At 36.8% G+C, this 72,089-nt stretch overlaps 1 protein-coding gene and 1 pseudogene across 2 annotated transcripts; one reads left to right on the top strand and one right to left on the bottom strand.

The window, feature by feature from the left end:
• The first annotated feature begins 16,725 nt into the window (after positions 1–16,725).
• LOC149540933 (uncharacterized) lies at positions 16,726–57,551 on the top strand (annotated as a pseudogene). Its single transcript, XR_016356537.1, has 10 exons — positions 16,726–16,831; positions 16,949–17,007; positions 21,995–22,063; positions 22,185–22,380; positions 22,698–23,491; positions 39,157–39,236; positions 54,318–54,498; positions 55,087–55,227; positions 56,753–56,911; positions 57,089–57,551. The product of XR_016356537.1 is annotated as an uncharacterized LOC149540933 (transcript).
• Positions 51,269–54,538, bottom strand: LOC149540934 (uncharacterized). Its single transcript, XM_089801991.1, has 4 exons — positions 54,036–54,538; positions 52,470–53,903; positions 52,046–52,334; positions 51,269–51,927 (listed from the first exon to the last, which is right to left on the bottom strand). Exons 2-4 carry the CDS (start codon positions 53,861–53,863, stop codon positions 51,364–51,366), a joined length of 2,247 nt encoding a protein of 748 aa, XP_089658117.1. The 5' UTR covers positions 53,864–53,903; positions 54,036–54,538; the 3' UTR covers positions 51,269–51,363.
• Positions 57,552–72,089: the final 14,538 nt, after the last annotated feature.

The raw sequence follows: 72,089 nt of genomic DNA, 5'->3' as shown, positions 1-72,089 counted from the left end.
TAGCTTGCCCAAATAATCCCACAAGTAACTTCCTTAGCCAAACTGCTTCTCGAGAGGCCATCGTTGCTGCAATGTATTTGGCTTCTTCGGAGCTCTGAGCTACTAAAGACTGCTTTCTACATATCCAAGATATCATTGCTGATCCTAAATTGAAACAACATCCTGAAGTACTTTTTCTGTCTTTAACACTTCTACCCCAATCTGAGTCGGTGAATCCATGCAAATCTAACTCAACTTTTTCATATTTGAGTCCAAAATTAAGAGTGCCTTGTAAGTATCTCATAATGTGTTTAACTGCAACTAGGTGAATCTCTTTTGGCAAATCTCATAATGTGTTTAACTGCAACTAGGTGAATCTCTTTTGGCTCACACATAAACTAGCTTAAGGCATTAATAACATAGCAAATATCAGGTCTTGTATTTACTTAGTATATAAGGGACCCAATCACCTGCTTGTAGAGAATAGAATCTATGGAAGGTGATTCTGCCACTGCTTCTTTAAGTTTGTGTAGATTAGTCTCCATTGGAGGAGACATAGACTTGCAATTCCACATTCCAAATCTCTTCAAAATATCTGATGTATACTTCCCTTGATTAAGTATGATACTATCAGAATTTTGCCGTACTTCCAGTCCTAGGAAGTAATGAAGGAGTCCCAAGTCTTTCATTTCAAATTCTCTAATTAGAGCTTTCTTGCATTGATTTATAAGATGATTATCACTTGTTATTAGTAAATAATCAACATACAGTATCAGAATTATCATATCATCTTTATCTCTTTTATAATATAAATTTGGATCGGCTGTTTACCGCATAGGTTAATTAAGAATTGCACACAAACAATGAACACAAACATGAACAACAGAACTCTTCTTATTATTCACATATGCCAAACAGTACATTATGCTTTAATTATCTGATGATTACAATGCTTCCCGAAGGGGGTATAAATACTTTCCGAGGAACCTTCCCGAAGGTATCCGTCGGCCACATACATTATGTCCGCTACAAACTATTTACCCGTCGGCTACATAACAAGAACTTCCCCGAAGGTACCCATCGGCTGATACAAAAACTTTTCCGTAGGGTCCTGTCGGCTGATACACAATTTCTACCGACGACATCATCCCCCCCAAAAAGAAAAGTCATCTCTTGACGACTAGCAAAATTAGGAGACAACCCACAAACAATAAAAGAAATACTAGAGAGAAGAAGGAGGTGTCCCAGAAGAGTGCTGCTGACGACGTAACTCATACACCTGGTCAGTCCGGATGCGCTGATCTGTCTGAATCTGTGAATTAACCTCTACGGCCTCCTTTAGTAGAAGCGCAGCATCCATAGCCTGTCTCCTAGCCAACTGCAACTCATGCTCTGCCACACCTTTATCCCGGATAGCCGCGTCCTTATCCTGTACAACTTCTGCCATATGCTTCAATAGTGCTGCCCACTCTGCTGCCCATGCTGCCTGCTGGTCGGCCAAGTCGGCGGCTAACTTTTCTCTTGCCTCTTTCTCAACCGCTAGGGATCTCTAAGCTGCAATACTGTCTGCCGCCCTATCCGCCTCTGCGCGTTGCTGAGCATAGTAAACCTGTTTGTACAATCCCACGATCTCATGTGCCAACTTCATCATCGAAGTGTCACTCGGTCCCAACTCTGGCTCAGTGGCCCAATCTGCCAGCATCTCTGGTGTCTCAACTACCGGCCAACCTCTATCCACAAAACAAGTCTGAAATCGCTTAGGAAAAATCCCATGAATATACACTCGGATCAAATGCCACTCCTTTTGTCGAGTGAGAGCCTGAATCGCCACATCATGCCCCTTCTTCAATGTAGACTTTATAGTCCTGAGGTAGTCCTTGCACCTGTCCTCATCCGACCCATAATCCTCCTTGGTGAAGTCCTCCAATGACCATTCCGCATCACTATTCTCCTCCTCATCAACGGGAGCCATGCCCACATCCGGTGCCGCCTCCTCTGCTGTCGGCGCAATCATGACATGTGGTATTCCCTCCTCCTGAGACTGAGGCTCTAGTACAGGTGCTACTCCAGAATAGTTGGGAGACTGAATGGATGAGCCACGCCTGTCAGGAACGAGTCAGAATTGTTGCCTCAGAAAAAAACTAGCTCTATCCATCACCTCTGGTTGTTCGGACTGTGCTGGGTCTGTACACTCCTGTATTCCTCCATCTGGTACGTTCTCTACTGGAAGTTCCTGAACTTCTGCTGACTGTGCTATGGTAACAACTGCTGCTGGCTGACTTATAGCAGGTGCCACGAGTGTTGCTATCGGAAGTGCTTCAGCAAGGGCTGAAGAAGTCTCTCTGGTGACGGGTGCTGTCAGGTGGGCAAAGCCTATAGCAAATCCAACTCCCGGTTGGACAGGAGAAGGTCGTACCTCGTGTTGCCACGGTGCGGCTAATGTGACTGCCTGGTGGGATCCACCAATCATTAATATCGGTTGCCGTATCTGTCCAAACCCAGTAATGTGAGCCATGTGTAGACCTCCTGGCACCAACTCGGAAGTCACAGGAACTGTAGCACGCGGAAATAGCAAGGGGGTAGCCATGACAATTTGAACCTCCTCATCATTCTCGCCTACCCCTTCTTCCTCCACACTGTCATGCTCAGAAGATGTCTCCTGTCGACCGCTGTCCATATCACCTGCCATGTCCATCCCAAGGCCTCTTTTGGCTTGCAGAACCCTTCTGCCCAGTGGTTGTATCCAAGTGCTTCCACTGCATGATAAGAGGTTCTCCCAGAGCTAGTAGTCCAGGCTTTGCCTCTAACTCATCCGTGGGAATCATCCGTGCTGCTGCATCAAGGAAGAGACCAATCGTGTAATGGGGCATATAGAAGTTCTTGTGCTGGAGAGTCATAAACTCATGCATCCGTTCAGCCAGCACAGACGCCCAATCGTACACTTTCCTAGTCATTATTCCGTTCATCATGGACACTTGCGGAAATGAGATATTGGATGCCCTAGAGGATCCCGTGAGCCTGCTCTTGACCAAGTCCATCAGACATCGCCATGGCCCCTCCTGAATGTTGGTTTTCTTTAAACCCCTTCCCTTCGATGTCTCAGCTAATGCCACCTGCTCTGCTTCAGTCAAATCTCCACATACTAATCTGATTAAAAATAGCTTTCCATCCTGAGGAATTTTCTTTGGCTGAACCTTTTTGCCCTGCGGCCCTGGAATGCCAAAAGCGCATGTGAAATCGGCTGCCTTGAATGATACCACCAAGTTCCTGCCCAGATACTGAAATGTGCTCCTTCAAGAAGCTCTACCATAGGTCTCAATCATGGCACGCAAATACCCTTAATAATCTCGAATGCAAAAAACAGGCATCTGAACGGCCCATTCAACCTGTGCTCTTCTGATGCTTGCTTTTATTGGATGATCATCAGGGGTTTCTTGCCACCATTTCCAGCAATCTATTCCATTCAACCCTTCAAATTGTATAGTCTGTGGTGTGACTTCAGCTGCTGCAAGTGCTGTAGTCTGACGAATCTGTTTGCTGTTGCTGGAGCCTTCATTCTAGTTACCTGCACCTGCCATGTTCCTGCCCTCCACAACTTTAGATTGTGCAAATAGGTTTTTTCACTGACGTTTGCCTGCAGACTCCATCTTTTGTAAGTCAGTTATATTTTTGTCGTTTCGTAACGATTTTCCAAAACTGTACGATGGAGAATACTTTAAAAAAAAACATGTACAGTGAATTGCAGCTCTTGAATGATTTTCACAATCCAAATCCGTACGGCTTCAAACTTGTGACAATGCCTGTTGATTGCATATGGATACCTCCTTTCACTTTTCAGTAGACCAATTGTACTGTTGCAAGGCTAGGCCTAGGATTTTACTTTGATTTTTCCTGGAGCTGCCATGCACATGGGTTTTGATGAAAAAATTTTGAAGGCGTCTTCACTATTTCAATCTTCTGAAAAAACCGTACTACAATATCCCACCATGTCTTCAAAATCCATACAACTCTATCGAATGCTAGAGATGGAATGCGTTCTCAACTATATGCATTTTTGAATGGTGGTAGAGGTTCCTGAGAGGGAGAGGCTGAACGCTGGATCGAGCTAGGAAGGTTCTGTTAATAGGGGATTTTTTGCCTCAGCAAGGAAACTCCAACGCCCATAAACACTATCTGTTCCTAGCATTGAGTTTCAATAGGAATGTAAATTCAAACCGTCGAAGAAATTCAAACCATCCAAAAAAGTCGATGCTCAAATCTGAGAAAGCTCAAACCTTAGATGCACGCTTTCTTCACTACGATGCTGCCGAATGGATCAGTTCTAAATGCTGTTTGACGATGACAGAAGGCCTCGAAATGTTTGAAAATCATACAAATATGGAGCTTGTGAGCTCATAATCGAAAATCTTGCTCGCATCAAACTAGTCACCGTTTGGCTAGTACATTCGAAATCTGTACGATGGATATTAACAAAAATTGGCTTCAAATTCCGTACTTAACCTAGAGTATTGCCAAATTCGGAATTTATAAAATGTACGCTCCCAGACTCCATAAATCCGTGCGGTGAGTAGTGAAATCCGCTCAGTGAAAAAATCCGTACATTCCCAGGCTATTTAAAAAATCCGTAGGGTGGTCTCAATTTGACGTTACAATATGTAGCTCCTGAAAACTGTACACTGTCTTCAAATATTGAAACCTGTACACCAGCTTCAAAATAAAAACCATGCACCATCTTCAAATATTTAAAACCATACGGTACTATTTTTTTTAATTAATTAATTTATTTTTTGAATAGCAAAGTCAGTTTTCCCTTCGACCGTCGTCGTCAGTCTGCAATGTCGAAGGGATTGCCCGAAGGCCATTTTGTGACGTAGAAGTCTTCCGGCTGTGGTATACCTTCAGCTTCGAGCCATTTACCGCCTGAGGCACTTCCTATCCATCCAAAGTCCATAATTTTACTGCTCCATTGTCCCCTACTTCCCGGATCTGATATAGTTCGACCCACTTAATTTTGAACTTTTCCGGCTTGATCTCATTCCGGTTATCGTACTTCAATACCCATTGTCTAGGTTGAAACCTATTCAATTTCAAGTGCTTATCGTGCCACGCCTTCCGCTTGTTCTGTGTTACCTCAGTCGTCCACTGTGCCAATAATCGCTTCTCCAACCTGTTCAGTTTGTATAGCTGCTCCCTTAAGCTTTCCATGTCACCCGACTTGTTTTCTAATGCTATCCGCAGGCTTGGTATCATGAATTCTGCTGGTACTATAGCCTCCTGTCCAAACATAAGTTGAAACGGCGTATGTCCCGTTGTAACTTTATATGCTGTACGGTAAGCCCACAGAGCAGAAGGTAATTTCTCCTCCCAATCCTCCCCTTTGACTGCGCAGGATTTGTATATAATTGCTACCAGAATTTTGTTGGTAGCTTTGGCCTGTCCGTTTGCTCTTGGGTAGTACGGACTTGATAGTGAATGATAAATTTTGAACTCCATGGTAAGCAGCCGGATCACATGGTTTACAAAATGTCCGCCTCTATCACTTGTTAATTGTAACGAAATGTCGTACCTGGTAATAATTTGCTCATAAATAAACTTTGTTGTACTTACCGCTGAGTTGTCTGGTAGTGCACACGCCTCCACCCATTTAGTCAAGTACTCCGTCGTGACAACAATGTAACGGCACCTTCTAGTTCTGCTCGTCTTCAGAGGTCCTATGAAGTCCAAACCCTACCATTCAAAGAGCTCTTGAGCATGAGAGGGATTCAGAGGCATGAAGTCTCTTTTCAAAGGTTTCCTAGCTCGCTGACATGTATTGCATGCAACAACCCATTCCCTGGCGTCATTGTATACCGTTGGCCACCATAATCCTGCTAGAAGTATCTTTCGTGTAGTTGTGTCCGGCCCCATATGTCCTCCTGCCGGTCCTTCATGCGCTTCCTTCAGTACCCGTGGAATTTCTTCCTCCAGAACACAATGCCTAAGGATCTGATCGGGTCCCATTTTATACAACAGTCCATTAATCAGCTGAAATGTTCCGCTCCGTATCACCAACTTCCATCTTTCATTCGGTGGCATGGTATTTGGAAATTGTCCTGTCGACAAGTATTCGCTGATGCTTGTATACCACTCCGGTAGTGCAGCAATCTGAAACAACTGTGCATCAAGAAAGTCATCATTCACACCGTTTGCCAGTTCTCTTGTTCTGATACGTGACAAATGATATGCGCTTACATGTTTCTTTCCTAGTTGTATGATGATCTTGAAGGTAAACTCCTGCAACAGGAGTAACTATCGGCTGATCCTTCCTTGAATGACTAGTTTGTTGGTCATATACAACAGGGCCTGATGATCGACATAGAACATGAACGGAGTAGCCAGCAAGTAATGTTGGAACTTCTGCACAGCATAGACCATCCCCAATGCTTCCTATTCGGTCATACTATAATTTTGTTCAGCTCTTGATAGCAACCGACTGGCGAAGTAGATCGGGTGATCCAACCCATGGCTTCTTGTTTGCGTGAGAGTTGCTCCAATCGCATAGTTTGATGCATCAACATGTACATGAAACTCCTTATTCCAATCTGGCTATACCAAAATAGGTGCTGTAGCTAGTCGTACTTTGAGACCTTCAAATGCTTCATCCTGTTCCCTCTCCCATTTGAACGATTCTGTCTTGCAAGTTAACCTATCCAATGGATATGCTATTTTGGCAAAAATTTTGATGAAACGCCTGTAATAACCTATATGCCCGAGGAAAGATTTTACCTCTGTCACATTGGTGGACGGCTACATCTCGAATATGACTCGTACTTTGTCCAGATCTGTCTTCAGTCCCTCCTTACAGATATGTGTCCTAGCAACCTTCCCTGCGGAACCATAAATCTGCACTTCTTCGGGTTCAGGGCCAGGCGCGCACGGCGGCACCTTTCCATACACTCGCCTAATGCTACCAGATGTTTGTCCTCCACATTGAACACTGACCAATCATCCAAAAATGCCTTGAAGTTTTCGATGGACATCTTATCAAAAATGTGTAGTATGATCCGCTGAAATGTCGCAAGTGCATTGCACAGACCAAACGACATCCGATTATAGGCATACACCCCATCTTCTATGACAAATGTCGTCTTCAACTTATCCTCCTCTGCGATTGAAATCTGATTGTAGCCGGAAAAACCATCCATAAATGAGTAGATCTCGTGTCCCGCTACCTCCTCCAGGATGCTGTCCGTGAATGGGATCGGGAACGGATCCTTGATGGTGACTACATTCAGGCATCTAAAATTGACACATATTCGGATCTGAATGGAGTCCTTTAGTGAGATCACTATCGGGGATGCCCATTCATTGGTCTGCACTTTGAAAATAATGCCGGCCTCTAAAATTCGATTGATTTCCTCCGTAACCCGTGCCGCATAATTTTTGTTCATTCTGTAGGGCCTCTTCCATACAGGTATTCTCCTTCGATCAACTGAATGCGATGCACACACAACTTCGGCGGTACCCCCTTCAGGTCCTTGTACGTCGATGCAAACACATCCTTATACTCTAAAAATATCTTGAATGCTGCTGCCTTTAGTACTAGGTCCCAGTTGTCTCCCACCAGTATGTTCGGTGGTTCGGCTTCGTCTCCCAAATTCATGGTCTGCAACGCAACTTCATTGTATTTGATGGGTTCTCCTTCAGTGAACTTATGTGCCAGGGTCACATTGAGTGACGCATCCCCTTCCTTCATTTCAGTGAACTCCTTTGGAAATTCATCAGTATTGTGTCCTTCTATTGTCAGCACGTTGCAGCTTGGAAACAATTCATAATCCTCTATCTGCCAATGGTAGAGACCATTTACTGAATCCAAATCGTCATCTCCTTCCAATCGTAGAACTTCCTCCTGATCTGGTTCCATACTTTGCCCCTTTTCATCCTCTTCTCCTTCGAAATCTGACGATAGGGCTTCTTCCCCGACCATTTGAGTGTGTAGATCGATGACATACTTCCGGCCTTTGCTTTCGAGTGATAAGGTATTTTTCTTCCAATCATGCTTTGCCCTGGCTTGTATCAACCACCCTCGACCCAGAATAGCATCGTACCCTTTCCGCCTTAGAGGAATCACAACGAAGTCCAACAGGAATGGTTGTGTTCCAATTGTCATTGGTTGCGCTGTCAGGACTGCCAATGGCTTGATTCCATGTTGATCGGCTGTTAGCAACTAGAAGGTAGGTGGCCATAATGTCGGCTGTCCCAACTTTTTCCAAGTATCCTCTGGCAAGACATTGACCCCAGATCCTCCGTCTATGATCGTGTCTGTTAGCACAGTTCTGAGAATGCCCATTTCGACAACCGCCGGATAGTGTCCAGATGAAAGAGCTAACAGCATCGGGTCTTCTACACTTGCGCCCCCCTATTTCTCCTTTTCTTTCTCTATTGGTTGCTTAGCAATCGGGACTGTATTCGTGAGTGCCGTACGGAGTTGAGGCATAGTGAGCAATAGATCATTTATCTTGACGGGTACCTCGGCCTATAATATTTTCCTTACAATGTTTTGTTCTGCGCAGTTCTGTACAGAGGTACCAAGTGTGTCCTTCCGGTGTGCCGTTTCTCCCTACGTTGCTCTTTGGATCTCTGCACGGGCTTCCTCTAGTCTCTTCTTTTCCTCCATCGGATCAGGGTAGAGCTTCGCCTGTTTTCGAGTGATTGCCAAAACTTCTTCCTCGTCCATCCCGACAGTAATCAAGTTTACTCCGGACTTCGGGCACTTAGCATCATCATGATCGCTAGGTCCACACCATCGGCATAGCAACTTCGGTGTGTTCGCCGTTGTGCACTCTCGGGCGAAGTGACCCCACAGATTGCATGCGCGGCATTGAACAATTGGTCGACCATTGGCATCATATTGAATTCGACTCCTTCCGCCATTATTGTTGTTGCCGGTATTGTTATTGTTGCTTTTGTTGTTGTGCCGGTTGTTTTTATATCTGCCCAATGTGGCACCTTCCGTACTGGTGTTCCCGCTCCCTCCTGCCGCAGACGCTTCTTGCGCGAGGAACACTTGCTGTGGTGTTCTTGATTTTAGGTTGAAAGGACATTCCTTTACTGAGTGTCCCAGAATCTGGCAGATCTCACAAAATTGCTCTTTCGGGCAGGATCCCTTCGTATAGCCTTCTTTCTTGCACTCCGTGCACCATAAGTCATTGCCCTTAGTCTCCTTGTTCATGTTCTTGAACTCCATCATCCGAATCATGTCCTTCTGGAGGGCATGGACCGTCTTGTTGCTTCCCTCGTCATCGCTGCTGTCTTCTCCTGAGGATGCATCGTCATTTGAATCGGACGAGCTGTTCTTCTTCTTCTTTGTTTTATGGTCACTTTCGAGGTTCATTGCCCGATTGTACGCTTCAATGTATGTTGATGGTGGCACGATCTTCATCTTCTTTCGCAGCTTCGGCCGAAGGCCTTTAATGAACCATCTCTTTTGTAGCCCATCAGCCGGCTTATTCTCCATTTTATTGATCAGGTCCTTTAACTTCCTGGCAAAGACTCAGACTGTTTCATTCTTCCCTTGCTTAGTATTGAATATCTCCGCTACAATCTCATTATCGTCCAACAATATTTGAAATTTCGCAATAAATTCCTTCTTAATATTATCCTAACTGTTTAACTTCTGCGGATCTGTGTTAGTAAACCAATCAATCACAACACCTCGTAGGGTGGCTGGAAACTGTCGAACCCATTCGTTCGTATCTGTTATGCCATTTGCTCTCCAGATTGTTTTTCATGTTTTATAATGTCGAATTGACACTGTTCTGAACACCCGCGCTGTTTTCAACACCCAGGCTGTTTGCAACACCCGCGCTGTTTTTTACTTCTGCGCTGTTTGGTGAAGAAGAGGTTTCGTCAACCAAAGCTGTCCATTCTGAAAGTATATCTCGGACGAAGAGGTCACTCCACTTGCGTGGTTCCTCGACACTCCGAGCCGTGCGAGTCGATCTCCTTCCGTCAGGATTCTCTTCCCGTGGCATATGCAGGTTCAGAAACTCCTTCGCTTCTTCCACCAAATCAAGCTGTTGTCGAGTCTCCTTCAACAATCCTTTCGCGCTCTTGTTTCCGTCGGCAATCTTCTGAAATCTCCTTCGACACTCTATCTGCTGTGCCAGAATTAAATTTTCCTGCACGATGCGTATGTCATCCTTTTCCTTCAGCTTATCCTTATTTTTGTTCAACTGATTCGGCATTTAATTTCCATTCGCCTGCCTACATACCAGGTCCATCGGGCAATGGCGTCAAATGCTTACCGTATAGGTTAATTAAGAATTGCACACAGACAATGAACACAAACACGAACAGCAGAACTCTTCTTATTATTCGCATATGCCAAACAGTACATTATGCTTTAATGATCTGATGATTATAATGCTTCCCAAAGGGGGGTTATAAATACTTTCCAAGGAACCTTCCTGAAGGTATCCGTCGGCCACATACATTATGTTCGCTATAAACTATCTACCCGTCGGCTACATAACAAGAACTTTCCCGAAGGTACCTGTCGACTGATACAAAAACTTTTCCGAAGGGTCCTGTCGGCTGATACACAATTTCTATCGACGACATCGGCTTCATTCTTGGAAAATCCTAATCCGGTGAGATACTTATCAATTCTTTCATACCAAGCCCTTGGAGCCTATTTAAGCCCATAGAGAGCTTTCTTGAGCTTGTAAACAAAAATGTTAGGATCATGAGTTTCAAACCCTTCAGGTTGCTCCAAATATACTTCTTCTGCAATCTTTCTATTTAGGAATGTTGTTTTTACATCCATCTGATGTACTTTCCATCCCTTCGATGCTGCAATTGCTAGGACTGCTCTTACAGAGTTATATCTGGCGATAGGAGCCAAAGTTTCTTCATAATCAATCCCTTCTTTGTGAGAGAATCCTCTGGCTGCAAATCTAGCTTTATATTTTTCAATTCTACCATTAGCAACATGCTTTATTTTAAATATCCACTTGGAGGAAACAACAGATTTTCCTTTAGGTCTTGGAACAATTTCCCAAACACCATTCTTCATAATAGATTGGTATTCTTCTGTCATAGCTTCTTTCCATGTTGTATGTTTAATAACATCTGAAGGATTGGTGGGTTCTATTTTGGACAAATCATTCATGTTTGTTGTATAACTAGAAAATATTTTAGGTCTTTTGCTTTCTCTGAATGCTCTAGAAGGTGTAGCAAAGTCTTGTGCTTCCTTGACTATTTTAATGGCCCAAAGTGGTATTTTCTTTGAATTTTTGGTTTCTCCAAGATTTAGGTTTTGAATTTCATCTTCAATTTCTTCTATGTTCTTCCTCTAAGACTCTGACTCACTAGGTAAAGGAGAAGGTTCTTCAGAACTTAGGGCTCTTTTGAATGCTAGATCTTCTTAAAAAATTACATCCCTACTAAGTTCAATAATTTTCAGTCTAGGTATGAAAATCCTATATGCCTTAGGTGTTGCACCTATACCTTACAAAAATAGCTTTCCTCCCAGAGGGTTCTAACTTGGTTTTCTTTTCTTTTGGAACATGGATATATACAGGGCACCCAAAGATCCTTAGATGACTTATATTGGGTTTAACCTTAGTAAAGACTTCTTCAAGAGTTTTATCTCTAAGGTTAGAGTGAGGGCTTTGATTTTGAATATAGACAGCAGTACAAGAGGCTTCTGCCCAAAGATAATATTCTAGATTTGATTTTGATCAAATATCATAACTCTAGCAGCTTCTATAATTGTTCTATTTTTTCTTTTTGCTACTCTGTTCTGTTCTGGATTATAAAGAATGGTGTACTCCCTCTTAATTCATGTTTCTTTACAAAACCTTTTAAACAAATCTGAGGTGTATTCCCCTTCGTTATCAGTTCTAAGAGTTTTAATTTTATGTCCTAATAAGCTTTCTATTAGAGTTTTGAATTCTTTAAATCTATTTAAGATTTCTTCTGATTCTTTGCATTTTAAGAAGTAAATCCATGTTTTCCTAGAGAAGTCATCTATGAACAAAATATAGTACTAGAATCCTCCAAGAGAAGGAATAGACATAGGTCCATATAAATTTGAATGAATTAATTCCAAAACATTATTTGTTTTTCTAGTGCTATCATGAAATGGACTTTTGATATTCTTACCTAGAGCGCACCCTTTGCATATGCTTGAGTGATCTTTATTTAGTTTAGGTAGACCAGTAACCATCTTCTCCATAGTTGACAAGGTTTTGAAATTTAAATGCCCTAATCTTTTGTGCCATATTTCAATTATGTCTGCAACTTCATGAATTAAGGCTTGAATAGGTCAACTTGATTCAGAATTTAATTCATAAAAATATCCTTTTCTCTGATGAATCAACTTCGCTTTCTTAATAGAGGAGTTTTTTGCCCAGGTTATTACTTTACTATCCACGAATGCAATGTTATGCCCATCATCTTTAAGTGCTGTTATTGAGATTAGATTTCTTTTTATTTTGGGTACGTAGAGTACACCTTTGAGAAGAAGAGAATTTTCTAATTTTAATTTCAAGGTGCAATTTCCAATTCCTTCGACGGAGTGTGCTGAATTATCACCAATGATAACTTTGCTATTAACTTTTTTCTGATATAGAGTCTAATGCTTCTTTGTATCCTGTTATATGTCTAGAAGACCCACTATCAATTACCCATGCTTTACTTGAGATTTCATTTGATAGTGATGAATACAATACACAATTTTCAGGATTATAGGTATCTTCTTCCCTATTAACATTTGTACAGTTTGCTTGTTGTTTAGAATTCTTAGGACAATTAGATCTGTAGTGTCCAAATTTTTCACATTTGAAACACTTTATTTTGGATAGATCTTTCTTGGGTTTACCATTCTTTTGATTTCCCTTTTTCTTCTTGAAATGCTTCTTATTGCCCTTATAGGAGTTTCTATTAAGAACATGAAGTTTTTCATCTTCTGTTTTCAGTTTCCCTAGGTTCTTTAATTTTCTGGATTCGTTTTGAAAAAAATTACCCTTAAGTCTATTGAAGTCAGAAAGTTTATCTCTGGCACTTATTCCTTGTGCAAAAGTTTCCCATGAATCTGGTAATCCATCTATAGCCATTAGTGTTAATTCTGTATCACTAATAATGGTTCCTATACTTGATGGTTCATCTCTAATGCCGGCAACTCTCAGGAAGTAAGAATTCATTGATTCTCCTTTCTTTATTTGTATGTGATTTAATTGTTTTTTCAGTGCAAGAACTCTAGTTGCATTGTTGACTTCATATGCATTTAGTAATGCATTCATCATATCAAATGTTGTTTGATGTTTTGTAAGCATGGGTACAATATCATTTTAAACTCCATCTAATATGATTTGAATGGCTTTCCTATTTCCTTTGCTCCAGATAGATTTATGAGGTTCAGTTGGAGGTTGTTTGGATGCTTTATCAACAAATTGTTTTACTTCATTTTCTTCAAGAATCATCATCATTCTAAATTTCTAGGCATCAAAGTGCTCTTTCCCATCAAACCTGTCTTTGGGTGAATGATCTTTGATGGATCTCTTCTGCTGATCTGCTATAATTTTATATTTTTAAATTTGTTTTCCCTGTTTATTAAAATTTTCTTGCAGAACTAGACAGAAGTTGCAAAAGGGTTTGATTGTTTTATATTTTTGATGATTTTTTAATAAGTAATAACAAAAGTACAATATCATGAACCAGTTCTGCAAATGTATTCCAAATACATTTAAAGCAAAGTCGTTTCAAGCAGATTTTTTTCAATATATGCCTAATATGTAACCAGGTGAAGCTTTACAATAATATCCAGATGATTACAACCAAAGATAAACCCAACCTGAAGGTGTGAAGGAGAAATACGAGCTCAGAAGGAAGCTACGGCCAGGTTTCAACTCTCTAATGCTGCACGTGGGAAGGAATATGGCTACTGTAAAACTGCAAATATGGCTGCCAGGTGCTGTTGTACAGCTGCAAAGTGCCCACAAGTGGATAGAATACCCAAACTCCAGCTAAAACTTTGACTCAATACTGCATTCTCTAGAAGAAACAATGTACAATCTCCAAGATTCTTCTAACTGCAACAAATCCAAACCACTGTTTTGGGGGCTACGTCCCAAACAGGCAAAGCAAGTAGGATTCGTGTCCCAAGTGCTGAAAGCTCAATCAAAGCCCAAATCACAAATCCAAGATGTAATATGTCAATAATGCCTTCAAACTTTGTCTTTACCTATAACCCACCAAACTAAGCTCAAACCCTAAAAGTGTCTTCATGTGGCATTGGGTTATAAAATAATATATTTCTCATTTTTAAAGTGGTCAAGTATCCAAAAAATGACCTTTTTCCCAATAGAAAGAAATCTGTTCACCGAATTGCTTTGATTCAAAAGAGAAATATTTAGAAAAGTTCAAGACCTTTCCAACGAGCTACCACACCAAGGGATATTCACCTAGATGAGGCCAAAAAACCCCTTATTACTCCAAAATGGCTATAACTTAGCCTTATTTAAATTATTAAAATGCTAACTTAGGACAATATTTAAATATATTAAAACATTTCCCAAATAGCGAACTGATAGCCAAAACACCTCTACAAGGTGAAACTAAACTTGTCACCTCTTGTGACTGATGTTGGATAATCTGAAATAACCGACAGTCTCATCTCTCAAAATTAGGGATACTCCTAAAAAATAGGAACGTCCCCGAATCTCCCGAAACTAAAACCATAGAATGATCTTGTAGAGACTCAAGATTATAACCCATCTCCACCTAAAATGTAGGAAACTCCTACAATTAAGGAACTACTCTCAACTGCCCTCCTACTGTCTGAAACTCCAGATCCGAACACTGTATACCTTGATTGAGTCTCTAAACACCACTGCCAGCCTATGAGACTCCCTGATAGGCTAACTCCCACGTCCTACTAGATAGAGCTAAAAGAGGGTGGACTGCTCCCACGTCCTACTAGATAGAGCTAAAAGAAGGGACATGGCAATCCACCCCTCTCGGAGATGCTTGCCCATAAGCAATACAACACTAATCCTCCACTATCCCAAGCAATCCAAATACAGAACACTGATTGACCCCAAACTTGAAGTGACTCGTCAGGACAAACATACTCCTCATTGTAAGGTGTAGAAGTGAAGTAGATCACATCGTCACCATAGACTATCCACCCCTGAATACCCATGCGCCCAAGAATCCAAACAAATGGCCATCCTATCCTCTTGTCAGAATTCAGACTAGTAGCCGGTCGCAAAACAGTCCTGTTATCCAACCGTCCCAAACCTCATACAATCTCCATGGTAAATCTAAGGCACCCGCCCCTGTGTGTTGAGATATTGAGGGACATGGGGTTATGATCAAATCACTGTTACTATCTAAGTCCTGATCAATAATCATACTCCTAGCTGATCCACCCTGAGATGGGAGTGGGCATGCCTTGAGCACGATCTTCCTTCTCCCAACCATAAACTCCAATTGTCTCTTATTGAAATCTTGGCTATATCTCCCCAAGTATTGCAACCACTATACACCCAAAACTACATCCGTGCCCCCTAGATCACACATGTAAAAGTCGTCTATCAAGGTGTATCCCTTCATGCCTATGCTCAACTGTGGGATACCCTTGACGCATTGCAGAGTAAGACCATTGGCCACAGTCACATCAATTCCTGGAAAATTCTGTGCTTGTAGACCACATCGGTCTACCATTCCTGTATTTATAAAATTATGTGTAGACCCACTGTCCACCAAAAAATACACAGTATGCCCATGGATCATACTCGAGATGTAGAAGAGGTGAATCATCGATGCACCTGACAATGTAACCATAGTCCCATGTGTTGCGACTGCTACCTCAACATCTTCGAACTCAATTTCGACACCATCATCCTTGTCATTTATATCCTGAACCTCCTCATTGTCTACATCTAACATGACCTCAATAAGATGTGCCTTTCCCTACCCAAGGCACCTATGTCCTGGTACCCATGGCTCCTTACAAGAAAAACATAATTTCCTCCTCCTTAGTTCATTTCTAGAATCCAAGTCTACTTTGGGAGGTGAAGGTGGCATGTCCCTAGCCTATAAAGGAGGCCTCTGTGGTGCCTGTATATTCCCTGATGGTTTCTTATTAGTGCGATAAGAGGTAGGAGTGGTGTCCAATCTCAATGTCACATCAATAGCATCCTTAAGAGTGGCCGGTTGGAAAGCATGCACCAATCCCTTAAGCTCGTCTTGCAATCCCTCAATGAATAGCATCACACTACGCTTCTCGAGCATATTAGGTACCATAACCGCAATACACTGGAACTCATTAATTTAAGCTTCTGTATGACCAGTTTGTCTCAGATGAGCCAACTCTTTATAGTAAAGTTCTGTATCCTTACGGTCAAATTGTGTAATGAGTTGCTCAGTGAACTCAGCATAGGAATGTACTAAGGAGTGATCCTGGGCGACCAATCTATGGTGCCACCAATCGGAGGCAATCCCCTCTAGATGCAACACACAAAATGAATAGCCTCACGCTCAGGCATGGGCCATAATGAAAGATATATATATATATATAGCTTGTGAACCCAAGCTCGTGCACTCTTATCTCCTGAGCCATTATATGTAGCCAGTGTGATCTTCCTAGTAGCTCTATTGAGGTCATAGTTTTGTTGCTGCTGTGGTGGTCTATAACCACGATCTCCCCTGAACCTAGCTGTATCTCTACGTTGTGCACAATACTGGGGAAGAGGGAAGATGTCCCTAACCTCAGGGGGTAGAGGTCTCTACTCAGCTGTGGCCGCCAAAACTGACTCTTGGAACCCCACCTCTGGTGATTCTACTTGCACTGGCCGTTCACCTGGTATGAACTAAGGAAGCAATGGTCTATTCATAGTAGGTGTATGATGGCGATGCCGCCTAGAGGAATGAAGGGAACTCCCAACTAAAGAATGAGACTGATGGCTGCACTGACTACCAGCCACTGAAACTGATCTACTTCACCTGCCTCTGTGTCCACCCATCTCCAAACGCTCCAAGGTATCCTGTAATCTATCTAAAGTCTGAGGGATCCTGGGCTGAGTAGTGAATAGGGTCCGCACCATCTCTCTCTCTTCATCATCCTGATTCCCTATGCCGCCCACCTATTCTTCTGCCATAATTGGTTCCTGGTCTATTCCAAACCCTTGCTCAAGTTGAGCTCTCTTGCGCGTATAAAATCTATGTATCTCAGCTCTTGGATGCATAGATTTGTAATCAAATCCACAAGCTGGCAAGATCAAGCTTTGATACTACGGAAAAATCCCTGATGGATCTCTTCTGCTGATCTGCTGTAATTTTATATTTTTAAATTTGTTTTCTTTGTTTATTAAAATTTTCTTGCATAACTAGATAGAAGTTGCAGAAGGGTTTGATTGTTTTATATTTTTGATGATTTTTCAATAAGTAATAACAAAAGTACAATATCATGAACTAGTTTTGAAAATGTATTCCAAATATGTTTAAAGCAAAGTTGTTTCAAGCAGTTTTTTTTGAATATACGCCTAGTATGTAACTGGGTGAAGCTTTACAATAATATCCAGATGATTAATTCAACCAAGGATAAACCCAACCTAAAGGCGTGAAGGAGAAATATGAGCCCACAAGGAAGCTACGGCTAGGTTCCAACTCTCTAATGCTGCACGTTGGAAGGAATATGGCTGCCAAGTGCTGCCGTACAGCTGCAAATATGGTTGTCGAGTGCTGCCATACAGTTGCAAAGTGCCCACACGTGGATAGAATACCCAAATCCCAACTAAAACTCTGACTCAATACTGCGCTCTCCAGAAGAAACAATGCACAATCTCCAAGATGCTTCTGACTACAACAAATCCAAACCACTGTTTTGTTGGCTATGTCCCAAATAGGCAAAGCAAGTGGGGTTGGCGTTCGAAGTGTTGAAAGTTCGATTAGAGCCCAAATCACAAATCCAAGATGTAATATGTCAATAATGCCTTCAAACTTTGTCTTTACCTCCTTATAACCCACCAAACTTAGCTTGAACCCTAAAAGTGTTTCCATGTGGCGTTGGGTTATAAAATAATATATTTCTCATTTTTAAAGTGGTCAAGTATCTAGAAAATGACCTTTTTCCTAATAGAAAGAAATCCGTTCACCAAATTGCTCTAAGTCAAAAGAGAAATATTTAGAAAAGTTCAAGACCTTTCCAACGAGCTATTACACCAAGGTATATTCACCCAGATGAGGCCAAAAAACCCCTTATTACTCCAAAATGGCTATAACTTAGCTTTATTTAAATTATTAAAATGCTAACTTAGAGAATATTTAAATGTATTAAAATATTTCCCAAATAGCGAACTGATAGCCAAAACACCTCTACAAGGTGAAACTGAACTCGTCACCTCCTTTGACTGATGCCGGATAATCTGAAATAACTAATAGTCTCATCTCTCAAAATTAGGGATACTCCTAAAAAAAGGGAACGTCTCCGAATCTCCTGAAACTGAAACCATAGAATGATCTCGTAGAGACTCATGACTATAACCCATCTCCACCTCCTAAAATGTAGGAAACTCCTGTAATTAAGGAACTGCTCTCAACTATCCTCCTTTTGTCTAAATCTCCAGATCCGAACACTGTATACCTTGACTGAGTCTCTAAACACCACTGCTAGCCTACGAGACTCCCTGATAGGCTAACTCCCACATCCTACTAGATAGAGCTAAAAGAGGGGACATGACATCGAGTCTGATTGTGTATGCCATTGAAGATAGGAGATAGTTGCTAGATATATCTAAAGTCTGATTACTAAATTTTGTAGAGCCTAGGTTCGACTACCAAAGCTCTAATACCATGTAAAGTTTCTGCAAATTCTATGACTGAATATAGACTAGATTTGACCTTCTTCCTCTCCTTGTGACTTGAGTGGGCAGTATTGACTAAGGAGCAGACTATTTGTGTTCTTGTGTGCTCTTAGACTTCAACCTTACCCTCTATAAATATAGGAATCAAGGGACATGTCCTTAGAAAGGACATGTCTCTTCCAAAGTTTATTTGCCTAACCTCTAGAAGTTGGCAACTTTCCATGAATTAATAAAGTTTAAACACAAACATAAGCAAAGAAGTTTAGATTAGTTTTAAACTAAAACACAAGGATAGACTCCGATATCATAAAGAGAACAATGCAAAGACTTAGTCCTATATTTATCATGCCATATCAGATCGGATTGATCTGTTATCAGATCAGTATGCTAACAAGTTACAGAATTAACAATATAGAGCCATACAAGTAGACAGTTTCATGCATACTCTTTGTGCTAATGAGGTTTTGCCCTATTTTTAACTTTTTAAATTTGGATGTTTGGATATGCAATCCTTATGTTTGTGGCTATTCTATATTCAATAGTGATGCCTATTTTAGATGAGACGATTTTCTCACAAGGATACAACTCGTCAAAATTGGATAGAAAATTACAACTCTGCTACTCGAATACCATTTTGGAGTTGATATTGAGCCCCACAATTCCAAAATATTACCTGCAACTGAAAATGCCTATCATATTTGAATAGAAAAGATTTGATTGAGTGCTATTGCATTCTTGAGTGAGAGATTGACCCACAATAAGTATTTGATACTGACTAACCAGTATTGAATTCATTATCTAGATGATTACAATGATTATAATGAATGCTTATAAAAGAAAAAGGAATGAAACCCTAGATGAGGATTAAATTAGATCACGACAAGTGTCCTCATCTAATGAATTGAAACAATATGAACTATGATTAGCTCAATCTAAATATAGAAAAGCACTCCTAAGTTTATCTTAAGTGAATAAAGTAATAGGGGGACCTAATCAGTGATGATTAATTAGGTGATTATTTGGGGCATCCAAATGACAAAACAACTTGCTGGCTCTTTAAGCTTCATTGTTGTTTTTACCTGACAACTAGGAGGAAAAGACGAGTACTCCTAAAGTATACTTACAATACTGTTGTAATTCGTAGAGAGATGCCGACCATTGGCCCAACATCCTAGGTATATCCAAATCTTGCAGTTTTAAATGATCAGGGTAAACTGTCAGAACATTGCAATCCTAGCATAACCTGTTTCCAAAATTGTCCAAATAAAGTACTATAACAGTTCCTAGGTACTATTGCCTTTACATACAAAGGTAGGCATTTGTTATTTTCTCTTTTCTGGCTGTGGGATCTCTTAGTTGATGGAATGGGCTCTAATTCTATTGGAGCTCGATTATTATTATTTTGTTTCTAGGGGAGGGTTGGAGGTCTTTCATTAGACATATAAAGAGGGTAGTTCCAGTCATGTCATTGAATATTTGTGACAACAGAGCCCTTTGTTTCAATGGTATGCCAATGTGGATGGAGAAACAATGACTTATTTTTCGAAAGAATTATTTCTTTTCACCAGAAACTGTGCTCCTTTTGTTGTTGAATGGAATTTAAAATTTGAGCAGAACATTTTTTCAAAAAGAAAATTATAGCCCTCTCATCAATTTTTCCAGCGATAGATCACATGCATTGAGTAATGGTATGGAAGATCACCAATGAGAGAAAGTCCCTTAGGTTTATCCTCTTCCTTCTTGAGGTTATGGGATCTCCTAGTTTGTGCGTGTTGGTTTTGGGATCTCTTCGACAGATTGTCAGAATAAGAGTTATGTTGCAGTATAATATAAATTGAGCCAACTTATCATGGGTGTAAATTAACGCCATGTTGCATATGGATAGGATAACATAAGTTGAAGAGTAGAGGAATTTTGTGAAAATCCAATCTGCACAAAGTGGTTCTCAAGCTTCTAGAAAAACTCTTCATAACTTTGTTTGACATGATGTGAATGAAAAATTCCCAGTTAATTTTTTCCACTCTTTTATATGGAATGGTAATTGTTATCATATAAATATTTAATATTACCTTCATATAATTGAGTGCTATGTATTTCCAATTTTATGACATTAAGAGATACAATTCAATTGGCACAGACATAAAAAGAATTAGTAGGTGATGTGTTTGGTGATGGCAGCCTCTACTGGAATTAGTTTGGAACCATACATGACTTATTTATCCTAGACAATAGGTTCATATTCAAGGCACCTTTTAATTATGTCTGCATGGATTTTCAGTGTTCTATTAAAAGAAAATCAAGACCTGGTCAACAATGCTTTCCATTTTTACCTCAGTGAATTAGAAAATCTTCTAGTTCCTTTTCCATCATTTTTCTTTTATATTCATTTCTCAGAAAGACATACATTGCTTAGTATCATCCATAGTAATGAGAATTGCCATGAAATCGTTTGAATTGCTGGTTTTACGATTTGATTCATGGTTCCTGATTTTTTTGGAACCAGCGAATCACTTCAGTGATTTCATGGCATGAATCACCAATTCATGCGATTCATGCAAAAAATCACATGAATCACCGTTGTGAATTGCAAAAAATGGACTACGTAGGTAGGGAAAATGTCAAGTCAAGTTTTAATAAAACCACATCTTTTTAAATGTTTTTTTGGGCCTTTCCTCTTTATTTTAACCCTAAAGGGCCTTCTAATTGTTTAGCATGAGTAGAAAAGAGGAGAAGTGAGAGAGAAGAAGAGAAAAGAAAACTACAGGTCTGCAAACAACAAGAAGGAAGGGTGCTAGAAAAGGATACGTTTACAGATACTAGTAGACATGCATTTATAGATACTAATAGACATACATTTCATAGATCTTGATTCTTCATCTTACATACATTTATGATTTGATGTCTTATGGATCTTCATCTTACATACATTCTATGATTTGATTCATTATGATCCTATGATTTCTACTTACTTTAGCTATAATTTACACTTTACGTGTAATGTAGTTATGTATGTGATGGATTTATCATTTATGTTCCATTTTTATGTATGTTAGCTTCTATTTGATGATGTTATAGTGTGTTTAAGTTATATTCAATAAAAGGGTGTATGAAACAAGTTTTAAATTGTTAAAATATCTAAATTTCAAGGGTTTTTAAATTTGCAGATTCTTGGCCGATTCACAATTCGATTTGGCCTTTCCGATTCCGTTCTGATTCCGATTCTCGTTACTTTGGTATCATCAACTCCCTTCCACATAATGCTTTCCCCATATTTGTCCATGAATCACAATTAATATTAACATTATAACTAACAAGATAAGATAAGAAAAGATAATTTTATTAATCTCCAACAAGAGACCACGAAGGTCTAAGGGACTGCTCGGATACAACAAAAGAGACCAGCCATCAGCAGTAGCACCAAACGGTGTCCAGGGAAAAGCAAAAGCAAAGAGCAAAGAACAACAAGAGCCAGGTGCAACAACCAGCCACACACTAGCTGTCCACTGCCACGGAGAAATTATACCAAATTATACCATAAATTTGGAATTCAGTACCCTTTTTGCCCTTTAGTCAAATTGGACTATTTATTATTTAGGAAATATGGCTCTCTTATAGTTGCAATCTTCGGTTGAATGGTAGCTTTTCTTATATTGTTTTATGCAATGTTGCAAACTGAGTGCTCATTATTTCATTGGTTGTATGATAAAAAGTGTTCAATGTAATGAGACCTAATATTTAGATAATGCCACAAATTGAAAGAGCATATTGTTTTATTTCATCTTCAATAGATCCTAGTTATATGTTTTTCTTTTCTACTCATGTTTTAACAATTATTACAAATACAATGATGTAACTTGGTGTATGCAGAATTTGGAGTTAAAATGTATCTGCATATGAGGACATGGGTTCTTTCATCCTTGTTTTGGATTGCAATAGTGCATGGTAAAATAGTCACAGAAACTTCTTTAGATTTGAGTGCGGGAAAAATAAAGTCTGCTGTGTTTAAATCTCCAGCATTTGTTTTGGGACCTGGACAAGTGCAAAATAAATTTTATTATGGTATTGATTTTCCCAAATGCCATATTGCACTCAAGAGATTTTGTGCTGAGGTTGTAAATGAAGATGGAAAATCAGTTCCTTTGTCTGAGACCTATCTGCATCATTGGCTAGTTGGGAGATTTTACTATAAAACATCTACAACAGAAGAACATACCAAGCTAGAAACTAAATGACTTAACAGTTCAGACTATATCTTGGTGAAAAATGATGGTATTTGTCAAGGAAACACTCTTCCCCAATACTTTGGACTTGGATCTGAAACACGCCGTACCAGTTCATTCGTTCCTGATCCATATGGAATTATAGTTGGAGATCCTAATAAATTACCTGAAGGATATGAAGAGTTATGGTTCCTGAATGTGCATGCAATCGATACAAGGGCTGTTGTAAACACCCTTGGTTGCACAGAATGCAAATGTGATCTTTACAATGTTACAGAATGTGAAAATCATCGCCCACTTAGAGAAAAGTATATAGGAGGATTAGATTGTTGCTATGATGGGACTCAGTGTCAATTGAAAAAAGGGGTTCAAGCAAAGAAAAGAAAACTTTACTTGAAATACACTGTATATTGGATGGATTGGGAAAAAAGTATTGTTCCCGTTAAAATATATATTCTTGATGTTACATATGCTTGAGAGAAGTCTGGTTGCCAGGTAAGTTACCGAGTGGTTTACTTCAATTATTATTTTTTGTTTCCATGTGAAAGTAACTGTGAAGTCTCAAGGATTGGTTTTAGCTACTGTTGATTGTTTCCACCATATTAGTATAGAGGGATTAAAGTTTGCTAAGTTGAAGCTCTAATTTAACTGTGTTTGAGGTTCACAGAAATAATCAACTTTTGTGCTGCAAAATACACTTCTAACTTATTTATCCACGTGAAACTAATTGATGCCTTATACATTCTTGAGAAAGCTATACATTTATTTATAAATCAATTGCCTCAATTTTGAATCCCTACAAATACTTATTATTTGAATTCTTTCAATCTGTAATCCTATTTCATCACAATATATCAGTCCAGGTGAATGAATTGACCCTTCCAATGCCAACAGACATACAAGAATAGTATTCTAGGGTACTAAAATTTACTGGATCTTAAATAAATACCAATTTATCAGCTTCAAAATGTCTTTTTTGATTCACAACTTTTTCCAGTAAAATGAGTGATCTGCACAATTTCAGACAACATTATTTCTGCCTAGGAACAATGAATGTACAGTTACCACACACTGCATGGAACCTTATCTGGTCAAGATTCAGCAACTTTGGCAGCTAGAGATGGAAGAAGACATGCTACTAAGACTGCACAGCATCCCAAGATTGCTCAAGTTTTATATTAAGCTTCTCCTTAATGATTTTGAAAAGAACAAAAAGTGATGGAAGATGGCAGGAACAAAGTTTCCAAAGACTGCAACTGAGGGATGAACTGCTGAAAATGCTGTTAAGTGTCCAAAAACACCTCCAAACAGCACTAAATGCAGATTAAACTTGCCCAAATCGAAGACAACTTTCCCCTATGGTAAGTGATCTCAATTCTAGATTGGAAAGTCAGTCAACAGCAAAAAGTAGGGAAAATTTACAATCCCTAATGCTAGCATTCCTTATAAAGCTATCTGCAAATGTTGTAACAACAGAAAATAAAGATCAAAACCCTCTGTGAACCTCTTAGGCTAAGTTGCCAATTCAGGTACAGGATACAATTCAGGTACAGGATACAATTTCTAGCATGTGGTTACAACTCTTATTCTTGGGTAAAGGTACAGGTAAGTCTGTACATATATGTATGTGAGTACATATGTATGTGTGTGTGTGTGTGTGTGTGTGTGTTTTCATACATCAAAATTAATAATATAAATATCTGTAGTTTTACAGCTATAAGAAGATGATACTCACAAATTCATAATTGCCAATGAATAATTTTTTAAAATACCTTATATATCATATTCTTAATTTTCAAAAATGATAACACTCAAGTCTTGAAATGTAATTACACAATGAAAATTCAAATTATAAGCCATATTTAATATCCAATTCCATATTTCAGTTTGGGTTTAGCATGCTTTTTTAAGTTCTGAAAATGTTTTTTAATTAAGTGGGACCCTTTTTTAGCACCCACAATCGCGTACACCTGGGTTTGGACCAGGTTTATCTTGGCCGCCTAGATACATTGCACAAGTTCAGTGGGGCTAAACCCACAATGAATCCCGGTGCCCGAGACAAACCTAGGGACAAACCCAAATCTAGATCACACCTAGACCTAGATCTTGCATTAGGAGCACAATTCTAGAATCTTAGCTCCAAATGCTACCAGAGACCCTAATTATGTAAATTAGACTCAAATAAATATAATATTGCCACTAATCAGCAAACGTCCTCATGCCATGGTTGCAGCAGCAACAAAAGGAGCTAGATTTCTTGCAAAAGTGCCAAACCAAACCCTTGAATAGAAAGTACTAGTTATACTGATCTCCAAATAGTGGCGTCCAAGGTTTAGAATGGGATATGATGAACAAACTCTCAAAATTCTAAAATCTGCAATGAAACCCTTCAAATCACGAACCTCAAATTTGAAAGTGATCCATGTCAGCACACATGCAACCCTTGGATGGAATTACCAAGGTTGGAGATGACAAAAATATTGACAAAAATGAGATTCCAGATGAAGTCAAGTAATCTTTTTTGTTAATATTTAAAAATGCTTTTTATTTTAATAGAGTTAAAACAGTTTTAATTGTAATAATAGTATTATTTTAGCTGCCCCTTAAATTTAAAATTATCAAGCTTAAAATCATACTAAAATTATTTTCTACACTCTACCCTTTAGCCTATAGGAAATGGGAATAGGCTATAGGTCTTCTCCATAGCTCTATTTCAAAAAAGAAGACATGATAGATGCACTTGCAAGCAAGTTAAATATAGGTGTAGAGGACCACCATGAAGATATTAATGATGTCGGTCATTACTTCAATAATTGCTATATTGTGAGAAGAAATTCATAAAAGCACAAGGATGAGAAAAATTATTGTGACCGCAAATTATTGGTCACCCATTAATAACAAGTGACAACATAGATGTATATAGACTCTTTGCGCACGAGTCCAATAGTGCTTAGTGATTTTCATCAACTAGCTCGAAAGTGTTAAGCGATTTCCTCCTCAAAGCTAGTGTATGCACAAAGAACCTACTCAATGCATACTTTGTCAATGCCCAATTCTTTGCCAATAACCAGTGCCAACAACCCTTTTCTTTCATGTTTTTGCAATTATATAGACTTAAGACAACATGACCTATTCACCTAGTACAAATTTCCAAAGAACGTTTTATTGGTTCAAGATTGTTTACCTTCCAAAAAAATTGATTCAACTTCAAATGCACAATTTGAATAAATAAACCATGATTCTCAACATTTGGTACATTAACAAATCAATAGTTATTATATTTTTCTTTCACATGACTGAGGATGCTTGGGGACAAAGGTAGTGCAAAACCATGCAAACCATGTTGACTCAGAAACAAACTACACCCTCTAGGTATGGTTATGCAGATGACAATCTGTGTGCATCAAAGAACTCATGCAACTAGCTTTAGAAGTTAATGTGCTAGGAAAATCATATTGAAAATCTGTAAATAGAGAAACTGATTCCTAGATTGAGAACCTACACACAAACACATCAAAGAAAACATTACCATATACATAGCTAAAAACTTGAGCCCTAAACATTCTTTTGAGTGATGCAAAGTTGCACAACCCCTAAGACACTCCTGCATCAAACATGTCGAGTAACATAAAATTGAATTGCGCGCTCAATCTTAAGACATTAGGCTACCCAAGTTGGCTTGATTTTTCTCTATAAATATATTAGTCTTCTTCTTGTCCTTTTCCCTTTTGACAAATGAGGTATTCTTTGCACTTGTTTTGTCAGGCTTTCTTTGCAATTTGTGTATCCAAAATTTGTAAAATTTTATCTCACTGCATTCTTGGAATGTGTACCTTCCAATTCACCTCTTCCTACTCTTGCATACCATCTTTAAGGTTCTGCACATGACATTAATGTAGATCAGAAACATTAAATATCATTGAGATATCTATCCCTTTAGGAAACTCAAGTTCATATACATTTTTGAAAACATGCACAAAATCTTGTAATGGCCAATCTTCTTGAGTTTCAATTTTTATATGTGCTATGTTGGAACCTTTCTTTCTAAAAATGCACCTAAAACCAACTCTTCCTCAAAATAATTCTTTTCCTTGATTCTCATTTACATATAAATTCTATTTTGTGTTGCTCTCTTCCATTTGTTTATTGACTTCAACATGAACTTTTATGGGTTATGCAGATTCTTCTACTTTTGCACTAATGCTCTATCACCTTTGATCATCAGCAATCCTATGGAAACCTTTGAGGATGTACTATAAACCACCTGAAATGACATCTTCTCAATCTATGTTTTTTTAGTGTTTTGGGCAAACTCTGTTTGCACCAAAAAATAGTCCCACTATTTTCTCTCTCATCAAACAACTAAGGAGATTAGCAAGATTCTTGCTGGCATATTTGGTTTGACCTTTCATTAAAGGATAGAATGAAAACCTATAGTTCAATTGCATTCCCAACTCCTTCCATTATAAGTGCCAAAAGTGATTTAGAAACACAATGTTCCTATCAGAAGTGATACTCTATGGAAGCCCATCTAATTGCACTATCTCCTTGAAAAATGCATTGGCTAAATCGGAAGCATGATCCAAATTTTGATAAGAAATGAGATGCACCATTCTAGAAAATCTATTAACATCTACAAAAATGAATCATTAGCTCTTTGAGTTTGTAGGAACCCAAGAACGAATTCCATGGATGGTTTCTTCCACGGATTAACTAGTGTGGGCGATGGCATATACAGATCAGTCATTTAAGACACTCCCTTTGCAACTTGACATTTTCAACATATCTTTGCAAGCCTTTTCTCATCCTTGGGAAAAATTAGAATCTTTCCTCTAGCATGTCTTGTTTCTTGTTTGCATCGAAATGTCCTATGAGTCCGTTGTAGTCAACAAACAATGTTTGTTGCTATATTTTCATAATATTGGTTATTTGACTGTGTATTAATTGTTCATATTAAGTTGTGTAATTCTTGGTTAGTTATAAGCATTGGTTAGCGGTTGTATTTCTCTTGGCAACCATTGGGTCCTTTAAATATATTGTTTATTCATGATGGAATATATTACGATGTAGTCAGATAAACTCCAATCCTTAGCTGATAATCTCTAGTCATCTTCTATAATAATTTCATGTGGGAATAAAGACATTTAACTCTTGTATCTGGTATGTGTTGTTATATTTATGATTAATTCATGTATTTAGTTTATCAATTTTAGTAGTAAACACCACTGCTATGTCACTCTTGAATGAAATTATCTCTTATTGAATTGTGCTAAATGCATAATTGTTCTATCCAAAATAGGTACTTGTTGATGTGTGTTTTATGACCCACCAAACAGTAGAATAAAATACCGAAATATCTTATCCTCTCTTGAATAAAGTCTCGTGTATGCTAAGATTGCTAGAAGATGATACGATGACTTCAGGTTTTCTTCAACATCAGGTCTTGATTGTGGATAAGCTTGGTGGTTGTGTGATTTGTTGATGATCACAAGGGGGGCCTTAACCAAATTCATTTCAAGCCATGCTAGATGTGGGAACTATCTAAAGCCTAAAGGTTTTGCAATGAAGTACTTTTTTGGAGTTTCCATGAAATATGTGGAAATGAAATGGAATAGGGTTTAGGAATTCTATTCTGATCCTAAGGGCAGTGATGACAACAGATGGTATTCTGGTGGACATATTCCTTAATTTACTGAATTCCACTTCGTCAAGCTATGCTACAACTACGTATTAACTGGTGCAATCTTCATGGGTTATGCTGAAATATTTTCAAACCACCACATACACCATCATAAAGAACAATGTAAATTTTGAATGTGAAAGGCTATACACACTGCACCAAATATCTCCTCCATATCCACTTCTTGGTTTCTTATTGATATCTTCTTTGAACTCAAGGAAGTTTTCTTCTGAGTTGATAAGAACCACAGGCTCATACACTTGTGAAAAAGAAATCCTTCCTCGTAATGCCAAGTCTATCCTCAAAAGGAACAACAAACAATGCATCCCCTCATGCTCTGTGGTACCATGTATCCTACATTGTCTTGATGCTACAAGCTGAGATAAATCACATGGATGTAGTTGTTTGTTCAATTCAAACCAAATTGGGAGAAGATCAGTCTGCCTATCCATTGAGAAACCTTTTCCGATTTTTCATTCTTCTGAAGTTTTCAAATTTTCACTTTTTTTAGATTTTACCTTTAAAGAGATCACCTATCTCGGATAATACTTGAAAGCTCACTCCTCTTGACGATTCCATGAATGCACTTTGTTTAGCCCTCCTTCTAGTACCAATTTTTATTGATGCGTGTTTTATGGCCCACCAAACAGTAGAACAAAATACTGAAATATCTTATGCTCTCTTGAATAAAGTCTTGTGTATGCTAAGATTGCTAGACGATCATACAACTAATCCATGGTACCTTCATTGTCATGTCTTGACTGTGGATAAGCTCAGTGGTTTATGTGATTTCCTAATTATCACAAGAGGCCTTACATCTGTTTACTCAGATTCATTTCAAGCCATACTAGATGTGGGAACTATCTAAAGGTTTTGCAATGAAATACTTTTTGGATTATCACAAAGATGCAAAAATAAAATGGGATAGGGTTTAGGAATTCTATTCTACTTCTAATGGAATTGATGACAATAGATGGTGTTTCGGTGGACAAATTCCTTAATTTACTAAGCTCCGCTTTGCCAAGTTTTACAGCTACACGTGAACTGGTGCAATCTTCAAGGGTTATGCGAAAGATTTTCATACCACGACATACACCATCATAAAGGACAATGTATATGAATGATAGAAGTTAAACATATGCATGAAATGGGTTCAAGCTAACTTTGCACAACGATTTAGAATCACTAAAATGTCAAAGTACGAACCAAATAAATTCATCAATACACCATAATATTCTCTATTGCAATCACAACACTTTAGCTAGACCAAACTTAATCTAAATGAGGGAATTTAAGAGAATATGCAAGCACCAAGACACATCAAGTATTCATCAAGCTTCAATGAAACACTATTACCTTAGTAGCTCATAGCAACAATCTCAGAAAATCTTCCTTTTTACAAATGAGACATGAGGCCTTTCTATAGGTCCTCGATTACAATGGATAGCCTTGATCATGCCACATCAGCCCTAATTAGGGTTAGGGCAAAGAAAAAGAATAGGGTTAGGGCACAGAAAGAGAGTAGGGTGCAATAAATGTCTACTATGCATGTCCATTACTTAGTAAATGCTCCATCTTCCTTGAATTGATTATTCTTGATTACATTCTTTGAATTCATAGAAGTTTGACTTGGAGACCTTAACTCTTTATCAAACATAATTGGATGCCATGAAATCATGATGGAGGCCATGTGAGCTCGAGTCCTTTCCAATTGCATCATTTTGTAACTAAGATCCAACTTTGACTGACTTTTTTGAAAATCTCTCCTTGAACATTCTCGTCTTCCATGTACTTGCTTGGAAATTTATCTCTGTGAAATAGATTGGAATCCCTTGCTGATGATTATGCCACTTTAGAACTTCCTCATATTGAACTTCCTTATCCATGTTTTTGGATTTTTGGATTTGATCTTTGAACTTTGAACGATTGGTACTCAGATCACTCGGTACTTGAATGTCTTTGATTCTAGGACTAGAATTTGGGACTTGAGTGTCTTCCTTGAATTTCTAGAATTGGAGTTTTCTCCTCCTGCAAAATAGAAAAAAGCAATATAAGAATCGTGCAATAAATTCAAAATGACACATATAGAGTTAGTACTTATTCAATCTCTCTCTCTAGAAAGATATTTCTTCCTCCATAAAATCTCTCTTTCTCTCTCCTCACACATTTCTCTTCCAATGCTTTATATTCACTTTGTTACGCCTTTTCTTATGTTTTTGAAGGTTCACCCTTTTTTTGTTTATCATCATCAATCATTTCTCTAGCCGTGGGTGCATACTTGAAGAGGGTGAATTTGAGATATGGAGGAGAAATTTCCAACACTTAGCCATTTTTTCTTCCATGAAGGAAAAATATACAACACCATTTTTATCTTTCCATAAAGGAGAAATTTAGCCATTTTTTCTTCCATGAAGGAAAAATATACAACACCATTTTTATCTTTCCATAAAGGAGAAATTTCCAAGAATTAGCCCTTTTTCCTTCCATGAAGGAGGAATTTCCAACACTTGCCATTTTCTCCAAGATTTCTAATTTTCTTGTTGGTGGAAATTTTGAGTGGTCATGGATTTTGTCCATGATGGAAGAATTCCTCAAAAACCATTTTTCTCCAAGGTGAGATTTTTTGAGTGGTCATGGATTTTGTTCATGATGGAAGAATTCCACAACAACCATTTTTCTCCAAGGCAAGATTTTTTGAGTGGTCATGGATTTTGTTCATGATGGAAGAATTCCACAACAACCATTTTTCTCCAAGGCGAGTTTTTTTGAGTGATCGTGGATTTTGTCCATGATGGAAGAATTCCATGACAACCATTTTTCTCCAAGGCAGGATTTTTTTAGTTATCATGGATTTTGTCCATGATGGAAGATGTCTGTGACAACCATTTTTCTCCAAGGTAGGATTTTGAGTGATCATGGATTTTGTCCATGATGGAAGAATTTTGCGACAACTATTTTTCTCTAAGGCAGGATTTTTTGAGTGATCATGGATTTTGTCCATGATGGAAGAATTCCACAACAACCATTTTTTTCCAAGGCGGGACTTTTTGAGTGTTTATAGATTTTGTCTATGATGGAAGAATTTTGCATCAACCATTTTTCTCCAAGGCAATATTTTTTGAGTGATCATTGATTTTGTTCATGATGGAAGAATTCCGCGCAACCATTTTTCTACAAGGTGGGATTTTTTGAGTGATCATGGATTTTGTTCATGATGGAAGAATTCCGCAACAACCATTTTTCCTGATGTTTTCATGCCTTTCCACTTTTGGATATTTCAAGGGTGATTCCAAACTTAACCATTTTCTGATTGACTGCCTTGCTTGATCATCCTTTTGAATATAGAAATAGATACCTTTTTGTCTCTTTATCAACCGGAACTCACTTGTTGCCAAAACAGACCTGCTAAAAATAGAATTTCTAAAAATATTAAGTTGTCTAAAAGTCAAAATAAGGTCAATCCAAGAGGAAGTGAAATTTGCTAAAAAATAGTAGGCTGTCCCAAAGTCAAAATAATGTCAATCCAGCAGGCAGTGAAATTTATTAAAAATAGACTTACTAAAATTAAACTTTCTAAAAATAGTAAGTTGTCAAGACACTCAATTCTTAGACAAGAAAATAGTTTCCATTCTAGGAGCCACATGGAAAACAATTTCCAGACTAGGCCAATTTTACCAATTCTCATTTGAAAGAGGGGAACCTTAGGGGACTGAGCCGAAAACTACCAAGAACTAAAGCTAAAAGGACAAGACCAAAAACAAATGAGGGGGTCCCTATTTGTAATGGGGCGATGGTGTGAAAACCCGACAACAGTACCCAAGTACCCTCCATGTGCAAAGAAAATCTTCATATGAGAGTTGTCTTTCCTAAGGATCTATGCATGTATGCAATACATCGACAAAATACAGAACTTTGTCATACAAATCCTTCATTCCTTCTACCACACCAGTTCTACAATCATTCTGGACAATAATACCTACCTCCAACTCAAGGCATTGACAATTTAATTGGGTGTGCTAACACTATGCTTCACCAAAAAAGAGTAATCTTGTACATATTCAACTCACCTCATGTGTCTTTAGTTCAAGTTTTCTTAACTATTTTTTAATTTTAGCATGTGGTGTTTAGTGTACAACATGAACCCAAAAAGTAATGTCTCAACTTGCAAAAATCTCAAGCAATGAAATTGAATTCCCAATTATACATACAATACTTCAACATAACATTATTTAATCTTTTTCTAATATATGTAATCATACTATCCTTGCTGTTCATGGTTGCACATATCACTTTTCTATTATCATCATAATGAATTTCATTTTCTAAAAAAATTAGGGAGTTCAAGCATTGGCAAATTTTATTAGGGACTTCCATTTATCCCCCCTTGAGTCCACAAGAAACCAGATAGTAGCTTGAGGGAAATCTACCATAGCTAGAGGAATGTCTACCCCAGCTAAAGGGAAGTCTACTATAAATGTATCCAACTCTTTAACCATTGCCAAAAGGAAATTTTTATAAATTGGAAGAACCACAGTTGTATGAGGATTCACAATTATAATGTGGGTTACCCTTGTTCATCTTAGCAATGAAGAAGCCCTTATACAAATATCTAAACCTGATCCTAGTGATCCATTGTGAACCATTAAAAAAAACATATAGGATTTGGAACTGAATCAGTTGGTGATATGGCATGCAAATTGGACTGTAGTCAATCTTCCTTGGTCCTCTAGGAAGCTTGATACATTAAATGCTTTATTAAGGGTGAATAGCATGAAACATTCACTAAAAACATTTCTCTCATGGGTAGCCTACCACTAAGAAACTTAAGAGGAAGCTACTTGACATCCATAGAAAAAGTTCCTTCCTTTGGAGGAAAAAATGGTAAAATTTGAGAAGTTCCGAAATATCCTTTGCTAGTTCTGACCTCAAACTGCTGATTAGAGGTTCAAGGAATATCATCAAATACTTTCCATGCAATCTTTATGCCTGCTGGATTTTTGTTTCAGTTTGTTTATGCTTGCCTGGAATGATGTCAAAAGGGATTCAAATGCTTGCAAATGATGTTTTTGAATGCTTCTAATAGTGCATGATAAGCTGACAATATAATAGAAACAGTAGACTAACTGTTTCTGAGCTTTCTCATACATATGAGTGACTGAAATCAACTTGTACAGCGAGTTGACATATTGTCAAACACTTTACACGCACCCTAGGAAAACCAATATTCATCTACAGCAAAGGGATAATTAATTTTTACAAAGACTTGGCATTCATATTCAAGGCTGGAATCTTCGTCAACAGCAATGGATAATTTGTCAAACAGTTAAAATGCAACCTTTAATCTATTGATTATCTCTTTAAAGCCTTTACAATACCAAAGCATGCCCAGACTTTAGAAGATAACAAGATTTCCAATATTCTGACAATGAAACACCAGAGTAGATGACTCATAAACCATTCGGTATGCTATTCTTATTAATGTTTCCACCTGAATTCAATAAATATTTATCTTAAAACTTCTGGTCTGCAAATAATAAACTTCAAAACCCCTTGTGAAACAATTGATATTTCCTCCAATAAAGCACAGATGGTACCTCCCTATGAAGCCACTAGCACAATTGGAGAGAAGCAATGTTCACCAAATTGAATTAAGAGCGAAACCTTAGGTTTCTTCTTCAAAGACAAAGCTTCTCCAGAAAAGACAATTGTTGAATGCTTCGAGAATAATTGAAATGAAACCCAAATCCCCTTTTATAATGTTTAATTTGCATTTTCTTAATCTCTGTTAATTTACTATAATTTCATTTATTTTTTCCCTCTTTTTGGTAAACGACATTAAAATATATACTCTATGAAACACTTGTATCTCCCTTTTAAATGAAGTCCACTTAATATATCAATCATGTGGACTTAATAATTAATTCAATGAATTATAACTTTAATAATAGTTATAACATTATAAGTTCATCATTAATCATTATTTCTCCATTCTGACTTGAACCTAGGAGTTGACCATTGTATCCACTGTGCTTCCAACTGCCTTACTAAGAATATTAATGGCTCCCCTCTAACATCCACTGACTTCTATAAATATTAAGTCCCTCAAAATGGAACCAAAAACCTTAGAATAGCCTAGCCTTAGAATATACCGACAATCTGGAGAGGTAAACATCATCAACTACCACTTGAAGAAATACCAAACTCCCAAACTAGACCCTCTAATCCACCATACTAGCCTACGAGGGTCAAATGATAGGCTAATCCTTTGAACATTAATGCTCATGAAAAAGGGGACATTACGAGCTTTGTACCCCATTAAATCTCAACTTCATTGTTTGATATTCATACATCACGTTTTACAAAGTGAAATAGCTACCTACCAAAATATTGAAACATGCACACTTATCTCCCAAAAGCTGATACAAGAGCTAGATGATCAAACTCGAGTTTTCAAGAACAACTTGCCTAGCAAACTCTTTTCATTGAGTCTGAAAAAAAGGTAGGAAAATGAACTTTCTCAGAAAACAAAGAAATCGCAGATAAAGAAAAAAAAATGGCTGATATAGATAGAGAAACTGCTGAATTAAACTTGTTCTTGAAAAGTCCATAGCTCAACTCGTGGAAGCTATTCAAATGGAAAACAATTTTAAGGAAAGAGGACTCCTAGAAGCTCATCAATTGAAACAACAAATGGAGGTGGTTTACAAATTATGTAATGTTGCTTCTCAATACTCAACACCTCCATCTTCTATGTTTCAACAACCAAGGATGTCTTCTCACCTAGCCTCTTAGTCGTAATAATATTTTTGTTTACTTTCAATCATCTAGATGATGAATCTCCTTTTAAATGGAATGATGTAGAAGCCTGAAACATATATTAGTTTATTGTATGAGTCGCTATAGAATGCTTTGTACCCTGCAAGATTTTGCTAAATTTTGTAGCCACCCAAGATCTAGGAACTTGTATGACAGAACAAGAGAGATCAAATATGAGAGAATAATGTTGTTCTATCAAAGAAGAAATTATACAACAAGAATGGATCAATTAAATTGTTTGAGATTACTTCCCCTTGGTTATATATACCAAGGTGAGACATAGGATTGGATAAGATTATGACATGTGACTTAATCTTATGAGTTGAGACTGAGTGATAACTATCCTACATGTGTTGTAAGTGAACTCAAGTGTCAATAGGACCTAGAAGATGAATTAACTAGGTCAAAGACCTCTTTCACATTGACATCCCCACTTAAGTGCAACTTAGGAAGAATGTACAAAATGCGCTATTGCAAAGAGGGGTCAGCTACTAGACCATTCTAGGTACCCATGTGCAAATGTAATCTCTCACCAATGATGAGGAGGAGAAGACCTAATAGGAAAATATCCTACAAAAGAGAGAGAATACAAGACGCTCTAAATAATGAACGAGAAGAAAAATGTAAGGAAAAAGTCCCACTCATAAGAGATAAGAAGAGAGACCATGCAACCCTTCTCAATTTAAATTCTTCTATAGTGTTGGTAGATGCTCAATAATGAATGTTGAAGATGATCCTATTGGAAATTTGTTCACCACTCCCCTCAAGATTCGTGACAAGGGCTTAGCCGCCTCTTGTGAACTATAAGTTGAGTGGTTATATCGAGCATTGACAGATCGGTCTTTTGGTGCAATGGCAACCCCACTCTAACAAGTGGTATCAGAGCTTGGTTATAGGTTCAAATCCTCTTACCCTCGGGTAATGCTGAGGGGGAGATTCTTGGAAATTTGTTCAGCGCTCCCCTCAGGATTCGTGACAAGGGCTTAACCGCCTCCTGTGTACTATAAGTTGAGTGGTTGTATGGGGCATTGACAGATTGGTCTTTTGGTGCAACGGCAACCCCACTCTAACAGATCCAATGTCAAACAACATTCCTCCCCTTAAGAAGAGTCATTGACAGATTGTAGAATTCTTGAGATTGTAGAGTTATTCAATAATAATTCAATTAAAAGAGACTTAGGTAATTCAAAATCTTGATACTCTGCCTGGCTTATAACCTTTCAACTTATAAACTGTTGCAATTTTAAGGTACTATAATCTTGTTCCTACGATTGATTTCCCATTTAATATTGATGTTCAATTGAAATAGTGGATCTTTTATATTCAGATGTGCAACATATGATTCTTACTGATTTGATATGGAGTATATGTCACTATCCTTGATCTAGCTATGTTAATTGTGCTATGATTATCTTTGATATGGATGCTATACTCTGATATCCTTATGACTAGTCTCAAAATGTAATTCTCAACCCTTGACCCTCTGTAGATTCCCAATCATTCTGATCATATGATAGCAATGACCTCTTCCTATATAAAATATCAAAAAATAATTTTTATTCTTTCGATGCTCTTCCTCCAATTCCTTTATTGAGAATTCCTTAACTTACACAGCCCTTTTCCTCAGAAGAATACAGTTTAATGAGTAGGAGTCTAAGTATGGATGGAATGAAGATGTCTCTAGTACTGGATATTTGATCTGCTGAAGGTTCTTATTTCTGATCTAATACTTTCTTTATTCCCCGAATTAGATGCCTTCCAACCAATGAAGGTCTTTTGTCTTCTTTATATTGTGATGTGTCTTGGATTGCTGGAAGTAATCTTTTCCTGTATGTTTCCTATTTTCCACCCCCCTACCACTATATATATATATGATGAAGGGACACACCTGTTGCTGAGCTCATGTTTCTGAACAGAGTATATTACTATTAATATACTCCTTCAATCGCTGCTGGCTTCCCATCTTTGAACTATTGCCCAGGCATATTACCATGTGCTCTCTCAAGTGTTTGTGGCCGTGTGTGCAATAGACCTAGATAAGCCTTTTCCATGACATAAATCCATACCATGTTTTTCCATGAAGCATAATTATATGGATTTAGGAGTTCAATTTGATATTTTTCCATTACAACAGCAGATAACAAGGAAAAGAAAGCAATCAATCATCTCAGAATTACGCAACCAAAATTTCTCAGTCAAGAAGCCCTCCAAAACATGAGTCCAAAGGACTGTGCGACACCCTTAAGAACAACATATGCAATTATTACCCCTGGGTCTAGACGCCATCAATCAGCATGAAAATCTCCAAGATAGTGGAACATTTTGGTCCAAAGAATCTCACCTCCCCTTCAGAAGAACAAATTAGCATATGGTATGACCACACAAGCAATCAATCTGTCCATTAAAAATTGTACAACCTGCAATTTTTTACTAGCATGACTAGAATGGAACACAGAAAATAAGTATTCAACCCCCTAAATGATCAACTCCAAAAATTATGGCTTGGTATAGATAAAAGGTATGGCACATCCAAGAGATATATGACCTGCTCTGGAAGTGCATAGCTAGCAATAATTTGTCCATAAACTGAACACTCAAAACAATATTAGCAATCAAATAACAACTCTAAATACATTAAAAATCTCCGTACTCAGAAATCAAAAACTAAAACTTATCTCTGTATGTCACTAGTGATTCTTGGATGAAATCATACTAAACAGCTAAGGGTATTTTTGTCTTTGTAACCAGAAATTCCAAGAGGATTTTGTTCCTCTAATAAATCTTAGAAGAACTTGGGTTCTTTCCAACAACAAAAGAAAATAACATTTCATGGCTAACCTTGCAAATGAGCTCTCAACCTCCTTTTATTAATCTTCTAGAAGAAAAATATTGATAAATAAAAATAATAATCCCCTTTTCTTCACAAAGTCCTTTTCTTGAATAGTAAATTACTAGCCCATGTGCAAAAAAACCCAAAGCTTAAGAATCTAAATGAAACAAAACATTTTTTAACAAGTTACTGCACTAAGTTGTCTTTTGAATATTTCAAAATTAGACAACTTAAGTGAAGAATTATCTAATAACTCAACAATCTATCCAAGTTGCAAAAAGTATCAAAATAACACAATTATGCATTTATGACCATACGGATGTGCTCCTAATATCATAGGACACTAAATTGAAGTGATTGGGTGACTTATGAAAAATAATAAACTCCTCCTAGAGGTTTGGAGAGCTCCTAGAAGGTTGAAAATCAATTATAAAATCATCACAAGAATCACCAAGACCAATTGAGCTCATTACCAACAACCTATGTTACCCTAGGTTTCTAGGACGGGGGGATGTGGGGACGGGGAAACGGGTTTCTGGGACCGATTCTTTTTTTCTCAAAGCAAGGGATGATAGTGGGAACAACTATATAGAAAGTAGGGAAATTTTAAATATATAGGGAAATTTTAAATATTCATATAAAAACATGGATAACGCATGCTTATATAAATTATAGAACCTTAACATATAATGTTTGTGTTAAATAATTTAACTGTAGAGTTCACATGAGAGTGGAAATCAAACAAATTATCAAAATTGAAACATTAATTTTATGGGACAGCCAAGGGAAAGGTTTCCAGAAGTTTCCGAGTTTTCGGGACGTGGGGACGGGGTCAATTTTTGCCGGAAACGCATCTCCCGGTAATATAGCCAACAACTCTACATGACTAATTTTGTGCTTTCCAAAAACTTTGGAACTCTCCCTTGATTATCAATTAGCCTTCCAAAGAATTGGGAAACTAGGCTAATTGATCACAAGTCAATTATTTCCTAAATTGGGGATATGACATCTTTGTCCATACACCTCAATTCCCAATACTCATCTCATTGTTAGTCAAGCATCATTCTTTTACAGAGAATTTGTGGCTCAAAAGACAAAAACATTCCCAAAACCTTCTAAGTGCTCAACATTTCTATTTATAAAAAGGATCGGGATCAATCAAGTAATCTCCGGGAAGATAAACTGCTGGAATGGAGCTGTAGATTCTTCGATGGTAGAAGTTATTTTCTCTTGTAAAGAACCCATTTTTCGTGTTATGGGTTGGCTAGTAACCCATTGCGTAAGGCATTCTATGCAATAATGCAGTTACCTCTGATCGTGCTTGGACAAAGCAGAATATATTGTCAATAAATAGGAGTACATGTTAATTAACATCTCAAAAATATTTAGTCAACTTTAAAGTAGGTAACCCTACTCTCAAATAAGCTCCTAACTAAAAAAGGATAATTCAATTTCTTCTCTTTCATATTTGAAAAGGTGTCCTTTTGTACAACTTGAATCCTAACACAACTTGTCCTCGTAGTTTTGGAGCAATGCAATGATAAACAGATAAGCCAAATATATAAAAGCTTAATGTGCAAGGTGAGCTAGGTTTGCAAGAAACGTTATTCAGATTTATACTTAATGCACAATAACCACATTTATAAGGTCTGAAATGCATATTAAACCAAAGATTGTGTTTACATGTTAATAATCTTTTGGGTTAACATATTTGTAATGTATTTTACAGTTTAGATGGCTATGGTAGTTGAATTGTTTTCCGTCCATAAAGAAATGATGTAAACATTTCTTCAAAAAGTAATTTTGTAATATACATTAAAATGTATTTTTCTTTGCTCTACCCCTCCTAGGCCTAATAGTGGGTATCAAAGCTTTAGCTTTTTGACTTGAGGAAGAAAATGGGAGATAATTGTAGACAGTTGTGCTTATATTCATCTCTCTAGGTTATCGAATTTGTGTTATCGTTGTGGATTTTGACCTTTGTAGAAAGGTGTATCAAGATTGATGAAGAATGCAGCAAAAAAGACATTGAAGACTACAACTCAAATTTTTAAGTAAAAATTTCACATGTGAATTTGCTGCAATGGTTGGTGAACTTAAATGCCAAAGACGAAGAAAGGACATTTGACCTCACTCTAAAGTAAGAACAGTTGGTGGAATATTCTTTTAGTAGGTCTTGAGATTATTGACTCCTCCCATAATGGTTCTGTTAGTATTTTCATATTTGCGTAGGAGGTATGAAATGGCCACAAATAAGGACAGGCATTGTGGCTGCATTTTGAAAACTGCTACGTAGATTCTCCTTTCTTTCCTGCCTAGATTGTAAATAAATGTAAAAACCCCTTCTTTTTGGATACTAAACTGCTGATTGAAAATGAGAAATATATTTTGGAATTCTATGTCTTTTGGTATTTTTGAATTTAAGAGATAGAATGCCCACACTCCAATGTGAAATACTCAGTGATAGAAGATGGATATATATATATATATATATGTGTGTGTGTGTGTGTGTGTGTGTGTGTGTGTGTGTGTGTGTATATATGTATGTTTAAGTTTCAAACAATAATTTCAATTTCTCATTGAACAATTAACATTCACCAACTAGAGTCAAATTACTTTTATTAAATTTTCAAATGAATAAACATATGCTTAAGAACTTGTAGCATCCGCTTGCAAGACTTATGTTTGAATTCGCAGGTGCAGCTTCCAGCAAATAAATGTCCCTCTCAGAAATTAAAAGACCACCCCCTAATGAAGAACAAACTCCCAATGAAGCTCCCACCTGGTATTACCAATTAGCCGGCTAGTTTGGAGTGTGACGGCTCACCCAACAATGTAGACGTAGGTCATATGGTGTGATTGATTCCCTTGTTTGCAGCGTATTGATGGCCCAGCTCCAAACACAGGTGTCACACAATTGTGGTCCCCCTTAATGCCTCACGTGATCTTCAGTATGCAAACAACATTTTCCAATGCAGATGTATGGGAAAATGACAACCAAAAGAAACAAAACAGTGCTCTTAGTTAAACCGATGAGTGCAGTCTATGTAGATGAATAATTGGAAAGAAACTTCTCCTTAGCCACAACAAACATTAGTAGGAGAAATTGCCAGCAAATATCAAATCCACTATACTTCAGCAGTGGAATAAAAACACTTCTCGGTTACAGTAATGAACAGTAGAGAAGGTGGGCAAACTTAGCTATATCTCTGCAGCTAAATTGCAAAAGAAATTCCAAACCCTTATATATCAGCAAGGGCATATAGTTAAGAACCCAAGAAAAAATCGCAAAGGAAAAAAATCAAATATATAATCAAGCGTGCCTTTCCCAATAAATGAGCTCTTATTTATAAGCTTTTTGTTGACCAAAGTTTCCTTAAAACTCTAGTTTAGAAATCATGGAAGTTTCCCAAAAGAACTCAACACTAGAAACTTTCCAATTCGCTTTTTAGAAACATCTCTTAAAGTCATTATAATAATGCAACTCAATGATTAATAAAAATAAGAGCCCATGCAATTATTACTTTATTAACTGCAGGGGACGACCAATTGCTGAAGCCACGCACTACATTGCCAAAAATAGCAATTGACAAAATAGACTTACTAAAAATAGTAAGTCCACAGCTGAGATCCCTAAAACACCATGTCAGCTCATGAGGGTCGGTATGATGAGCTAACTCCATCCACTGTGTTGACCTGCCAAAATCGGGGACATTACAGTCCTCCCTCCTCAAGATTGCTTGTCCTCAAGCAATCTGGCTATACAGTGAACTTTAACCTCCACCTGGATCCCAAATGAAGAAGTGCATGACATCCCTATTGACACTGAACCAATTGCAAAATAAGATAATCAAGACCATCAACATCGCTTGCAACATAGCACCCAGTACCTGTGTTGATAGTGTAAAAGTCAAAGCATGACTAGAAGACAACTCCACAAGAAATCTCAGCATACTCTTCTTCTTGGTCACCACCCACATAATATATACTGGAGTGGAATCCTGATCATCTCCAACAAACCCAGGAAAAGATGTAGCTATAGGAGAACCATATGCACTCATGCCAATCGTATCAACAAGAGGTGTAGCTACGTCAAAATCTGTGGATGTTGGAACATCACCAACAACCGCAACAAAAAATTGAACCGAATTTGCAGATGGTGAAAACAGAGTCCAACTCCACTCAGGTGAGTGATCAACCTCAACCTCAAACAACGGATTGTCATAAGACAATGTTGCATCCATGTCAAACATAGGATTGCCCATGAAGTGAACATCAACACTGTGTTGATCGATAGTATAACATGACTTTGCCACTGCATCACTCACCTCATCATCAATAACAAGTGTACTATCTTCAGAGCACACATCTACAACCGCATGCATACTGCTAAACTCCTCGCTGGATGGCTCAACCAACACAGAAGTGGCTGCTGATATGACAGTATCTTCGCATGCTCTTGCTCCCACTATCTACATGATCTTGGGAACTCATGCCGGCAACTGCATCATCTTACTCAACCTGACGTGAATTCTCATCACATTCCTTCTCTATTGTTCCCAACTCGTGCGGTGTCTCATTAGAAATGTCCCGCATATCTGTAGCCGCAACTGTATCATTACATTTTGCTCTTCGAAAAAGCGATATAATGCTCTACTCAAATCTCGGATTCAAAATCAGTTGGGTCATCTTTTTGTGATTTTGATTCAACTCATTCACTAGCTCATCCAACTGTTTCACAATACCTTGTAGCTCAAATTCTCCATCCCTAGGTGGATCAGAAGTATGCCCTCTGTGGGTATAATGGATACCAAACCTCATGTCATCGTCCATAATGCTGAAAACCAAATCACCAAAAAAAAGTATTGATCAAACTGAGCCCAATTCCTACTGGATGGTAGGAAACTGCTCTGATACCAATGTAAAAACCCGTTCTTTTCGGATACTAAATTGTTGATTGAAAACGAGAAATATATTTTGGAATTCTCTGTCTTTTGGTATTTTCGAATTTAAGAGATAGAATGCCCACACTCCAATGTGAAACACCAGCACTCAGTGATAGAAGATGGATATATATATGTTTAATTTCAAACAATAATTTCAATTTCTTATTGAATGATTAATGTTCACGAGCTAGAGTCAAATTACTTTTATTAAATTTTCAATTGAATAAACATATGCTTAAGAACCTGTCTGCAACCTATAGCATCCGCTTGCAAGACTTATGTTTAAATTTGCAGGTGCAGCTTCTAGCAAATAAATGTCTCTCTTAGAAATTAAAAGACCACCCGCTAATGAAGATCAAACTCCCAATGAAGTTCTTGCCTGGAATTACCAATTAGCCGGCTACTTTGGAGTGTGATGGCTCACCCAACAATGCAGATGTAGGTCATCTAGCGTGATCGATTCCCTTGTTGGCAGCGTATTGATGACCCAGCTCCAAACACAAGTGTCACACAATGATGGTCTCCCTTAACACCTCATGTGATCTTCAGTATGCAAACAACGTTTTCCAATGCAGATGTATGGGAAAATGACAGCCAAAAAAAACAAAATAGTGCTCTCAGTTAAATTGATGAGTCTAGTCTATGCAGATGAATGGCAGGAAAGAAACCTCTCCTTAGCCACAGCAAACAATAGTAGGAGAAATTGCCAGCAAATATCAAATCCACTATACTTCAGTAGTGGAATGAAAACACTTCTCGAATATAGTGATGAACAATAGAGAAGTTGGGCAAACTTAGCTATACCTCAGCAGCTAAATTGCAAAAGAATTTCCAAACCCTTATATATCAACAAGAGCATACAGTTAAAAACCCAGGAAAAAGCCACAAAGGCACAAAAACAAATATACAATCAAGCGTGCCTTTCCCAATAAATGAGCTCTTATTTATAAGCTTTTCGTTGGCCAAAGTTTCCTTAAAACTCCACTTCAAAAATTGTGGAAGTTTCCCAAAAGAACTCAATGCTAGAAACTTTCCAACTTTCTTTTTAGAAACATCTCTTAAAATCATTATTATATATAAACATTATCATAATAATGCAACTCAATGATTAATAAAAATAAGAGCTCATGCAATTATTACTTTATTAACTGCAGGTGACGACCAACTACTGAAGCCACCCACTGCACTGCCAAAAATAACAACTACTAGAAATAGACGTAAGTCCACAACTGAGACTCCCAAAACACCATGTCAGCTCATGAGGGTCACTATGATGCGCTAACTCCATCCACTATGTTGACCTGCCAAAATCAAGAACATTACAATAAAAAACTGCATTATCATGCTTTCAACCTAGAAAAAGAATATTGTGATGATAATGACTGTGCCTAGACTAAAGAATCTGAGTGCAAGGTTACTCAGTTTCCATTTTATATATATGTGGATGTCATTCGGAAAGTAAAAATGATTGCCATAAATTTTGGTGTATGAATAAGGTGTAATCGATATCATATGGCATGCCAAATCGTTTATTATTGCGATCTACAATTATGTCCACATCATACATTGATTGCATATTGTCTCTATAACTTCATGTAAGCACATTAGGTGAGACAACATTAATATTTGGATGCTGGAGACAATCTATTTAAACAATTTCTGCCAATACATATTGTTGAGAAAAGACCTTGACAGGTTCCAATATCTGTTAGGACACATAGCATACATATGTTAAGTATGATGTACCTTCTTCAAGCATTTTGACAAGAAAGCAAGTAAAACTGATGTGTCCTTGAAGAAAGCTGATGCCTTCTTTTGTGTCAAAAAGACAAAATGTTGTGTCTAAACTTACTATCCAAATCTTTCATCTGTTAATGTTTTAGCGTCAGTAGAAGTAAAACATTGATCTGTGTTTATCTTTTTAGATAAATTGTTATTTGTGATTCTTCTATATATAATATATATTATATATGTAATATATATTATATATTATTATATAATAATATAATAATATAATATTATATTACATATATGGTTAATATATTAATATTATATATATGTTAAAGATAAGTTATGCATATAGTTATTGATAATCTAAATGGTGATTAACTATAGAGACATGCCTCTTCATGTCTCTTGAAGAGACATGTCTCCTCTCGTATTATGCATATATGAGATCCAAATTTGCATTTGAAAATCATCAATTACAATGGAAATGAAAGCACATTTATAGAAATGATCTAAGTCATTTCAACATGGTATCAGAGCCAAGTTGCATTTTGCAAATGTAAGAAAGCTATCAAAGGAGGTTGAGGAAATAAGTGAATTTGAATTGCTATGGATGAGGGCACATCTCACATGTTTGTATCAGAGAGGGGCTCACATTGAGGCAAGAAAGATTAAGTTGGTGAGTGATATGCTACTCATATGTCGAGAGATTACTTGTGCTAATGGTGTAGTCAACTCAGGCTCGGTGGGAACTAGAGGATAGCATGAGATTCACAGTCCATTATCGATTCATATCAGAAATAATAGATTATGATCAATGGTTAGATGATTCGGGCTCAACTCGTATAATGATCCACAACACTTCTAATGGATCGATGGGCTCAGATATGAGGAGAACGCCACTTTGGGTTGGTTGGTGTAGCCCAAGGAGAAGATCAATACCGCAAGTCACAGTTAGTCAAAGTGAAGTGAAAGCGGGGTCATCCATAGCAACATCACATTGAAGTCGGCAAAGAACAAAAGCCCGTAGATAACCAGAGCAAGAATCCACTGGTAACGAACAAATAGAGAACATCTAACGTGGATAGCATAGATGAATCAGAAACAAAAGTGGAAGGCACATTACCTTGTCGATATAGTCATGCCCTTTGAAAATGGAGTAAGTCAGGCAATATGCGACATGGAACAAGGTCCCAGAAAGGAGTCGCACGAAGTATAATAGGTGGATGGTCTACATGTCCAAAAGTCACCCGCTGTGAGGAAAACCATTTACAAAGGCATCAAATACACGTGGAATTCATTTAAAATCTAACACTCAGGTCACTCTGCCGAAGCAAGCACACGGTGGAGTGAGGATCATAACATGGTCATTTTGTTAGCACCCGCCCTTCATTAAGTGTTCAACAGGAAGCCTGTCTGAATCGACCATGATATAGAGGTAGGGAAATGGCATTCCATCCCCGGTTGGGAAATTAAAATCTATTCGAATTCAACAGCTAGGATGAGTCATTTTTTCGTCAAGACAAAGAGAAGGCATTTTTGGTTGGATACAATGACATAAGCGAAGTGAACTGTCCATTGACTAATAGACCAATCACCTTTTAATTAAGAGAAACTAACAACCAGGTAACACAATCCAAAATCATTACAAATAGAGAGTTTATACCAAACATTAGGTCAGTGTTTAGTTTCAGTCAAACAAAATCTAATGAATCAGGCTTATGACGGAGAAAATGTGCACTCATTTCGTCCCATAACATATGACAATTTACTCTGACCACTTTAAAACAACGATATGAATGAGTAGCTGAAGAATGCATGTACGTTCTATTGGGGCACTCTTAAGTAATAAAAATTGAATCAGATACACTGACACTGTCTTATTCCTTTGTAACCGATTGGACATCACAATTGGGTGAATTTCAATGCAAATTTATAGATCATGGTGCCTCTAGGTTGAATCAGTTGCTCAACTATAAAGTAGGTACTAGATTTTGGTGCAAGCCAGAGGTGTTGTCCTGGGATACACTATGGTGGTCAATGAAGATGTAGATGTCTATGAGAGACACATAATCATCTATTGGAATACAAGTCAGTAGATAAAGACAATGAATGAGGAAATGATATGTGACAAAGAAGACAATACAACCATCGCTATAGGAAATAATGTATTCAGACGACAATTAACCCATATGCAATGACATTCAAATATATAATAAAAGCTGATTATGTGGCAAACATGTCACTAAACTACTTGAAGGAGATTAAATGATACTATGGTTATAATCCAAACTGAAAGAGATCAACAATTTAAATAAATTTGTTAGTGACTTGGATAAATCTATCTACGATTCAAATAAATCTAGTCATCAAATTGTTCTAACCATTGATAGAGACCAACATCACACAAATATGGATAAAGTTTAACGAATTGTATATAGAAAATACATCATGTGTGATATTAATTATGAGACAACGATATGGGTTATCAATAATGTAATGAGAGATATCAAATCAAAGCTAATTTGGAATTTGACAATACTCGCGATAGCATATACAAGTTGCAGATACATTGCAGTTATGTATCAGTAAGAGTGATCCAATCTTGTAACATAGCCAGCGATCAGAGATTTATTGGAGAAAAATAGTAATAATAAGAATTGATTAGAAGAACTAAATTACAGAGTGATGAGAAAATAGAAACAAGTTACAGAAACACAGAGAATGATGACAGTTATATTCAAAGATAATAGATTGCAGAATCATCATATAGAGTTAGTCACGGAAGTCACATCACTTACAGTAAGGAACATCCATATTAAAGGGTGGAGTGAATGGATACAATTGTAACGAGTAAGGCATCCATAGGTATGATTTTTATTTATTTATTTGTTACTATACCATTTGAGATGCTATAGTTGGAAATATATGTCTCATAATTTATAATATGTTCTGTATTTAACATTTTGAAATATGATATATATATATATATATATATATAACACTCATTCAAAATGATATTTGATAATTTGATAAAATGTTTGCTTATTAATATGAGAATATAAAAGGTAAAAGTCAAGTATAGTTGTATGATTAGTTTTAATTTTATATAAATGATGAATTAATATAATTTTAAAATATTTTGAATTATACATGTGCTTATCTTAATTACACAATTGCATGGATTGTAAAAATCATATTACATTGAGGATAGAGAAAATATTATGTAATTTCTATTATCATTATGGGGACTAATATATTATTCGCTTGTGTAGATAAATATTTTATTAACACTTCCTTATTCATTATTTGAATTTCATACTCATTGTTAGCCATTTGATAATCAAATAATATGTTTAAATATAGATTAAAATATATATTGGAAATTAAGTATATATGTTCAAAGCATATAAGATATCTATCTATATTTTAAATAATCTTTTATAATTATTTATTATTTATTATTATTATCGTAGTCTCTCTTTCTTATTTGTATGCAACCAAGAGCTATGTGCCTTGATCTTTTTCTTCAAGATTTTTATTTCAGGAAGATGGAGAATGACATTTCAGGCAACCTTGAAAGAAAGGGAGCAGATAGAGGATATGGTTTTGTCTACAGTCAGTGATATCGATCATATTAATTTAGAGGGAGTAAACCAATGTTGTGATTGAATCTTCAGTAATCGATAAATCATAATAGTCAAGAGGGCTGTAGTTCGTGCAACTATGTGAATGGGCCTACCCCTTTGTGTACATCATATGAAAGTGGTGATTTCAAATTAAACTATCTATGAATCTCTCTTTGATTAACAAAACTTGACGTATGAGTTGAAGGGTCATTCAAGTGGCACAATCATACTCAATCAAGATATCGATGTATTGTGAATGAGGTTGTGTTAGTTTCTACTATTAAGCTTAATAAATGCTTGGAGCTTCAATGAATGGAAAAGAGCAAGTTGGGACTTAGAGGGAAGTTGTCAAATTTGATGTGATGTAAAAGTGTTCAATGATATAAAAGTAGGAATTTTACATTGTGTGGGGGAATAATAGACAATGTTTCATTCCCACTTGAACCATCCTTGGAAAAGGAGATATTCCATGACCCTCATGGGCAGATAAGTACTTATATCTTTACATTTATCTATTCATTTATTTGTAATTCTATACATAATATAAAGGTCATTTGCTTTGATCTTTTCTTTTATGTTTGAGGATATTCTTACAGGAAAAGAAGGTTGGTACTTCAATGTGCTACCAAGTATTGTGCAGACTAAATCTAATGATAGTAGTTCCAAAGACCCTGATGATCAAGATGGATAAAGTGTGGCTCTTGATGCAAGTATCTTTGATAATTGAGATTATGAGATCCTTCTACATTAAGAGGGAGTATGACACTTCTTCGAAGGAAATGTTGGAGCTTAGAAGATTGATACTCAGAGGGAGTCTAGAAATCCATGTGGGTGACTGCATGATGTTGATGGGCCTACTCCTACATATATCATGAGGGAATGATGAGTTTGTCAAGCATCCTTGGGAAAAGAGAGTTTCTGAGGAAGTAACAAGAGGACCTGACATCCTAGGATCAATATTTAGAGGGAGAAATTTTGAGGTGCAATCCCTTATGGATGATATCTTCTCTATGAGGAGAAGTTCTAAGGGGAAATGTTAAATCAAAACATTTTAAAGGTAAAACTTGATATGTTGATTTCAATCTATATCTGGTTATATAATTGTTGTTTCAGATATGTAATGAAAAGTGACGATCTTTCATTGACATATATAAACAGAAGGTAATCATTGTAAAGTGACAATCTTATATATGATATGCTTGTTATCATGGTTTGTTGGGTCGAAATATGTCGAACACCATGATAACAAACAAATAGAAGGTAATCTTTGTAAGGTGACGATCTTACAAATGATAGGCCTGTTATTATGACTGTGTTATCAGAAGTCATGAATAACGAAACAAGGTTTGAGCTTCTCTAGACATTGCTTAAGTGCAAGTAGAGATTATTTTTGGGCTTCTCTAGACATTGCTTAAGTGCAAGTAGAGATTATTTTTGGGCTTCTCTAGACATTGCTTAACTGCAAGTAGAGATTATATGAGCTATCTCTAGACATTGCTTAAGTGCAAGTAGAGACTATGTGTGCTATCTCTAGACATTGCTTAAGTGCAAGTAGAGACTATGTGTGCTATCTTTAGACATTGCTAAAGTGCAAGTAGAGATTTCATGTGCTATCTCTAGACATTGCTTAAGTGCAAGTAGAGATCATTAACTGTTCATATTGTGTTGCTTATATGATGATTTTGGCTTAATTAATGTTTTACTTCTCTCTAGCTAAAGAGGGATTGTTAATGTTTTAGTGTCAGTAGAAGTAAAACATTGATTTGTGTTTATCTTTTCAGATAAATTGTTATTTGTGATTCTTCTATATATAATATATATTATATATAATAATATAATATATATTATATATAATAATATAATAATATTATATTTTATTACATATATGGTTAATATATTAATATTATATATATGTTAAAGATAATCTAAATGGTGATTAACTATAGAGACATGCCTCTTCATGTCTCTGAAGAGACATGTCTCCTCTCATATTATACATAAATGAGATCCAAATCTGCATTTGAAAATCATCAATTACAATGGAAATGAAAGTACATTTGCAGAAACGATCTAAGTTATTTTAACATCATCAACCAAAGTCGCAAAACCAAAAACCCATTGTGAGAGTTTGGGAAATCTTGAAAAATAGATAGGGGAAAATGTGGTCATGCTTACAAGGGTTCTATTCTATGCTCCACGGAGTTTCCGGGACGGGGACGTTTTAGGGGACGGGAACGTGTTTCCGGTACGGGTACGGGTCGAAGCCAAAATTTAGGGGACGGGACCTCAGGGGACGGCTATAAAATATAGGGAATTTTAAATTTTTTATATATGGAGAATTAGACTTCTTTAGAGATATATTTCTGATATGCATACCATAACAATGATAAATCATAACATTGATAAACCATTCACCATAGAATACATGGAAATTGAAAACTATTAAGATTAGAATCAAAATGAGAATATGATATGATGATATATCCGAATATCGCATACAATTAGCAAAAATGCCCAAAGGCTCCAAGTATCAATCTATCATCATCATGCATGAAATGAAAATCAAAATGACACAATGAAAGTAAATACTAGAAGTGTAAATGAGATGTCCAACTCCATAATAATCAAAAGCAATAATGTATCTGAGTATCTGAAAAGCAGAAAGCCAAATATATGGCTGTCCTCTAGGAATCTAAATCTCTATCTAAATCAAGATCATCATCAATCTCATCCTCTGAATCACTGGCAGGGGTAGGCAGAGGGTCCTCATCCAATGGAACTCCAAGCAGCCCTGGGGGTGTGTTATCCTCATCAATCTGCAATGCATCCTCAGGATTAACATCCCAACGTAGTGCTGGAGTCTGTCGATACTCAAGACTCTGTCGCTCCTGTAGTCGCAATACACTATGAACAGCCACAAGCTTCTCTGATCGTCTAGAGGTAAGGTTGTTCCTCTTGACCGATTGAATGAAGCTATATGTAGACCAATTCCTCTCTGCAGCAGAGGAACTCGCAACCTGTGAGAGAAGACGGGTGGCAAGGGCTTTCAGCTCAGGTGCATCTCTACCATGCCATGTCCACCATCCAATCGGGTCCTTTTGAGCTAATGTAGCTCTATCAGTCCTCGCCTCTGGTCTACCAAATGTTGGACCACGAAGATTGGCAAAGTCAAGCCATTGCCCTCGAATTTTTGCAGCATCCTCTGCACTATACATTTTTGAAAGGGCCTTGAAGAAGCCGTCCTTCACCTATATTGAACAAACAAAAATTAAGAAGTGAGAACTTAGAGTTTATAAACTTTACAAATAAAATAAAATATTTAAAAATGTATTATAAAATCAGAATTCTTTAATAAATTAAACTCACCTCCTCATCATTAGATGGAAGCACTCTCCCAGGCCTTGGTGCATACCATTTTGGATTGACTGCATAGGCTGCCATATGAAGTGGGTTGTTCATAGTGTTCCACCTTTTCATTACAATGGGCTTAAGATGCTCCTCGTAGAACTCCAAAGTAGGTTCCTTATCTTTAACAGCTTGCTTGATCTGCCCAAGCATGCTATCAAAAGTCTCATAAATCTCTCCAAGGCTAGGAGAGTCAGTATCAGCATATCTAATGACCTGCACAATAGGGTCAATGAAGGAGCAAATGTATCTGCAAATGAAAGAAAATTGCAAGTGAGAAACATAATATGTTAAAAAAATCAGCAAGTGCTTAAATCAATTTTTTTTTTTTATTAAATCAGCAATAATAACAATTATGATATCCACCAATTCTTAAGTTTCTTACCTCATTGTGGTCCACCAATGTTCATCTAGGATTCTTCGTTTGACAAGTCTTCCATCTGGGGTGCTTGATTCATGCCATCTATTCCACTCTGCATTGACCACCATGGATTGTAAGGCCTCTTGGACCTCAAGCATCCTCTCCAACAAAATGAAGTAGCTAGCATATCGAGTCTCCACAGGCTTGAGGAATTCTTTTTTGGAAAATGTCCTAAATAATGCAAGAGATGTGTGATGATTGCAAATAAACATTTGCACGTCTCTAGCCTCAAACACCATAGTCTTTATCCAATCAATTTTCCCAAAGTCCTTCAAGGTGTTATTCAATGCATGTACACAACATGGGGTCCAAAAAATGTGTCTATAGGTGCTCTCTATTATCAATCCAGCTGATTTACACACACGGGCTGAATCAGTGACTACTTGCACAACATTTGAAGTCCCTACCTCTTCTATAGCATCCTTCAAAATCTGAAATTGGAAGGATGCATCCTTCTTTTTTCCCGAACAATCAATGGCTCTAAGAAAATAGGCCCCTGCTGTACTAGTGACAATAAGATTGATGAGTGGCCGATGTTTGATATCGGTCCAACCATCCATGATAATAGAACATCCATCACTCATCCATGTTTGCCTCATATCCTCCATCAAAATGTTTACTTTTGAGTACTCTTTGTCAAGGATAGTGGTGCGTAATTTAGTCTCTCCTGGTGGTACAAATGAGGGACCAGCAGCATAAATATCTTTGCACATTTGTTTATAGAATGAGGAACGAGAAACATGGTATGGTATGCCATGAGCAACAAGAAATCTGCCAATGGACTCTTCAGCTCTATCTTTTGCTTGTATGTTAAATAAATCAGCCACATTGGTATCTCTCTTAGTCTTGGCCTTTCCCTTCCCTTTACTAACAGTGCTAGTGGGAGTCAATGAGGGTGTGGGTGTGCTACTCATAGGACCCCCGGATTTCAATAACTCCCCCTCCACATACAACCTATTGGCCTCAAGTTTTTCTTCCTCCGTAATTTTTTTGCAACCTTTCACCCCTTGCCCACCTATCCATAAAAGATGGCAATACACTCTTGTGTAGCTCCCAAAATAATGCTTCTTACATAAATGACACTCCCATTCCCTACTACCCCCCGAATTTTTCTTCTTATTCTTGTCTACTTTTGTGGCAAATTGTAGGAGAGGTTTCTTAGGGTTGAATGGGCCTTTGGCATATTGTTTTAAGGCTTTGGAAGGGCACTCAAATGGATTAGGCATAGGGACATCTACATTAGGCTCATCAATGGCTGCCCTAGGTCTTTTTCTTGGTCTTTGTAATTGTGACACTTGAGTTTCTTGCATGGCAACTTCCATGCTATCACTACTTCCCTCACTCTCACTGCTGCTCATGTTTTTGCCTTTGGATTTTACAATGATTTATAGTATACTGCTGCAAGTTATAGAAAAAAAAAATATTTCAATGTTCCATTAACATGCCCTCTTTATGTCATTGAAAAAAATGAAAAATGACAACAAACAACAATGAAGTTTGAATCAAACAAAAAGAAAATAAAAAACATACCTAGAATGAAGTAGAAATGAAGGCAAAACTTTCTCTTCCACCTCCAAAACACACTCCTCTTTTGTTGTTGTTGAATGTTCAATGTTTTCCTCTTCCTCTTCCCAACTTGCAAACAACTCCAAATGAGCAATGAGCTCCAACTTTAACTATTTAAGAAGACACATTAGGGTTAACAACTTAACATCCATGTGGGCCCTAGGCGGAATAGAAAAGATTAAATTTTTTTTAAAAAAAACCATTTTTTTTAACTTTTTAACTCACCCATGGCCGGCTGGAAAATAGGGGACGGCGTGGGCAAAAGGGTACGGGCGAGGGACGGGAACGCCGTCCCCGGTACGGAAATCCGTACCCAAGTTTCCTACGAAATTTTTTTTTGCGTTTCGGGGACCGTCCCCTTTCCCCTCAAAAAGGGACGTCGCAGGGTACGTCCAAAATCCGTACCCGCGTCCCCGTTTCGTACCCGGTACGGGTACTAGGGTACAGAGGCAGGGGACGCGTCCCCGTGGAGCATAGGTTCTATTGGCTCTCATGTCCCAGAATATTCCAAACCCATAGAATTTATAGCAGGGGGACACATGAATAAATGTCATGTTGGATCTACATTTTTTGGCGATTGTTGTGAAGTTCAACAATCTAAGCAACAAAAAAAAATGTTTACGGAGTCCAATAAAGTCCAAATTCGTTCTCATTGTGGATGCCAAGATCACCTTTTTAGTAATTGCTTCGACCTACACCCATGTACATCTTGCACTTTGCATACTCATTCTGCCAAACATTGTTATCTACTAGATCTACCTTTGAAATCTACGAGGCATATGAATTTTGGTTGCATAGATCATAAAGGTGGAGATCTAAGGTTGTTTTGTTAACCAATCTTGGTAGAGAGTTCAATCTATTATTAACATTGAAAATGTGCCTAATCATAAATGCAATAATGCTATTCCTCCAAAACTTTCTAATGATCTTGTAGGTATCATTGAACCTACATTAATCACAGTATATTTCCAAGATCCTATTCAGTATATTTGATAAGCATTTAATTGTTGAGAAGATTGAAGTGAATCTACATCTCATGGCAAATGATTTTGCTAACATTGGAGAAGCAATTTATGGTCATTATGATGATGCTGGTCCTTACAATGTATTCCACTTATTTAAGGCTATGGAGATGACAGATGTTGCCTCTTGTTCAGTAACTCCATCAAGGAAACAATGCTATTGACATTTTCCTCTCTCAACTGCCAATGGGGAAAATCTTGTGTACATGTCAGATTCATGTGGACATGCCCTGTGATTGGTATGGTAGTTACAGTTCAATGAATTGATTGCACTCAATGTGTGCTATTTCAGAAATAATTTAGAGTTTCCTTAAAATGATAGTTGATGACTCATATTGGCCACTAAAGTTTGGTCTTTTTTTCATACTGCAACATAGACAAATCAAGTTCCAATTTGAGACCTGTCAAAGTAATAGGTTCCATATTAAAAGTTGAGATCTGTCACACACTCATTATTAAAAGTTGAGATTTGTCAAATAACGGGTTCGTTATCAAGATATGAGATCTATCAAAGCAATATGTTCATAAAAAATTGAGACATTCAAAGCAATAGGCTCGGTTATCTAATTTTGAACCCTGTCAAGGTACCTAGTTAGTTCAAACAAAATTTATGATCTATCACTGTTACAATTTTTTTTAGAAGCTTTAAATCAGCCAGCGACTATTCTCACCAAAGTGCTTAGTTGAGAGAAGTTTGTGCAATCAAAATATTGGTTGGTTTCATGATGACCTCTTTAGATTAAGAGGGGATGTTAACATGTTAATCTTTTGGGTTAACATATCTGTAATGTATTTTTCAGTTTAGTTGGTTATGGCAGTCCAACTGTTTTCTGCCTGTAAAATAATGATGTAAATATTTCTTCAAAATGTAATTTCATGATATTCTGTCCTTTTTGGGCCTAATAAGCAAGAAATCCTTTTAACTATGACGGGGTGACCTTAAAAAATATTTTGCCACCAACTTTTTTTGGTTTTTGAGAAACGTAATGTACTTTTTAATGATTTTTTTTGTATTAAAAGAGTTTTGCAACTGATCTTAGTTAATTCATTGCACTTGATATCTTGATACCTACTTTTGGACATGGAAGTGCACTTTCATTATTGCACTTGATATCTTGATACCTCTTTTGGCAATGGAACTGCACTTTTCTTTTTGGCTGGCATTTACTGTAAATGAGTGCCACGGTAGTATCTCCAGGCTCACAATTTCCTCCTTTCCCACCCCATTTTTTTCATAGTTTTGATAATTCAAAACCAAGCTAGAGGTTTGGTAATAATTATAATACAAGCTCTACTAACAATAATCTTCTTACACCCAACAAAAGGAAACTTTTGTTTCATTCTTACAGTTCGGAGGATCAATCATAATATAAACCCTACTGACAATAATCTTCTTACGCCTAACAAAAGGAAACTTGTGATTCACTCATACAGTTTGGAGGATCAATTTGCAAAAGATGATAATGAAAAATTGTTCGGAAGTAAGGTCAGATATTTTCATAAAACCATTTTTGCAGTGGTATCTAACGATTATCATTACATTCTTATGATTTCATACACTGTGCTTCTTTAATTAGTAGACGAGTATAACACAAGCTACATTATAAATCCCTTTAAAGAGCTCCCACATTTTGAGTTTCCTAATTCCTTTTGAAGCAGATTGAATATGACGTTCCACCATGTGGTGCTGCCGCTCATTCTCCTGGTGATTGCATTGACATTCGTGAAGCCAACATGGTCATACCACATGGTGGGAATGTAATTTATAGTGTGGGACACCAACATACTGGAGGAGCTGGTATATCACTTTATGGCCAGGTATGAATTTCATATCTCAATAACTTATGATGACTCATGGGTATATTAGAAAGAGAGATTTTGACCTCCTTGATTCTGAGTTTCTAGCTCTGTTTCAATGACTAGTTCATGATTATTGTTTTCTTTCCAATCGATGGTACATTATATATTTGATTTAACATAACTTGTAATGGTTAGGATGGTCGGGAGATGTGCACATTTTCACCACTTTATGGTGAAGGAAGAGAGCCTGGTAACGAAACTGGTTATGTTGTTGGAATGAGCACGTGTTATCCAAAGCCTGGGAGTGTACAGGTACATAGTGGGGAGACACTGAAAGTACAATCCAAATATACCAAAGATCGCGGTCACACAGGTGTTATGGGTCTTTTCTATCTTCTTGTGGCAGACACTACTTAAAACAGGGCTCTCATCAACTGTTAAGTTACTAGTAAATATTTGGCGTTCTGTCTGTAACACTCATAGCTTTTTTGGGTTTATCTTTTTAGATTTGAATTCTTGTGCTGCCTCCTATATATTACAGGAGAGAACATTATGATCACAACAGCTAAGAAAAAAAGATATTCTTGTTTGATGTATTTCTCCTCACAGACTGGGAATTTCAGATTTAAAAAGATCAGAACAAATTTGCATTGGAGTACCAACTAAAACTTATTGTCTTAAATGCAAGAACAATCAGGCCTGCTTCTTGTAAATGGGTATCTTCTAACTGTCCTCCTATTTGTCTGTGCCCAATTGCAGGGTTAGGATTGGCATATTCCATCAATAAAGGGAGAGAAGGAGGTTATTATTATATTATTATATGAAATGCGGCATATAGAGTGCCATATTTAGTGTTCTACCTGGGACGCTACCTATTCCTAATAGCTGATTTTAAAATAGGACTTTTATCTAAAACTTCTTATCCTAATTCGGAAACTGCTCTCTCACAGTATTACACCCACTAGTTACTCTGGTAATTGTTTATTGTTTAGCAGGAACGTGCAGTAATGATATTTATATAAACAATATTTATTATATACTATGTTGTTTTTGTATATGGTATAATAACTTGTCTAAATAGCGAAATCTTATACCATTAGAATATTTGCATTTCGATGGAAATGGTTATCCAGCTCTTATCATAAGCGTCAGTGATAGTAGATGAAGATTATTTTGTACATTGATGCATCCTAAAGGCTGGCTATTATTTCTTCTATTAGTTCTATTATTAATGGACAGAAGAAAGCTCTACATAATTCATAATTATTCTAAAATTAAAATATCTATTTATGAACGTTCTGTTAACAACTCTCTGTTATGATAAGAATGCTTATCTTCGTCAAAGAGTGCAATAGAATATAAAAATGTTAAATGATAACCAAAAAAAATCTGTAAAAAACTTAGATAAGACTTAAAAAAATAAATTAAAAAATCCTATTCTAGAAACTTGGACAGCCACTTTATCTTTCAATTTTCAACATTCATATATATACGTATAGAGTAGAGTAGATGTGCTTTGTTACCATTAATACATTTTGGGAGGAGAAATTTGCTTTATGAAAGAACAAACAATACAGTCAAAATATAACCACCAAAAATCTGTTCATGGGCAGGGGGTGTACATAAAAAAAGAGAACTTAGGTGTCACAAGGTTGAATTTTTAGTAGAGGATTTATGTTTATAGAGAATAAATTCTTATGCTAATTATAATTAGCACTTGCACCCTTAATTATGACTAATACTTGTTTACTCAATTCCTTTGATTGTAGGTGTGCATATAAAAAAAATTCCAGTAAAATTTGATTTTCTATGGGTCCACTTTTAACATTCTACTCATTTTAAGGTCTTAAAAATGCAAAATGTGGGACTTTAAAAAATAAAATTAATAGTCCCTTTTCTATTAATTAAATATTGAAGTTACATATTCACAAAAAAAGAGGTCAGGGGATACAGGATCACCTTGCGAAAGTTCACACAGTAGAGCTGGAAATCATACAACTATTTATAAATAAAAAATAAAAGCAGCCCTCAGAGTGTCTATAAACATGAAACATGTAAGTTTCTTTTAAACAACATTGTGAATGTAGATTCAATTTCTTTCAGATTTAGAGTAATGAATGTCAATTTTTCAGAATTTCTTGATTATAGGTTTCAATTAGAAATAACGGTCATATGTCAAATGTAGATGAGATGTAAATTCAATATTAATAAATATTGAATCTTTCAAGCCTGAATTTTGCTTCTAGTAATAGTCGATCTGCACTATATATATATATATATATATATATATATATATATATATATATATATATATATATATATATATATATATATAATGTTGAATGGTTGTGTCCTTGAATAGACATGTTTCCACATGATGAAGATTAGTCCATTTAGGACACATCCTTTCTTATGCACCAATTCAATACAAGGAGAGACCTGATTACTTAATCGGGATTAGTTGTGATTTTATCCTTGACCCAATAATAACATATATATGAGATCATAAAGTTTGAAGGTGACCACACTTAAAATCTGATTTTTTTGCTACATCTGATCATCACCAAAAACATGAAACAAATATTGTTAGTAATGTATAATATGCATGTACAAATTAGTCAATATACTTCGACTGTTATGATGTTATGATCTGGTATGTGAATGATAGGTGCATATAATTTATCATTCATATATCTCACCATAGCTATCATAATTCAACACTCCCTCTTAGCTAGGGAAGATAAAGATCTAACCATGTGTGTATGTGTGTGTGTGTGACAATAGGCACATCTATTGTGAACAGAGATATCACCTAACTCATGATATATAAGTATATAATATGCTCAAGCATATTAAGTCACATGACATTCTTCTTCTATACCCATGTTATGGTATGTGCATTGACACCATGTCTCCCATGATGTCTACGACAACAAATCATGACATACCTATAGAAACACTTATCCACCATGGTTATCTCACAAAGACCACAATGATTTGATATTAAGTCTCAAAGCGTTCAAGAGATACTATCGTGACCTCTCCATGATTATCAAGTACATGATATTCATCATGATAGAGAACTAATCATTATAAAGTCGTCATCTTATGATGCAGGAGCATCTTGGGTTTGCTTGCAATCTTGCATGTTTGGAGGGATTATGGTTAAGTGTCATGGAGCTTGGTAGATACTAGTGCTCGGCATGGTCTAGGAGCTCAACATGGTTTGGGAACTCGGCATGGTCTGGAAGCTCAGCATGGTCTGGGATCTTGGCATTGTCTAGAACTCAACATGGTCTATGGAGCTCGACTTTTCAGAGGAATTTACTAGTGCTCAGCTTGGTCTTGGTTTTTATTAGTGTCGAGTTATCTGTGAGCCGACTTTTGGCATTTAATTTATGTATGAGTATTTAATTTAGTGTTGTAGCTGACTTGTGGCTCGACCTATATTTAATGTAAGGGATTTAATCTAATTTTTAATAAGTTGGGCTGAGTTGTCGCTTAGTTGGGTATAAGTAAGGGATCTTGTAGAGTCTTTGGGAGGAGGTTATTCATTACAACTTGGAGAAGGGGATGAAGTGTAGATGCAAATTTTGACGAGCTAGGGTTGTGGCTTAGGAACTAGAGAATTGCTTGGTGGACCTGAAGGTACAAGTGTGAATTCTTCTTGGTGTTCTTATCTAGTTGTAGATCTGGACTAGCTGGAATTGGCGTGTGCTAATTGGATCTTATGGGATCTTATAGAATTGGTTTTGTAATTGTTGTTTGCAGCCAGGCATATTGCATGTAATCAATTATTATAGGAATAAAGAGCTATGATTTGGTATCAGATCTTGTATTATTGTGTTGTTTCCACTGTGTCGTTGTTTGTTAGGGGCTTGGATATCTCCTTTGGGGACTCTCCTACCTTGCACTACATCTGGTGGTATTAGAGTGAAGGTTTTCTTGAGTGTGTAGACAGATCGCCAAAGTTGACGCAATTTGCACCAGGACTTGTAGAGAAGGTTGATCTTGTGGATGATTGATCTTCTAGATTAGTGGATCTATTGCTTAGGGTTTGCTAAAATTGTGGAAGATGCCTCCAAGAAGATTGGACCCTAGGGCAATTGATGATCTTAATGATGTTGTGGAAGAAAGGATCTCAGAGAAGATGAGAGTAGAGTTCAGATTTGAGATTTTATTGATGAAGAGTGACATAATCGCTTGTAAGTGCTTTAGGTGGTGTACCTAGGCATGTGACGTAGAGAGGGATGAATAACTAGGGCCAAAGGCACACCCAACTATCCAAACCACCTTGCAATAGTTAACATAGCAGAAACATAACACATAGAACAACAACCAAAGGAGGAAGAAGAGAAAAACACTTATTGATTCATCAAATAATCCACATACATGCCTAGCTATAAGGCCTTTTGGGTTACGACCAGATACAAAATATATTCAAGATCAAAGATCCAACATCAAATTCGCAGTTCCAGATACATATGCAACAAACTTTCCAAACTTTCACGTTATGCTCCAGAATCCTTCCAAAATTACTCTTAACTCTAAGCCTAAACATTCTATATATACTTGCCAAAACAACTTACATATCATTCTAGAACATTACATAAGAGGAAGGCTAACCCAACAATGGTCTGGACACATCCAAAGAAAATACCTTAACATAAATGTTGTGATTGAAATAAATCTCACAAGTCGGCTTGCAGAAATCACGTCCAAATGCTAAAACTTAGCATAAATAGGAAAACTTAGCACATGAAGGGTCACTCGGCATACACTAGGTACCTTGGCACATGAAGAGTCACTCAACATACATTGGGTAACTCAGCACATGAAAGAACACCCAGTCAACACTAGATTGCTACAATAACTTGGCATCCACTAGAGCTAGAGTAACTCATTAGAGCTACAGTAACTCGGTATCCGCTGGAGGTATAGTAACTCGACATCCATTAGAGCTACAGTAACTCGGCATCCACTAGAGCTATAATAACTTGGCATCAACATGCATAATAAACAAAAATGTGTAGGATAACAAGGCAACCTAGGATGTTCCTACATCAGACAACCATGATTGAAAGAAATAATTCTCTCGAATCATTGAGATGTCACAATTTGAGTTGAATCTAACTTAGATTGAGAAATACATGAAGCAAATTCAATAGGTCCATTCTTCCACTTCACCACATATTGATAGTAATCTTTTCCTTCTGTGGTCTTGCCAACTCTCTGATCCAATATCTATTCAACTTCTTCAATCTGCTTCTTAGGATAATCTTTTGATATAACAACTTCATCATCTGACTCATGATACTTATACAAATCAGCAATATTGAATATAGGAGATATGTTTATGTCATCAGGTAACTCAACTTCATAAGCATTACCACTATCAAACTTCTTCAAGATCCTAAGCTTACTATATGTTCCAATAAGAAATCTTCCTTTCTTTAAATGAACCATCACCTCATCACCAACTTCAAAATCATGATGTCTTCTAGACTTATCAACATTCTCCTTATACTTCTGATTACTTTGTTCAAGCCTCAACTTCACTTCCTTATGCAAAGACTCCATAAAATTAACAAATTCTTCTCCTACAACACTTCTCTTTTCTTCATCAACAATATCTCTCAAATCTGATATACCTCTAAGCTACATTCTAGTAACAATCTCAAAAGGTGTTTTCCTTGTACTCCTATTCATAGAATTGTTATATGCAAACTCAACTTGTGCCAACACTACTTTCCAATTACTTGGCTTATCTCCACCTAAACATCTCAACAAATTACCCAAGCTTTTATTCACAACCTCTGTCTGTCCATTTATCTGTGGATGAAATCTAGAACTAAACTTCAACTTAGTACCCATCGTCTTCCATAAAGTCTTCCAAAAATAACCAATAAACTTACTGTCTTTGTCAAAAAGAATACTTCTTGGTAATCTATGCAATCTCACAATCTATTTAAAGAAAAGTCTAGCAACATGCTCAACATTTGATGTCTTCTTACATGGTATGAAATGAGCCATCTTAGAAAATCTATCTACTACAACAAATATGGAATCTTACCCCTTCACTATCTTAGGTAATCCAAGAACAAAATCCATATTGATGTCACTCCAAAGTTTCTTAGGAATAGTAATAAGTGTATACAAACTAGTATATTGACTCACTCCTTTTGCAAGTTGACAAACTCCACAACTCTTTACAAGTTTTTGAACATCCTTATACATTTGTTGTCAATAATACTTCTCTTTCAACAAACTCAATGTCTTGTCAATTCCAAAATGTCCAGCCAATCCACCACTATGCTTTTCCTTAATTAGATTCAACCTCATAAAACTTTTAAGAATACACAACTGAATGCCTTTGAACAACATACTTTCTTGAATGAAATACTCATCATACTTACTTATGTGATCTATCAGATTTGGTGCTTTGCACTCTCTTCATGCCTTAGAAAAATCAGGATCAACATTATATAACTCTTTCATTTCATCAAAACCAAGAACTTCAACCTTCATTTTAGTCAACAAAGAACATCTTCTACTCAATGCATCAACAACTCTGTTAGTAACTCCACTCTTATGCTTAGTAACAAATGTGAAACTTTGCAAGTACTCAACTCACTTCATATGTCTCTGATTCAATTTATGTTGACTTCCCAAGTATTGTAAAGCTTTATGATCAGTATACAACACAAACTCCTTAGGAATCAAATAATGTCTCCACTTTTTCAAGGCTTGAATAATAGCATAAAACTCTTGATCATATACAAAATATTTCCTTTTAGCATCATTCAACTTCTCACTAAAGAAAGCAATAGGTTTACCTTCTTGACTCAATACAACTCCTATTACACTACCACTTGCATCACATTCAACTTGAAATATGTTATTGAAATCAGGTAAATCCAATATAGGTAACTCAACAACCTTTTGTTTCAAAGTCTCAAAACTCTTATCAGCTCCATGTGTCCATTTAAATTCCTTTTTATCTTCTCTCATTGTCTCAGTCATAGTATTACAAATAGAACTGAAATTTCTTATAAACTTTCTATAGAAACTAGCCAAACCATGAAATGATCTTACCTTACTCACATTCTCAGGTGTAGGCCATTCCAAAATTGCTTTAATCTTCTCAAGATCCATCTTCAATCCATCATCTAAAATCACAAATCGCAAAACACAATCTCCTCTTGCATAAAAGAACACTTTTTTAGATTAATCAACAATTTTTCCTCTTTCAACCTCTGTAATACTTGTCTAATATGCTCAAGATGTTCTTCCTTAGTCTTACTGAATATCATAATATCATCCAAATAAACAATCACAAACTTACCCAAGAATCTTTCAGAACTTCATTCATCAATCTCATGAAAGTACTAGGTGCATTAGTCAAACCAAAAGGCATAACCAACCATTAATACAAACCATCTTTTGGCTTGAAAGTGGTCTTCCATTCATTAGCTTCTCTGATTCTAATATGATGATAGCCACTCTTGAAATCAATCTTGGCAAAATAATTTGCTCCACTCAAACAATCCATTATGTCATCCATCCTCAGCATAGGAAACCTATATTTCATTGTGATCTTGTTAATAGCTCTGGAATCGGTACACATTCTCCATTCTCCATTTTTTTTAGGTGCTAATATAGCAGGGACAACACATGGACTCAAACTTTCTTTAATTAATCCCTTTTGTAGCAATTCATGCACTTGTCTGTTAAGTTCTTCATTCTCTGTAGGTGTTAATCTATATGGTGCTTTGTTTGGAAAACTAGCTCTAGGAATCAAATCCATACAATGACTTATGCTTCTTATTGGAGGTAAACCATTAGGAATATCATCAACAACAATATCTTTATACTCATTCAGCAATTCAGCAATTTCTACTGTCACTTTGTATTACCAACTTCTACTACTTGGTCATTACTACCAACACTCAGTCCTGTAGGAACTATAGCAAAACAAACTTGATTCTTCTTTGCTTCCTTTTCAAATTGCTTTTCATTAATCATGCAAAATTTTATTATAGTACAACTAACCTCATCTAGACATTCATTTAAAGGCAACAAAATTTGTTTATTCCCATTCACCCAAAGAGTATATTGATTCAATCTTCCATCATGCATAACATATCTATCATATTGCCAAGGTCTACCCAAAAAAATATGACAACAATCTATAGGCATAATATCACACAAAACTTCATCAAAGTAATGTCCAAACTTGAACTTCACAAGGCATTGCTTACTTACCAATATCTTATGCTCATCTTTGATCCATGAAACATGATAGAGTTTAGAATGTTTCGGCCTCTACAATTGCAACTTTGTAACCAGCTCTTTTGATGCCAAATTTGTAGAACTTCCACTGTCAATGATCACTTTGTAGCATTTTTCAGCCATCTTACATCTTGTCTTAAAAAGAAGTTCTCTTTAAAACAAGTTCCTCATCACTTCCCTTATTACATAAGGTTCTTCTCACCATTAGATTTTCTCCAGCCTCAGGTTCACTTGGTGAACCCTCATCATCTCCTTGAATAACAACATTTCTATTACCTTGCCCACTTTCAGAGAATCTACATTCAAAATATCTATGTTCCTCTTTACCACATCTGAAACAATTACAGTGAAATCCACCTCTAGAATAAGAATTACCTCTTCCTTGGTAAGATCCAATACTTCCTCAGTATGAACTACCACCTTTCCACTTGATCTTGTCTATGTCATCACTCTTTTATTCAAAATTTCCTTTATCATACACATAACTGTTAGATCTTCCACCTTCTCCATAAGATCTACCTTTGCCTCTCTGAAATCTGCCACCTCTACCTCTTTGTCTTTGTTTATGCTTCTTTGTCAAGATTTCCTCAGCTTTCAAGACATATTGATAGGCTTCTTCCACGCTTTCCAACTTTAGAAAGTTTATTTCATTTTGAATTCCAGATCTCAATCCATTTATGTACCTTGAAATTTTCTCAACATCATCATCCACATGTCCAGATCTGATGTCCAATCTATAGAATTCCTTGGTATACTCTTTCACAGTCATGTCTTTTTGTCTCAAATTTTGCATCTTTCTCAACAAGCTAACTTGGTAATCAACAAGAAGGAATTGGTTCTTTACCTTGTTCACCATCTTCAACCAAGTTCTGATCTTCTCCTTTCCTCTCCATTGTCTATCAATTTGCAAATGCTCCCACGATAGTGATGCATGACCTTTCAACCTAGTGACTGCAATCTTCACCTTCTTATTATCAGGACTATTTTCATACTCAAATAACTTCTCCATATTTGAGATCCAATCCAACATAGCATTGGTATCCAATTTTCCATCATAAGGAACAACTTCTACAACAAGTTTTGAATTTTCCCTAGACAACACTCTCAACAACCTTGCTTCATCTTGGTCTTCTTTAGGTTCTAGATTAGGGTTTGGTGCTATTGCTTCATCATCACTTACATCATCTAGATGTGCTCCTCTCCTTTGGGCTATCTCCATAGTACCTAATCTGGCTACAATTTGTCTCAATATATCTAATATTGCATTATCAACATTTCCTCTACCTTGAACCATCTTTACAAATCAGGGTCTTGCAAGATCATAACCCTTTGCAAGGTCAAATCCATAGATCTACAACCCTACAACCTTTTTCATTCATGGTTCTACATGATCCAATCACCACAAGGATGAACCTTACGCTTTGATACCACCTAACATAGAGAGGGATAAATAACTAGGGCCAAAGGCACACCCAACTATCCAAACCACCTTGCAAGAGTTAACACAGCAGAAACATAACACACATAACAACAACCAAAGGAGGAAGAAGAGAAAAACACTTATTGATTCATCAAATAATCAACATAGATGCCTAGCTATAAGGCCTTCTAGGTTACAACTAGATACAAAATATATTCAAGATCAAAGATCCAACATCAAATTCGTAGCTCTAGATACATATGCAAAAAACTTTCCAAACTTTCACATTTTTGCTCCAGAATTCCTCCAAAATTGCTCTTAACTCTAAGCCTAAACATTCTATATATACTTTCTAAAATGACTTACAAACCATTCTAAAACATTACATAAGAGGAAGGCTGACCCAACAATGGTTTGGACACGTACCAACAAAAGATCTTAATATAAATGTCTCGATCAAAATAAATCTTGCGAGTCGACTCGTAGAAATCATGTCTAAATGCTAACACTCGGCATAAACATGAAAAATCGACACATGAAGGGTCACTCGACATATACTAGGTCACTCAACATACACTAGGTAACTCAACACATGAAGGAACACTCGGTCAACACTAGATTGCTATAGTAACTTAGTATCTACCAGAACTAGAGTAACTCGACATCCATTAGAGCTATGGTAACTTGGCATCCACTAGAGCTACAATAGCTCAGCATCCATTAGAGCTACAGTAACTTGGCATCAACTAGAGCTATAGTAACTTGGCATCAACATGTAGAATGAACAAAAATGAGTAGGATAACAAGGCAACCTAGGATACTCCTGCATCAGCATGTAGGTACTAAAGGTAGTTATGAGGAAGTTGTTGAAGACTTTGAAGTTACTAGATCTAGTGGTGAGGATAGAACTAATCATGTGGAGAGACCTATTGGAACTAAGGCTGGTTAGTTTGCTAGACCTGGATCTCAGTTGAAGCTGAAGCATAAGATGGAGGTTTCTAATTTCTCTAGTACTTTGACTCCTGAAGACCTGATTGATTGGATTAGTGAATTGGAAGACTACTTTGAGTTTGAGGATATTGAGGATCCACCCAAAGTGAGGTTGGCACAAACTAAGTTGAAAGGACATGCTGCTCTTTAGTGAAAAAAATTGCAAAGAGATAGAGAAGAGGAAGGTGAAATGAAGATCTTTAGATGGAAAATGATGGTGACTAAGTTGAAGGCTAAGTTCATTCCTGCTGATTATGAACTTGAGTTGTTTAAGAGATTGTAGAATTTGAAACAGAAAGATATGACTGTGAAGGATTATAGTGAGGAGTTCTACAAGTTGACTATTTAATCTAGTCATAGAGAATTGTCAAAGGAAAAGGTAGCTTGCTACATTAATGGTTTGAGATTCAATATTTAGGATGAGGTTGGTATGTTGAATATTTCTTCAGTTGAGGATGCTTATCACTATGCCTTGAAGGTAGAGGATAAGTTGAAAATGAAAAGTCAAGGTAATGCTAGAGGGAAGGAGAGGTAGGATAGCTTGGCACAAGCTAAACTGAGTGCAGAGGGTGAACCAAATCCTATTGATCAGAAAAGGTGAACAGGTGGAGGTGGCTTCAAAGGTAATTGTTTTAGATGTGGGAAAGAAGGACAAATATTTTCAATGTCCATTTGGTAGGACAACTGCTATTGTGAGTGAGGTTGCAATTCAAGATAGTCAGCCTGAGCAAGGAGAAAGTTTGTTGGCTTGGCGAATATTGGTTGGTGAGAGGATATTGGATTCTTGTTAGAGCACTAGTTTGTTCAGGACTTGTTGTAAGTTTGGTGGTAAAGTCTATAAGATGATTGTGGATGGTGGTAGTACTGATAACCTTGTTGCTGAGGAGATGGTTCAAAAACTTGGTTTGAAGAGAGTGAGACATCCTTATCTTTATAAGATTGGCCGGTTGCAAGGTGAGCATGCTTTGGAAGTGAGGGAGTTATACGGGTTTCATAATAGATGAAGATAATCACACAATTGTCTTTCTTAAGGATATCATACCTATTCCATTATGAAATACATATGAATTGTCAACCCAAGGATGTAGGACTTGAAATGGGTCAGTATGATATGTGCACTAAGTTCCTTTAAGAGTCTTAACACCTATGCTACAAGAAGATAAAATGCATGGAAGGAATCTATATGAATGATACAAAACAATAAACACACTTGGACTAACAATAGATAACTATAGAATTTTTTTAAAAATGAATTGTAAACTAGTTAACAATTCAAACATCCACCATGATCATTTTCCACAAGTGTTGTAGGAACTTTCATAGTAACAATGTTGCATGAATAATACAATAAATCTATCTTAAAGCAAGAAATTGCAAGGAATGAATCTACTCTACCTATATCTTTTTCACCTCCCAAGTGGGCCCCCTTGGTTGGCTTCAACTAACTAAGAAACAACAGGTATTCCAAAATCACTCTCTCACTAAAATCTTTCTTTGATTACATCACTGAATAATTCATGAAGAACAAAAATGAGTAACTTCCGAATCTTAAACTAGCATTGTCTATTTTTCATTACTTTCCTCTACTAAAACAATCCCAAATCCATTATATAGAGGATTGAATACTTATTAAAAACATGACATAAAATCTGTGAACAAACATCACTAGAAAAAGAGGGTGGAATGCCAACCATGACATAGAACATTGATTAAGCAAAAAAATAACAACTCATAGGAAATATAGTAAGTTGGGTCTTGCTGGTTTTTCTGGAACAATAACTCCTCTACAGGAACGACTTATCCATAGGAGCTGATCTATGCTTCCTTTGCCACGATCGATCTTCATCATCTTCTTCCTTTATATGGTAATCACCACTCTTTGCACAACTTCTCCATTTCTTGAAAGTTAGAAACATCCAGAATACATATGCATGACAACATTCCTACTCTTATTCAACTATTAGAACATAGCTTAAAAATATTTATATGAAATACTGCATTCTATGTATAATATTAAGCAAAGTATGTCATACCCACTATCCATTAGTTTAATAAGTTCTAGCCATATCTGGCATAAGTTCACAAGATATTTAAAGAAAATGTGTTGGAAATGTTTTTCACAAGACTCAAAAAGTAAGTTGAAACTATAAAAAAAACTATATCAAATTTGAGGCATTAATATGCCTCATCATCTACCTGCCACTATTCAAATGCTTGTCCTCAAGCATTGCACTTATTTTCCATGGCCCTAAAATCTCCCATTGTATTCATCCCTTGCTTCCCACTTCTGAAAGTGTAGAAATATCCTGTGGTGCATCTCCAATGTTCACACAAGTGTTCTTCAACCATTGGGTCTAGTCAGGTAGCATCATTTTCATACAGAGGCCAAAGAAGGGTAGGAGGTTGAAAAGTTAATCACATCCACAACTCTTTTCTGATTTGTCTTCCCAGTTGCATATATTTAGCCACCCTATAAACTACTTCCTCATAATTGATAGGGCTATGTGGTTCAACCTTTTTGAAAGCTTCTGGTAGTCGATTCCATCAATTTTTAAGCCCTTCAATTGCTCTTTTTTATGTAAAGTTTGTAAGTGTCTGATGTTCTTTGTAAAGCTTTTCCCTTTCTACAAACACTTTCTCCCTGTTCTTTGGTTTTGGTCTCCTATAGGTTAATCTGAACTAGTCTCTTAGAAGATCATCAAGCTTACATGATTCAACTGGTAATGGTAATGGTTCAAATTTCTCAAGATCTCTATAGGTATCCAACTACCTATCATAATTTGTCTCATTGTGCATCCAGGACATTAAAGCTCTGAGGTGAACATCCGCTATGTAAAGAAGAGGTTTCCACTCTGTCTCATGTGGAATTATGAAATTATGCAAATAGAGTTCACACAACAAATTCTTTTGCCATGAAGGAAAAGTTTGATACACATTATAAAAATCTTGAGCATTTTTAAATTCATAATCAATATCTCTCATTGTCATCTTCAAAAAAATGGCATACACCCTTGGTGGTGGTCTATAGGCCATTACTTGGTCAGCTAGCTTTACAGCTTTATTCATCTGTTATTTTTATTTTTCAAGTTGTTGTTTTAATGTTTCAATTTCCTCATCTTTGTCAAATATTTCCTTTTGCATTTGGTCTCTTTCTTGCCTCCACAAGGCCTTTTGAAAAATGAAGTGATTGTATAGACCAAACAATATTGATTGAATTGTAGATGAAGGAAATTCTTGAGCCTTAGATTTTTTCTTTTGTTCTTTGACAACTTGCTAAAAAATGTTGGGTGTACCAGGAGGATTTATAAGGTATGAGACACACATTAGAATATTTAGGGACTGGTAGCACGGTGGGTTGATCATTGCTAGGGGCTATTTCTAGAACATCAGTGGGGTTTGATTTACACATTTCTTAATTCTCTTGTGGTATCTCATTCATAGGTCCATTTTCATGTGTTTCCACATTTTGTGGTTCCAATTGCATAAGAGAGTCATCTGGAATATTTTCAACTACTGACTCTGTATGAGACTTTAAAATCAGGGCATTTAGGTTTTCAATGGAAACTGGAGATACTTGACCTCACATACAATGATTTCTACACACAAGAACCTCTTTAGCTTCAACCTTTTTGTGGGTCCGCTTTGGTTTAGGCATGATTGGAGTAGATGCTACAAGAGTGGTTACTACAGGAACAAACCTTTTTCTCTTTGTTACTTTAACATAGGGGTTTTGGGCTTCCTTTTCAAGATTAGGGCTTTCTTTACCAATCTTATGTTTTCCTTTATCTCTAGAAGAGCTAGGTATATCATCCTCTAAAATAGGCTCAATAAACTTATCAGAAGAGGGTTCTTTTTCTATTTTAGCCGGACTCTAACTAGGCTCTACAATTTCTTCCTTATTTCCTAAATTTTGTGGAACAAGGGTGGTTTGAGGCTGCAAGGTTTTTAAATTCAACAAATTTTGTCCATGATATAGGGGAAGAATCCCTAAGAGACCTTTGAACTAAAAGATTGATCAGGGTATGATGATAAGCAAAATTTTCATTTTCTTTTTGAGTTTCTTTAGCACTAATACACAACATATATAAAGGAAATTGGGGACATTAACTTGAATGTTATGTCTTATAGAACTAAGCAACTTAAAATGATGAGCATGCAAATTTGAAAACCTACCTTCATAGGTCAAATACCTAATTATGTGGATTTCCAATTCTAGATATGGAGTTGGAAGAGAAAGTCTTTTACACCCTTTCTTTGAAATGTCCACTCGAGGATCACTTGGCCAAAAGAACTGTGCCCGTAAAGACCTGGCATCATGTTCATTTGGATAATGCTTCATAATTGCTGGTAGTCTTGGGACTTTTTCTATCCACTCCTTAGTAGCAATCCCTCTTAATCCCCATACTGTGACTTCCCCTTCATCAAATGTTCTCATAAACTCTATTGCTACTTCTTCATTGAGCTTAGTTAATTGTAAGAAGTAGCCAAGCCATC

This window comes from Cupressus sempervirens, chromosome 9 (assembly GCF_028749045.1).
Source record: "Cupressus sempervirens isolate cs-2001-9-10 chromosome 9, ASM2874904v1, whole genome shotgun sequence".
In the NCBI taxonomy this organism is placed as follows: domain Eukaryota; kingdom Viridiplantae; phylum Streptophyta; class Pinopsida; order Cupressales; family Cupressaceae; genus Cupressus; species Cupressus sempervirens.
Note: the sequence above shows the minus strand (reverse complement) of the source record. Positions and strands in the feature narration are given on the sequence as shown.

Bases quoted from the DNA above. Each gene is read 5' to 3' on its own strand.
- LOC149540934 (XM_089801991.1), bottom strand. From the start codon at position 53,863: ATGAGCAGCAGTGAGAGTGAGGGAAGTAGTGATAGCATGGAAGTTGCC. The intron at 52,335-52,469 runs GTAAGAAACTTA...TTTCATTTGCAG, and splicing joins CATTGGTGGACCACAATGAG to ATACATTTGCTCCTTCATTG. The intron at 51,928-52,045 runs GTGAGTTTAATT...TGTTCAATATAG, and splicing joins TTCCATCTAATGATGAGGAG to GTGAAGGACGGCTTCTTCAA.